The following is a 69,766-nucleotide window of genomic DNA, read 5'->3' as shown; positions in this document are numbered from 1 at the left end:
CCTTTTTTTAAAAGCAGTCATGAAAATGCTTGGGTTTTATACTCCCAAGGCAAATAAATCTTTTAAAGTCTCGCCTACGGTTTTTACACCACAACATTTTAAGCGTTTAATTCACATACTTTTTTTTTCTAGACACCAGAGTTTCTGGGTGTGACTCATGAACAATTCCCTGATGTGTGCATGGGACTGGGAGTACGATTTCCCCCCCCCCCCCCCCCCCCCATCGGAACCACCTGTGCTGGAATCTGTGGGGTCGTTGCACTCTATCCCGTCTCTCCAAAAGGTGTCTCCCCCCCCCCCTTGTTGGAGGGGGAGATGTCACTAACTATTTCCATGCTTTTGCTTCCCTGACCGACCAATCATAATTGATGTCAACTCTCTGAATTGAATACTGTCTACACTCCTTTTCTGTGTGTCCACTGTCAATACTGTCCTGAATACACTGAATATTTGGTTATCAACCGAATATTTGAATAGCTTTTTGCTAGTTACGAAGAACCATCCATCTATTTCACAAAGACTGCCGGCAGTAGGCAGCAGAAACATGCTAACCAACTCCAGTAACAAACTTTGCTTGAATCTGAATCTCCATGGATGCCAAATTACTGTCAACAAAAGTGGCATCTGACACTAAAGCACAGCAACTTTTACGATTAATATAACATCATAGTCGTACATGCGAAGTTTTGTATCTTTCAAATATTCGAACCAGCATTAAAGGGAAAATACAACATTTGCAAACATCAAAAAATAAAACTACCAAATCATTTTGAAATACCTTGCTGGACTGTTAGTGAATGACAGTGTAAAGCATCCTGTAAAATCATGGCACCTGGTATACTGTCATTTTCAAGAAAAGTGATATTTTTGTATCAATTTCCAACGCTGATCGGCCGATCAGCGTTGGAAACAACTGGCTTTTTTTTCAAATACTGGCCCCAATTGACCATCGCACTTGTTTGCAATCAATTACAAACCTATGAATGGGTACGAGCCAGCTAGACTGGTTCCCTGACCTTACAATTCCCCAATATATGTAAACTGCTCTGTTTCTTCTTAAATGGAATCAGGGAACCAGACTACAGGAAAATGATTGTTATTCTTGGTTTTTATAGTATTTTCGAACCAAAATCTCTAAAAAGTCAGTGTAACTATATTTGCTATATACATGTATTTCCAACCCCCAATTCCATCCATTTCTGAAAATTACAGCAAAAGCAAATGATGTATATTCCCTTTAAGTGTCCAAGTTAGCACAGTTCTTTTCTGCCGTATACATTTTCCACATTACTTTCTTGTTTGTAGAACCATTAATTTAGCCCCAGCTTTTCTGAATTTGATAACTTGTGCAAATGATGCACTATAGTTTATGTGTACAAAATACATTGCACCATAACAGTGCGCAACTCCATAACCGCATGTTCTGCAAATGAATTTTAATCTGTTGAGCACACTGATTGTGCAAGAGGATAATTATCCACGCCCTAATTAATTGATAATCAGAAGAAATGTCTCAGCCTAGTTGGCATAATAAGAATGAAAAATAGTGACCGAACAGTAATTGCCAATAAGCAGATAATCATAAACAAACATGTATGCACATGGTTAAACAGAAAATATGTTGGTGTGTTAGTAATGAATATGTGCAGCTACATGTAAGCCATAATAGGAGTGCATTGCACATGTACACTGTACATATTTTTATCATGTATAGTTGTGTACACACATGTTTACATACATATGTACATGTTCCAAGATACATGTATTGAAAAGCTCAAATGTTCTGCGATTTTCTTCGCAAACTATTCTTTGTTATTTTGCAAGCTTGTTGCACAAATCTTCAACCACACCGACAGTCAATTTGTTGAAACTTGTACACACAGATGCTATTTAAATCCATGCATTTAACTTTTTTAAAATGTGAAAGTTTTGGTCTGCTAGTCACAGAAAAACATCATTTGTGAACTTGAAACTAGACATAGTCCTAGGCATACAACATATAACTAAAGCTGTCGTTTCCGATATCCTCCATCACATGTGTGTTTCTCGATTTTTTATAAATAGCCGGTCTTTTCAATGTTTTTTTTTTTTTTGTGGCAAAGTCTTTCCATGTTGATTTATTTCCTGAGACTGGGAGACTAATCGTTTCCACAAGATAAGATGGAAGATGGCTGCACGAAACGAACAGGGTCTAAACTGTATTGAATTTTTTTTTTTTTTTTTACGGTTGAAGGTCACTGACAGGAAAATTCAATTTAAAACTGGATAGCAGTGTTTCCCATTATAGCCCTCCCCCTTTTTTTGTCAAAAATACATTTTTGGGGGTTTGGAATTTCCCAACTCCTTTTGTGTACAGTCAACGAGTTAAAATAAAACAGTTTTGTTTTTGTTTTAAGACAAAGCAACTTCGTACAAATTGTCCCGGTGAAGATGGTAGTTGATGGTTTTTAGGCTGAAACATCATATTTTGAACCAGTTTGGGATATTTTTTTTCTACTGTACGTTGCATAAGTGATGGATGCACTTTTTGCAGCCGTCCTTGGATGTAAAAAGGCTGAGTGATGTAGACAGAAAATGAAAAAAAAAAAATCCTGAATAATGTCTATTTTTGGTGTGTGTTGACATTGTGGGGCAGGTGGTCGGTTTTAGTCGGTTTAATGTCACAGGTTTAAGAAATTGACTCGAGGATGAATCAGACAGATGGGAGCAGTTAAAGAAGTGAATAAAAAAACTCTTAATATGGCCACAAAAAAAAGTCTCCGGTTTCTGGTATGGAGCTTGCCCAAAAAGTGGTGCGGTGACGCGGCTTTTTTACCTGTTTTTTTTTGCTTCAAATGTCGGCTGATGACTGCAAATGGTGCCCGACTAAACTTAGTGCAAATATTATCGAAGACTAGAGAGGCCACATAAAGCTTATTCTCGATCATAACCCCATCTAAAAACACGTTAAAATTGTGCAGCAGCAGGATTCCAGTCAAACCAGTGAGTTTGGCGGTTTTGAGACATCAACTTTCATTGAAAAAAAAAAGTTTTCATTTTGCCGACGTGCATGGCTACGGCGACGCGCGCGCATACCAGAAACCGGAGACTTTTTTGGGGGGGCCTATACATAGCTGATCTATAGTATATAATTGAATACAGTGCATAGAGTTTACAAGCTGATTTCAGTGATGGGTGCCATCTATGGGGGGGGGGGGCATGTATGTACAAAACTGTCAAATCATGAAGCTCTGTGGTCAGAATCTGGATCTGTTTCTGCATCACTCAAAACAGCTTTTGTAGCTCTACTTTCTGTTCCGATAATGGTTAGTCACTGCTCAAACAGAAAGTGTGCTGAACTGTAGGGTCTTAATAATGGCAGCCATCTTGGGGGCCATAATTGAAAACTGAAGCGGCTTCGCAGCAAAAAGATCATATCGAATTTATGTACTACAGGACATCATGGTAGATATTTTAATTTAAGTCAAACATTATGAGTTCTTTGATTCTGTTTTGAGGAAACTTTGGAATTGAAATCTGCCGATTTTGCAGAGCGCAAGTGTCCCTTTTATTCAGACAGTGTCATGTTAAAGTTTGAGCAATCTTCAACTGTTTGATTATTTCATAAAAGCTGTGTCTTTTTACTGTTCCTCCCAAAAATATAGCAAGAAGACTAACTGAAAGCCACAACACAATGACAAAAAAATGGGCCTAAAACCCTGTGAGCATAATAATTTCTAAAATTGTTTTGAAAATTCCCATGTATTAGTTCCGTTCATATGTGATGGGATCAAACTACATGAGTCTTTTGTTGACCCTGGTCAAAAAATTTTTTTATTACAGATTTGAAAAGAGCATAACCTCAGCATTACTGCTGTGAAACCACACGCTGATACCATCTTTAGTTCAAAAATTATGGAAGTTTGAACACCAAGAGATGTGATGAAGTGATGTGATGAAGTGGCCCTATTTTGGCCTGTATCTCCAAATAAAAATTCCTGACAAACAACTCAGTTAGTTTGATCGCGTCACATATTACAGGTCTGTAATTGAACCTGCCATTGTTTGAATATCAGATATTTCATCCCCCCCTCCAAAAAAACCCAACAAGTTTCAGACTTGTTGATCTCGAACTCGAAGTGAAAGTAAGTTTCCAAGTTACTTTTGAATTGCCCCGCTGTACATGTACAGTGTATGCAGTGGCAACAAATGATGGAGGATAAACATCCCTTCTCAAAAGGAAACCAGAGAACGCAACGGGGGTTCAGTGGGTGAGTCACGACCCCAGCCCAGCATTCCTGATGACACATAGTACTGGCGGGATATCCCCCTGGCTAATAAAGGGAGGGAGGGGAAGGAGGAGGGGGGGGGGGGTTTACTAGGGAGGGTAGGGCTCCATGGAACTCACAAATTATCACATGGGCCCGGACCGGGGCTTCGGGAGACCCAATACACAAGAGAGGATGACATCGTGTGCCTTAGGAATGTTAGTAATTCCAGCAGTTCCCGCAGTGCCCTACTTTATCTTGAATCATAAAGAGGGCGTTTATAGACACCATGTTCCTTTTGAACACTTGTTGAACTAGATTGTGTGGGACCTTGACTAACCCCCTGGGAGCTTTTGGCTAGGAACCATCCTCAAAACCTGCGACATCCTCCAATTGCCACCATGTAAAAATTTGATTCAGCCTCAATCCTCCAAAATCATTGGGTTTTTTTGGGGTGAATTTGTTCAGTGGAGGGGTGACCATTGCCTCAATCCTTCAAAGTCCTCCAACAATCACTGTTAATGGGTTGAGGCAGTGCCGATGACATTCAAATGAACATTTACAATGCTGGGTACAGCCTGCGAACTCAACACCTCCAAAGCGAATTACTGACACTTTTTTGTCATTTGGCCTCCATCTTCCAAAATCCTCCAAAACTTTCTTGAGGATTTTGGAGGATTGAGGAGGGCTAGGATTAAACAGTGTTCTTATTCACTGAATCAAGTTTAACTTGCGGTTAAAATGGTAAGCTGAATGCCCTAGAGGGAGGGTTTAGCGCTAGATACCAGAATGTTATTTATCTTCTAAAATGATGTCTGAGTGATGGTTTAAGCGAGTATCTCCAAAGAAAACTCTTTAGCGATGTTTGACATTCATTGTTGTTCTCACTTCATATTTTGATTTTATGCAAACTAACATGTGTACTTATGTAGGGTTTTGGCAAACTATTAAAGTGACATCACAGAAGGAAAAATTATGGTAGGACATAGTGCTGTTATCGATGCATCACTATAATTAGTCCAAATGAATCTGTGTATTGTATGAGCATTTTAAGTGCTTGGGACAACAAAGTTGATTTTTGTTAGATTGTATTATGAGCAGATTTTGTGTGCAATTCACCATTTGCATCATTTCTCACTCTGTTGTTCAAACATGGAATTTCCACTGTACTCAATACTATACAGTGGAGGGTCACACGGTCCGTATAATACACACAGATAATAATATTGAAAATAAGTTATAAATAGAAACAGAAATCCATTTGAGTAAAACATTCCAGAAATGACAAGAGTTTCCGAGGGAGTGTTCCCATGCGTATTTATATCAGCCACATCACATGTTGATATTTTGTTACTGAAACCGTGAGGCCTAACCCTAGGCCTTTTCGAAACCCTGAAACAGTATATAGCTGAAACAATCTCCCAAGGATAGGGCTAGGCCTAGATGGTCTTGGTTTCACTGCTTCAATGTAATAGTCTAGGGATGTATTCAGTTAGCCTCCAGGGTTTGAGGCTTGTCATGCCTGGAAAGTACATTGACCCAACAGGTGCGAAGTTGACTTCTCAGGCTAGACAGATTTTAAAGGGACTGTTCGATCTCCCAATTAAAGGGGCTCCTGCACTGCTCTTCCAAGTTTCATGCTTTGTGCACAGTGCCATTGGGTTTGATGGCGTGTGGTCAGTTCAGAGGAATAAAACATAATTCTTGTTTCGAAACCATGGACAGTTGAGAGAAATTGGGATCAGCCACAGTGAACATCCGTGTGAATATCAATTTTTGTTTTTCATTTTATATTTAGACTGGCTTTGTCTATGTGATTGATTGCAGATCTACAAAATTAATAGGTGCTTTAGCATTCCACTTTTTATCCTGTACATGTGTTTTGCCGCAGTATGTAAAGAGACAGCGGTACATGCAAGCAGTGACAAGAACATGTACATGAACATAGTTTTTTAATTCAAATTTTTTGTCATGGTGTCAACTGCATGTACCAAATTGAAATAGAACTGAAGAATAACATTAAAATAGCATGCAGTTGAAAGAATTACAGGTTTTTTTAACATTTTATGTGGCATTCTTTCAAGATTGAATTTGAAGCCTGCATGAAATTGTTTACTTCTTTTTTTTTTTTTTAAAGAAATGTGTATTCAATAAGTGAGAGGTTTGCGGTAACACCATGTGGAACTATCTCTTTTGTGAGTATGTGTGGTTCTGAAAATTGATGATTGAGTGCACTCTCTTATTCACACTGTACAATAAAGTGCACTGTAAAGTGTTTATGAGAATCAAACCGATTCAGTAAGGATCAGGCTGCTTGTTGTTGAGTTGCATAGCTTCACTGACCCTCGCCATACAACTCCGACTCCAATCCCATGCCCTAAACCCAGTAAGTCTCGACCCCATTCACCTTCCGAATAATGCTACGGCCACGTATGTTTGTATAACCCACGGTCCCAGATTATTAGTATTGTGCATGTACACTCGACACATAATGATTCTGTGTATAGTTTTTCATGGAGCACCTGCATCGAAGCCAGTGTACAGTTTTTCCACTGGCTTAAATTTCTCTTTGATATGAGCATCGGCGCGTCTTTTCTCCTTCGGTCAGTGATCACTATACTGGTACAACTGACCATGCTAGTATTGTGCGGTCAGTGGTCAGTGGTGCCAGCCAGTGTGGGCAGGCCATATGCTTTGTGAGACCCCCACAAAATGACTGGACAGAGGAGGTGACCTGTTTAGGTTGATAGACCAGGCTGGCTTTTGTGTCAGGCTTTTTGTGTTGGTTTAATGAGCGGGACCGGTCGAGCGCGAAACTGTCATGGTGGTCTGCATTTTCAGTCACCTGAGAGGACCGGGCAGACCAGTAAATAGACTGCCAAAAAAAAGTGCCATAGACCACAGTGGTAATTACGTGCACTTCCCAAAATTATTAAAAATACTCACAACTCTCTGAGGTGTTCAGGACATGCATCAAATTAAAGCTTATTTCATCATCTTTCATTTTCTGTTCAATTTTTTTGGGGTTAGCTTGTGATTTTTGGGAGAAAATTCCATCCAAAGATGATCACCCCTAAAAGCAGTCCTGAAGCCCATCGCCATTTTGAAAATGGACGCCTACGCTCCATGGCAAAATAGAGCCATTTTAGGGCCTAATTTCATCCACATTACACAGAAATACGAGCTCACAGTCCTCTGCACGGCTACCAACCTTCTTTTTTTTACAAATCATCAAGTTCACGGCCTTCAAAATGCTCTAATAGTACCCGGAGAATTTGAGGGTATGCAAATCGTGATCTGGCCGGCATCGGCAATTTCGGACTGATTTACTGGCCTGCACCCCTGAGTCTGCGAGGCGGTGTCTGAATTATTACTGGCTACGGCTAGCAATAAACACACATCTATCAGAAGTGGCTTTTGTGGCTTCCATAGACGCATGTGTAGTTACAAAGCCGCAGCCAAGTAATTCTGATGCAGGCTGTGTTGGTGATCTATACAGTACATATGTACAGACTGGAGTTGGTTGTATACATTTCTGGCAATACACTGAAACAAATGCATCAGTGACAAATTTGAAGCTCATCCCTATTTTATAAGAGTCATTAACGTGCTGACAAAATTGTGCAAGTGTAATTGTGAAGCAGCGGTTTAAATATATTTTTCATTTTCGGAGTTGTTTCAAAATTAATTTTCACATTCAAATTATATGTCAAATTTCTATACGAGTGCCAAATTTAACACTTGTGAACATGTTATGTTTATGAACTGCGTCTCTTCGTTTATGCCCTTGCAGTGTTTCATGTATTCAGTACATGTCATGCATGTACATGTACATGTAAATATGCAGTTTGCTCATTTCTTTCTCAAGAGTCAAAAGATTCGGCCGCGGGAAAAAAAAGTGGTTGCGTCCAGATTTCAGAGATTGCCCTCTCAGGATAGCATCAAGATATCCAACAACATCCAAAAAGAAAGAGAAAAAAGTGAACATTCTTTGAGGACTGGAATTCATCAAGTTGAACCAAAAAAAAAAAAAATTCTGGTGGGCCATAGATGCCACACCACACTCAGATGACCTACATCTAAGCCATGAGCACCACTTAAGTCAGCCTGATCTGGATTCCGGTATTTTTCTGGAGCAGGTTGCCGTGGCAACCGGATGCGGGCGGAGGAGGCGAGGGGGGTATGAGCTGTGGGGAGAAGGGTGAGTGTTCTCCCGAGATTCCGACCGGCAACCAAGGGGAAAAAAACTGACGGGGAAAAAAAAGTCGGGATGGATCTGGTACTTTATTTTGCCAGTTGCTGTTTGTGTAGTTTTGGTTGGGTTAGATGACTAAATGCAGCGCGGATATAGACCAGCCCGGACCCGCGTGGACACTGTGTGATTGATCTCTGGGGAGTTTCTCGCAACATCTCATGTTTTGCAGAAAGCTGAACAACGAGACAGACTTGTGAAAAAATGAGGGAAAAAAAATCTCTGAGTTTTGGTGTGGCTCCCGTATGTGTAGCTCTGGTACATAGTGTGGACAATGCAGAATGCAATAAAAGAGCAGAATCGAAGGTAGAGGATCAGGACCCGTGATCACAAAGAGCTAAAATATTGTCAACTTTGTCTTCTTGTCATTGTAGCTGGTTCCCTTTTGGTATTACATTGCAAAGACATTCATACTTCCGCCCACAGTGTCTGATCTGACGCCGGTGCAGTGTTGTATACAAACGTGCATGCACACAATGCAGGCCAAATTCATAAACGCGTTTATTCACGACCCCTTTACCGTCTCATTGTTGTTTCCCAAATTGGAGGGAAAAAACACCAAGATGGCTTCTCTATATTGAACCGCATGCATGAAGAGACCGACAGAATCCTGCGTCGAGATCAACAAATCCTACATGTAACTGAACTCAGTCACGTCGCCTCGTTCTGACAAAGTGATTCTAAAGGGTTGTGGATATTTGATAAATTTGACCTGGAGAGAATCTGATGGAAAACACAAAAACCTTGGTGCATTTGAGACGCTAGCCTTAGGAATCTGTACTATAGGCCACTCGCTCACACTGATGCAGCTTAATACGTACACGCGTGTACAGCAGTCGGGATCACTTTATTTATTCCGTTTTCAATTGCAACGAGAGGGGCTGCAGAAAAGTTTCGCTTGAATATAAAGAAGGGGTAGAATTTGATCTGTTGTCGATGTGTTTGCACTCTGACTGGAGAACAAAATACTCCGTGCACGAATCAATGACACGGGATTTGCAAGTCCATCCCGGTCGTTTTTTTTTTTTTTTTTTACGGTACGGTATTGATGGCCCAATCAATGGGCATCGGGAAAACCAGATGGCGGGCTCTCATTAATAATAATCTTGGACCGTATGCAGATTTGAAAATAAAAAAGGAAAACACAGTTACTTTATCTTATGAGACCTGAGGCTGGATGTGGGTTATCTAGTACATGTACTCTTGCCCACAGATGGATCGCAATTCTCTGTGATAGAGAGAGACCTGTCAATCTTTTTTGTGTGTCCTTTTGATGAAAATTCCCATTTGTTATTGCATATTATGTGCTCTTAATGTTTTGCATTTCGAAAACGCAGTGGATTTATGTTGGAAAGTTGGAAACAACTTTGTAATTTTCTGTGATGAAAGAAACGGGTTGATCTTTTGTTTGCGCCGCCTTCGTGAAATTTGCATTTGTTTCTTTGGTAATGTGCTTTTCATGCTATGTTTTGGAAATGTTATACATTGTAACAAAATTACGTTGGCCAGTGACATATATGGTTGTGTTGATGAAAAAAAATGGCAGGGAATTATATTACATTGATCAGAAATCTTATAATGGTAGTTTACGGAGAAAAGACATTCTTTCCTGTTTGTGCATTATTTGTAATTACATTCAGGATTTCCCAACATCCTTGAATTGTTGTCGAAATCCATCATTTTTGTCATTAATCCAACTTCCCAAAACCGAACACAGTCTCCAACATGTATAATGTAATGCAATGTCTTTGCTGTCAATTTTTTTTTTCCCCTAGCTAAATTTTCCCCTCATTTACACAAGGATGCATTTGAAGACTTTGACAGCAGGGTCGTGATGACCAAAAAAACTGAATAGGGTAAAAAAAAAAAAAGTCCAGGGCTTGCGTGCCAGAAGCAGCTTTTGTCAATTTTGTTTTTCCCTGGTAATTTATCAGCAGCGGTAGAACCCATTCAGCGGTGGTTGGTTTCGGGCTTTCGGCTGGCCTTGCCATTGGCAGTCACACACACATACATCCACCGACTCCGGTCTCCCTCAACTCAATGAGCTTAGCGTGCTCAGCGAGCGGGAAAATCTCGCCAGGCGGGGCTGGCCAGGCATGCATACCGGCCTGCCAGCGAAAGCCCCGGTGCGTGCATGAGAGATGTACACACGGGCCCCCGCTTGTTGTATATGCATACTCTGGCGATCGTACATGTAGATTAGACCACAATATGATATGACCCAAGGTTACCACATGCAGGCTTATGCATTGGATTGGCAAAATAAAAAAACAAGGAATAAAGAAAAAAAGAGCCAAGTCGTGATGCGAAGTTGAGTGGGGTAAAAGCAAAAGCTCTTTTCCGTCACAGCAGGGGAGGGTTTGAAATATTGAGTTGACCCTTTGGAAACCGCTGAGGATGAACAATACGATGTCAAGATGGTGGATCATTGCATGCATGATGCATATATGATGATGAGTACCCAGGATTCAATTCAATAGCAAAATTTATTTCCATATTGCCATCGATGAAACGTGAGGGGGACGTTGTAATAATGATGTTTGAATAATAGATTTCCAGAAGATGAATGAGATACTTGTAAATGTAATCCGAATAATAAAGCATCAACGGCAATTACTGTGACATGCTGAACACGTACAAGGTACTGGTGTATGAATGTTGAGGGCCAGCGTTTAATGGTAACGGACAAAAAATATGTTTTTGGTGATTCAAAGAACAACAATACAATCAATTTGAAGCAGGTTCATAAAAAAATATGGACAAAATGTTGCAACCTGACGCCACTTCAGCGGTTGTGTACAAAGTCTATGGAGAGTCAAGAAAATATGGTTTTGGCGATTCAATGAACAACAATGCAATAAATTTGAAGTAGGTTCATAAAAAAATGGAAAAAATGTTGCAACCTGACGCCGCTTGAGCGGTTGTGTACAAAGTCTATGGAGAGTTAAGAAAAGTATTTCCTAACAAAATTGGAAATTTTCTTAGTCCCAGATTCATGTGCTATCATCATTTTTGCAATGATTGACCTTCATTGAGATGATATATGAAGAAAACAGTGGCGTCAGGTTACAATTTTTTTTCCCAAAAAAATAACCTGTCAAAATTTCAGCTTAGTAGATATACTTTTTGAAAAAACTATGAATTTAAGCATAGATTTTTCTCGACACATAGTGAAGGTTTCTGTTGAAAGTGCGATACCTTAGTCCTAAAAACACCATTTTAAAGTCCTGTCCACGGATCACAAAAAAGGTAGGTGTTCTTTCAGCAAAACGAACACAATTCACATAGGGATGTTTGTGAATTGTTTTTGTTTTGCTGAAACAACACTCACTTTTTTTGGTGATCCGTCGACATAAGTTTAAAACGGTGTTTGTGTTTAAAATTCAGTAACTTGAAAAGTACTTGAGTGATTCGTGCACTAAAAAAAAGCTTATTAATTGGGCTTTCATATCTTAGATTTTGAAAGTGCTACATGCAGAACTTCACTAAAACAATGGTCTCGACATTTGGGTTTCCTTTTTTATTGACTCACCCTGTATGGTAGGCTGATTGCACTGGATTTCATGGGATATTCCACAGAATGAGTGATCCGCTTATTTACTTACAACCAAGTAGGGTATTTTCGTGATATTTTGACAGTTTCAATTTTGCATGTTTGCAGACGGTACGTGTCCAGTAGCTTTAAAGTATACTGAAACTATAAAGATGAACAGTCAGACAACACGTGACCTTCTAAACTCACAGAACAGATAGTTGTCCTCATTGTCCACTTTCTGCCTTCTCTTTCAAGTTTGTCTATAAAGTACTATAAAAATTTCATTTTTTGCCCTTATTTATAAATAGTAACCCTTTCTTTAACAAGTACACGAGTATCAAAATCAAATACTGCTCGTTTTCACTTTCTGGAAAAGGGCACCGGGGGAAAAAAACCCCAAAAATTAGCAAATGGCATTTCCATGGCAACTGAACCAACCCATAATGTCTCATTACGGCAGTGTAATTCACTTATCGCAATGATTGGTAATTCTATTTCTTCCCCTGCTCAGTACCTTGAGCGACAGCGTCTGCGCCAGGGCTCCAGTATAATGCGATTTGCAGTTAGCGCTAATCACCAATCCAGAGAAAAAAAATGAACCAACGCTTTGGGTTTTTTCAAGCATTCTCATTGGCCGGACACAGAGAGATACATTTGAGTTAATCTGTTTCCTCCCTGCCCGGGAATTGGTCGTCAATGTTGCTTATAATGCTGTACCCCCTACCATGGCAAGATTGCTGTTTCACGTAGATGTAGATGTAAATGCAGCTTTTCCCCCTCTACTTCATCCTGTCTCTGGCTGTACAGCGACGCATGCATAACATTCACTGACCGTAAGGGCTTCTCAACCGTTGCCAATTTGGCCTCAGCGGGGACTTTTCCAGATGATAAGATTCCCAGCATCCTTTGCAACAAGCCGATGTGGTGCATGATGTATCACATTCTGCGCCAGCAAGTGCCAGTCGGCAAGCCCTGTTATGTTCTCCGAGCCTCGGCCGCCGCGTGATGTTGTTCCCAGGGGGTCTGTTGGATTATACATGTGTTCTCTTGTTTGTTAGACCCCCCACTCCACCACGGGGGAATTTCGCATTTTGGCGGCGTTCCGTTGGAAACATTCCTGTACGAACTCTTCAAATTCGGTTGGCCACCCACGCTTGCCCGTCCTTGTCTCCGCTCCCCCCCCCCCTCCCCAGTCCTCCTTGTATTTTTCCCCACAGCTCGTATTCCCCATCCCGATCCCGATTGTGTTTCCATTGCGTTTGCATTGCGCTTGGTTGGCGACCACTCCGATACGATGTAGACAGTTCCTTGATATATTGTAACTGGTGTTCATGCCCATGGCTCTAAGCATAGAGCTAGGACCTGTCAGGTTTCCCCCCCCCCCCCCCCCAATTCGGGCATATGTCTCTGCAAGGTGGCAAGGCCGCTGCGTAGATTAGATGTCTATAATGGACAGAAAATTCTCTCCTGAAACGCAGGGCGGATGGCTTGGAAAGTCATTTTTTCTCATTTGTGGGAGATAAGGTGGTGTCCTTGAGAGTGTAAACCCAGTCTTGCATACATACACGTACGCGTACCCCACTGTGGGAAAACACAGGCAGGGCTCAAGATTGTAGAATATTACAGTAGAAGCGCTGTGCTTGACTGCTTGTTTTCTCTCTGTTTTTCCCCTCGTATGCCGCTAGGGAATTCCAGTGACTAGAAATGTCGTCATCGTGTATACCCAGAAGGGCGAACAGTAGGGTTATACACACACACACACTGCTCTCACTCACTGCCTACTACACACTGATCAATAGTACCCTTCCAGTGGATGGTCTCGCATCGCTGCTCGGTCACAATACGCCCAATCGGCCGTGAAAATGGCTTTGTTGGGCAGACCTCTGCCCTCACCAAATCCATCCTCATCGCTCCGCCTACATCTTTTTGTATTCCCCACCTGACACTTCACAATAGAGCGTAGGTGTGCAACACAAAAGAAGAGTTTTCTTTCTGTGATTGCGGGAACTACGCTCAACTTTTTTTGGGACAAAAGCAGCGACGCCACAAAAGAAAAAATAACTTGTATCACAATCAGGGTGCTTTGTTTAGTTGGCGGTTAACTTACAGGCGACAAAAGTTCATACACGGGACAGTTTATTGTGATCTTGTCGTAAACTGGGTCACAGTTTTGTAGGATGTTACCCCGATGGAGGTAATGAAAAAAAAGAAGGGACCTGTTCGCTTGTTGTTGTTGGGTTCGGGGTGAGTGACCTAGTGGGCATCACTGGTTGTCTACAGTCTACTGTGGAATGACTGTAGGGTTCATCTGAGGGGCACCGGCTGAATCATACTTGAATACACTGCAGTATACTGTTTTGCCGTCAACCAGCCTGGCGGGCCGAGCATGGATTCGATTACTTTTCATTTTTGTGTGTGTGCGTGTGTGTTTACTGGTAGGGAGAATCAATTTGAATAGGCTAAGTGGGAAACTAAAATCAGTTACGGATTCTTGGAAAACTCTACATGTAGTTTTGTGGCCCAATGGGGATGTCAGACTGTTTTGTCTTGGCAGATGTGTATTAAAAATACAGGGTTCTAGTTTGCGTAACTTTGAAAAGGCATTTTTACCGTCCTTTCACTTTCAGAATTGAATGTATTTTCCTGGTATTTTCTGTTCCCTGAATCAGGAAAAGTGTCTGCAACAAAATGAAGCACATGCTCCACATGTACTATACATATTATAACACACACACAGGCATCATACATTTTTCACTATATGACTCAGTACTATCTAGATACACAACGGTCACTAATAGCACGCAACCAATCAGCTAATAACCTGATAACAAAAATGCTAAAATAACAAGGGACAATGAGCTCTATAGTATTGTCCATGTTCTTTGTATGCTTACAACATGTGTGAAAAATCCTTGCACATGTACACGTATACGTGTTCATCTTTTCAAACCGTGGATGAAAAATTCCAGAGAACAAAAGAGAACAATATCATCCACGATTCCCAGCATACGTCCGCGATTGGGGTCGTGTACAAAACCAATAGGAGGAGTCCTAAAAAGTTAGAGTACAAACAAAAGAGGGACAATAGGACGTCCACGATCGACGGTGAACACACGTTTGTGTGTATACATTAATGTACAAGGAACAAACATGTCTGCCAACTCCTTTGTACAGTGTTATTAATCAAGTCCCCACATGCATGTACACTGTACAAGTACACAAAAATGTCTACCAGTAGAAATTCTCTCGGCAAAGCTTTGAAAGGGCAGATTCCTGCAGTTTCGTGCATATGGCATAATTATTAATTAATGTACCTGTACATGTACTTGCAATCAACCTGAAGTACAGGGTGTACCCAAAAAAGTTGTGCAAGCAGATATCCTTTAATTTCTCAAAATCTACTTAACAGGAGTATTTCATCTTGATGGAGCATATTAATAGAGCTCGCTCAACGACGGCCATATCTGTAGGAGAACTGCAACTGCATATTTTACGCAATCAAACACGCATTGTGCAGTGTTGAAAATGTTCCAAACACGCGCGCATGTTGCTTGAAATGTGTTCGAAATACGACGCAGCCGATGCGTGTTGTGGAAGCTGACGCTCGACATGCCGATGCACGTCTGTAGGAAATGACGTCATTTGAATGAGACCTATTATACTCTTGTGTATAATCAGTGAAAATGTCACGGAAATCCGTTCATGCAAACTAGAGATCTACACAGATTGTAAAAGGCTATGGGTTTTTCACTCAGTGGGATTTACACAGTTTAAGTGCATCAGATTGTCATGGGCTTTTTTTCACTGTGATGTAAATTAAGTTAACTGTGTAAATCCCATCCTATTGGAACAGGTGAAAAACCCATAGCCTTTTACAATCTGTTAGATCTCTGGTTTGCATGAACGGATTTCCATGGCATTTTTACTGAACATACACAAGAGTATAATTAATGTGCTCCATCAAGATGAAATCCTCATGTTAAGTAGTTTTTGAGAAATCAAAGGATATCTGCTTGCACAGCTTTTTTGGGGACACCATAGTAATTAGAAAATTCTTGCGCCTGTTGCCAAACAAGAATGCTCCAGTTAAAATTTAATGGATGTACACGAACAGTAGATTGCGCTTGGTGACACTTGCAAAAGTTCCAGTGAGAGGGATGCACCGCGCGCATTGACTTGTTTGCGCATGTATCGCGCGAAGTGTGCACAGCTGATTTTAATCCACGTTTCGCACAAACCCGTGGGGTTTTTTTGCGCGACTGTCGTACGTGCACCGTCTACAGTGGTCTTCCCCAACTCTCCCTTTGTAACCGTTCAATTCGCATCTCGACACGCCTGACCAGCGCATCTCGACGGGCCGACGGCCGACCATCATTGGAAATTGATACAAAAAATCCACTTTTCTATAAAAAAAATGACAGCACACCAGGTGCATAGATATTTCACAGAATGCTTGAGACATTCACTTACAATCAAGTAAGGTATTTGCATAATAATTTGGTGGTTTTGTTTTTGTGATGTATTAATTTTGTAAGTGTGGTGAGCTGTGGCATTGTGGTTAAGGGCATTGGATTCTTGGTCTGCCGGTACAGCTGCAGGTTGTCGGTTCGAGTCCAACCTGGGGTCATGGTGCGTGTGCCCTTGGGCAAGGCACTTTGCCACGCATTGCTTCTCTCCACCCAGGAATAAATGGGTACCTGCGAAGGTATGGGCCATATGCGCTGATCTTGAGCTGCTGCAGAAGTGGTCTCGTGGCCTGATGAACAGGGGTAATAATTGTGAAGCGCTTTGACACCTTTATATAAGGCGCTATAAGCACCACATTATTGTTATACGTGCAAATGTTGTACCTTAAAGATGGAAAGAAAATTACTAAATTGAGCCTTTTTTTGCTGTTGGCACCTAGAAAATTGTGTCTTTACAGTCCATGATAATATGGCCTATGATACATACATGAATAGTGTACAGTTTTCAATGCTCCCTATAGGTCTGGCTACCAGCTTTGAAATAATTGACGTAGTGATTAGTCAGGCATTCCACAATACCATGGCACAGCTGCAGCATGGGAAACGCACTGAAATATTAATGGCCCGAAAACTCTGAATATGGCCTTTGTTTATCTCCAGGGTTTTCTAAACATGGCGGTTGCTGCAGACAACCCATGTGAATATCATGCATCATTGTACATCCAGCTGAACATTTTGCGTTGGTCACAGAATTGCCATCAGGTGCTTTTTTGCATTGATTAGAACATAAATTAATGATGAATTTCGGGATGTGAAAGAGAATTGCATTGTGACTATAATATGTACATGTATACATGTACGTGTACCTGAATGTTCTCTGATATGTGTGTGCATGTATCGACTGTGATTGCTCATGTATTGTTGCTTCAATTCCAAATGTGTTATTAGTTCCATTGTCTTCATGGCACCCATAATGTACACAGTAGCAGATGTAGTAGTGCCTTCCACCACTGTGACTTGGGTTCAATTCCTGCTTAAGCCATGATGTGGATTGGGTTTTCAGTCCCTACTTGATTCCGTCGGTTTTCCTTAGAATTCTTCTTGGGTTTTCCTCCCACCTCTAAAACTGTAATGTCTTCACATTGTCTTCTCTTTACTGGGCCCCATGGGAGACCAGCGGATTCCGCTGAATGGGCTACCCAGTTACAATAAGAATGAAATAATATAAGAATTAATTATGTATGTCTACTTGTATAATTCTCGAGTTATCAATGACATTGACAGTGTATGACTTGCATTTCTTACAAAAACAATGTATGACAAATATAGTATTTACACACACCCTGCTTGTTGTTCTTGGTAAAATGCAGCCCCAGTTCAATCTTTATATGTATAATTTCAGCTGCCATACTGCTACCTGTACTTTTGACGGAGATAGATTTTCCTACCAGGTCTGTTTCGAAAAAGCAATAAAATTATACGCCGAAACTAACAAAAATTAATCACCTGAAGAGTTACAGAAGGCTGGATTGGAAAATTGGTTTGGAAAATTTCAAAACGAGGGAGTTTGATTACAACGTGATGAAACAAACGGACTTGTAGCGTCCGTAGTGACCCCTCTCCCCCTTTTTTAAACACTGAACACCGGTAACCCAGTGGCTTGTTCATTGTTGGGGGTTGTGGGAACCGGGTCGGGCAGACTGGAGTCTAAAGTAACGTTGGAGAGCTCTACCAGTAGAGCCTTCGAGCTTTCGTTGATCACCCTGGAGGGAATTTGGCCCCCCCCGGCCCCTACGGTATTTCATAAACGTTGACGGATATGCCGTCTTTCATTTACCTTTTGCCTTCTAGGCCAACTGACTGACATGGGAGGTTACTAGAGGACAAACGTCCCTCAGCTTGGATCGGCTGTGTGGGGAAAATGAGGCACATTTATAACGTTTTTATGAAAAGCGGGTCTGTGGGTTATTGAAGACATTGTGTTTGTTTTGTTTCCCACCGAACTCTGTTGAGGATGTGTCTTTGTTATATCCAGCTAAATTATTGGCCAAGTTTCATTGCGCTGCATAACATCCAGATTTTTCCTGAAATTTTTTTTTCTTCCATACATGTATTTAAAGCTATAATCCATCATTTGTAATTAGTGCATTTTGTTCGTTTGAAGCAACAAAAGTGTTCAAAATCTAATGAAGGATACTGAACAACTTACTTGATGAAGTTTCAGCTCAGCTTCAGCTTCATATTCCGAGAAAAACAGCATTCTAGGATCTCAATTTAAAATCAAAAGTTGCTAAATCATGTTTCGAATTGTTTTGAATTGCAGCTTTACGCGATGTCGCGCACTGATCCGACGAATTATAGCAACCGCGCGCGCCTGTGCGTCGTTCCAATGCTTGTGCGCGCTGCGCCGAATAACAAAACGAACAACTAATTAAAATTTTCCTACGGTGCTTCTTAAGAAGCACCATTGGAAATGCCTTCTTTCGTTGATTTCTTCAAAATGAGAGCTTAAGAAGCACCATTGGAAATGCCTTCTTTCGTTGATTTCTTCAAAATGAGAGCTTGCCAGAAAGGATAATTTCACAGGGAGTTTAGTCCACTTACTATCTTTCAACCAAGTATGTTTTTCAACAATAATTACGCCAGTTACTTTTTTGGATAGCTGCAAATGATGGACTCCGGCTTTAAGCAAAAACAGGAGTACCATCCGCAGCGGTATTGCAGTACATGTACATGTATGTACAATGTATGTTTACGTAATATGGTGCATACGGTGCTTTGTTTCGTCCAATCTGCATACATCTTTTTAGCAAATCATATTAAAATATAACTCAGTAGAAGAGGACAAATATACATGTACCATACATGTGGCACTAAAAAAAAAATCTACTAATAATACTTAATATTCCTTTTCATCATAGTCATCACATTTTACTGGCTGATTTTGCATAATTGCACGGCATATTCATACAGTGCCGATATTGTCAATATATGTTCCTGACTGTAGTCTGTACAGTATATGTATTATTTCTCAAGGCCCAGCACTTAATATCCATCTGCTGCCTGACGGGTATATATACCGGTACATAAGGCCTCTGCCTGCAAAATACAAACCAACTAAATTTTATGACAAAATAACAATCAGTTTTATCACAATATATGCAAACCAACATATTGCAATACTTGGGGGGAAAAATGTACAAACATACGGTATTGTCCTTCAGAAAATAACTCATGCGTATATTTGTACATGTACCTATGTGCATGTGCACACGCACTGTACAATACTGAAGAATGTTATATGTACAACTATAAATATGTAATCCAATGGTTACTGTGTTTGACTCGTGTGCCGTGGTACGTGGGTTCGAACCTAAGTTACGGGCTACATTTATTTATTTATATATTCATTTTGGCAAATATAAACAAACATACAGTGAAATACGTAAAAAATTAACTTATAAAAGCCAAGGATAGCCCAAAAATCTGTTTATAAGGCCAAAAAAAAAAAAATTCGGTCTCTGGTCAGACCAAAGTTCCGGAATTGACGCGGCGACGCGGCTTTTTTTTTTTTTTTTTTTTTTTTTTTTCTTCAAGCTTGGATTGTACAGACAAGGTGAGATACTATTTTGCTTTTTTGGTGTCCTCATGTACATTGGTGTCCTCCATAATTTGCCTTGGTGCTGTCGATCATTTGCCTTGGTGCAATTTCCCATTCCTTGGTGCTCTTTGGTAAAAAAAATTGAGGAGGTGCGGCAATAGAGGGCGCTGTTGGAGCCACCGCGGAACATTTTGGAGAAAAAAAAAGATTGACGCGCATGATTAAAATCGACGCGCGCGCTGACCAGAGACCGACTTATTTTTTTTTTTGGCCTAAGACGGCTTATTTCCATCGGGGTCCTTAAAAACACAGAAACAAACAAACATGTAATTCCCCCCCCCCAAAAAAAAAATTAATATGATTATGCAGGAAATATCGAAGAATGGTCATTAAAACCTCGGCTGTTTAAAAATTAGATTGAGAAGAGAGATGTTCCTTCACTGCCCTTTTAAATTGAGGATGATTGTTGGAACATTTGATGTTATTAGGAAGTATTGCATTTACGAATTCCGGTATAGAAATGTATAGCACTCTGACCTTTTTTTTTCTTGGAACAACAAATTGGTGGAACTACCCCTGGTGGAATAATTATGCATACATTATATCTGAGACCTTCCTAAATTTAGGACAGAGGTAGTCTGGTGCTTGCTTTCTTGGGCAAGACGCTTTACTACAATTTCCTCTCTCCACCCAGGAGTAAAAATGGGTACCTGTGAAGGTAGAGACCGGGATGCGCTGATCTGGAGTTGCTGCAAAAACTGGTCCCGTGTCCTGATGAACAGGTTTAATAATAATTGTGAAGCGCTTTGAGACCTTTGGCTTAAAGCGCTATACAAATATGCACCAAAGTAGTATTATCATTCTCATGGGTCATCATATTTCCCAGGTAAACATGGGTGCACTTTTTGGATAAAAAAAAGAAGAAAACTCAGCTTTAAGAACCATAATCTTAACAGCCTCGGCCAGCAGTAATTACCTGGCAAACTAGTAACAGTCACAGGTTGAGTTCGTGCAGTACATACATTTTTTCGTGTTCATTTAACGGGGAAAAAAACACCCAAGCTCCCAGGCAGAAATCTAATGAACTGCAAAAGGTGGTGACAGTCACAGTGACAAACTCCCCAGCGAACCCACTGACAAACACTGTTGATTGCCACATGACTTAAACCCCCCCCCCCCCCCCCCCCCCCCCCCCCCCCGCCCCAGGGTCAGACCGGCTTGGGTTTTTAACAATATTCGGGGTCGAGAAGCCAGTTGGGCCGGAGGGCAAAGGAAGTTCCTGCTAAGAACTTGAAGGGTGCTCGGGCAGTCTCGCGGACCTTGAGAAAGTCTTAATTACGGAGGCTTGGGGAAAACCTACAGGGGTTGCGTGGCACTGCAGATTTTGGAATTTCTTCTTCAAAGACTTGATAATGCCTGGAAAGACTGTTGATACCAAAAAAAGCGTGGGGGGGGGGTGGGGAGAACATAACAGCTGAAACATGTTTTGTGATATTTTATTTTATTTATTTATTTATTTCTTATTTCAACTGGGTGGTCCATTCAATGAAATCCACTGGTCTCTCATGAGTCCCAGCGTATGTAAAAGAATTTTTTTTGATAAATACATCAAATCGTACCACTTCTGAATTTTACCTGAAACTGAAGGCATACAATGTATGGCACGTCCATTTTTCATCAATTGTCTTTCTAGTTTCCACCATTTATATTATTTTTTTTAATTTAACCTTGCCCCAGGTGCTCAATCCAGCATGATCCAACTATCTTACATTTCATTACATCTTACGTCCTGTTGAGTTGAGCAGTAAACCCCTTGTACATTGTATCTTTTCCTGTTAAAATCTGTTGGATTCAGCGGGCAACTGAAAACATTCAGAGGCGGATTCTGTTGGGAACTGGTAAATAATGCCATGTTGGACTCTGTTGGATTCAGCAGACAACAGAAAAATAAGGCACAGTTGGATTCTGTTCGATTGAGCATGCCAGTCATTTTACAATGTATATGTTCAGGTACCGAACAACTTGGCAAGTTGGGTTGTGTAGGACTGTTGGCTTGAGCAGGAAACTCATATGAGTAACTGTCGGACTCTGTTGAATTTAGCAGGGTAGTCCTGGGAAACTACTAGGGGGTTTTTGATATAAATTTAAACAGTTTTAATACAGTTTTGTAATATTGAGTTTAAACCCAAATGTCTTTGCACTGGAGTAAAGTTGGGGTGTATATGTGCAAACAGTGACATTAAAACAACTCCTCCAAAAAGTTGGAAAAGTTGTTGAAGGGGGATCAACTACTCAGTGAGGCATGTGTAAAAAGTTGCACTAATTTGAATTGGACTGTTTTGTTTTAAAAGAGACGTTAGGCTAAAAAGGAAGGAGGCAAGGACGAGAAACGTTTATTTTTCTTACCTAACCCATCCTGGTGTGGTTTTCCTGTCATCCCGAACCATTGTGCATTTCCTCTAAGTAGAGTTCAGATGAATTCACACACGTACCAGCTTAAACTTTGCGCATTGTCAACTTACAGCCGGAACACAACGTAACAAACTGGCTTTAAAAACTTAATTAATGTTTTGTTCCTGTTACTTTGCCCAGGATTCCACCTCAGCGGCACCGTCACGGAGCCGGGCAACCAGCTCTACAACGAGCCCGAGCAGGTCCACCGCGTCTCCATCAGCTTCGACCGCTGCAAGATCACGGCCGTCACCTGCACCTGCGGCAACCGGGACATCTTCTGGTGCCAGCACGTGGTGGCGCTCTCCCTCTACCGCATCCGCCAGGCCGGGAGCGTGCAATTGCGGCTGCCCATCTCGGAGACGTTGCTCCAGATGGACCGGGAGCAGCTGCAGAAGTTTGCCCAGTATCTGATCACCGCCCACCACACCAATGTCTTGCCAACCGCTCAGCAGCTCGCTGATGAGATCCTTCAGTCCAAATCTAGAATCAACCAATTACCGGGTAAATACCAAATTTCAAATTGCTGCTTCTATTATTTACATGTACAGGGTGAGTACAAAAAAAGAAACCAAAATGTCAAGACTATTGTTTTTAGTGAAGTTCTGCATGTAGCACTTTCAAAATCTGGGATATGAAAGCCCAATTCATAAGCTTTCTTTTAGTACAAGAATCATTCAAATCACTCATGTACTTTTCAAGCTACGGAATTATAAACACAACCACCGTTTTAAAGTTCTGTCTACGGATCACAATAAAGGTGTGCGTTCAGCAAAACGAAACAATTCACACACATTCGTGTGTGATTTGTTTTCGTTTTGCTGAAAGAACACCTACCTTTTTGTGATCCGTGGACAGAACTTTAAAATGGTGGTTGTGTTTAAAATTCCGTAACTTGAAATTTACATGAGTGATTTGAATGATTCTTGTACTAAAAGAAAGCTTATGAATTGGGCTTTCATTTAATCCTAGATTTTCAAAGTGCTACATGCAGAACTTCACTAAAACATTAGTCCCCAGATTTGGGTTTCATTTTTTTTAACTCGCCCTGTGTTTATTAATCCTGACTATCTAGCATTCTTGTGTTGCATTTTAGTCCATCACAAGTCCTTACAAGTCCATCACGAAGATTTTTGCAGTATTGGGAGTTTCAGCCAATCAACTGTCAGTTCATACGTAGGCCTAAACCAGGTTGGACTCCTCAGTTTTGTACATGCGATGGAGTCCAGGGTATGAACGTCTGCTGCCATAGCAAAAAAGAATATAACACCTGTTTTTTTCATATTTTTACCATGATGTAGGAAGCTGAAATTTTGTTAAAATATTACTTGTGTCTAGAATTATGGATACGCTGGGTTTAGAAAAGGTAAATATGTTTGTGGGCGACGTGTTTACCAAAAATAAACCGCAGATCCACGCTTTCGTCAAAAACATCCTCAGTACAAAGTTGTCATGAAAACTTAAGAGTTTGTACTGAGAATGTTTTTGACGAAAGCGTAAATCTGAGGTTTATTTTCGGTAAACACGTCGCCCACGGACATGTTTACCTCTTCCAAACCCAGCGTTTGCATTATTCTGGACACAAGGAATATGTAAACAAAATTTCAGCTTCCTCCATCAGGTAAAAATATGAAAAAAAATGTGTTACATTTTTTTTTGCTATGGTAGTAGAATTAATACCCTGGATGTCAGTCAAAATGCAGGGAAGATGTCGCCCAACCTGGGCTAACGTAGGACTTGATTTCCCCTTGAAAGTTTTAGAATCCTGTCCACGAATGGATTTTAGATTTAATCAAAAGTGTCACACTCAAGTTCTCTCTCGCAACATAATTGAGAAGAGTCCCAATTCTTTTCATGAATAGTTATACTCTCCCCCTATAGGCCTGTTTTTCTTGTACATGCCGAAACCGAAAATTTAGATTCAAAGGTTTCTTTGAACGAAGTTTTAATAAATATGACAAATTTGTCCAGTATGTAAGAAAGATGTACATGTATACAATAGCAAAAAGTACATACACAGCCAATTCTTATGAAAGTCTCTTTGTTTGGCTGTTTTTAGTTTCACACTCGACCAATGAAAAAGTTTTCAACCCGTAATATGGTCGCAGTCAACATGCAATTTTGAAAGCTGAAACTCTAATGTACATGTGAACGTTGGGCAAGTTCTTTGCATGACTCCACTGGTTAGTAAAGAAAAGATCCTGACAATGACCGTTCAACCCAATGGCACACTGGCCGAAAGCTCCAGACAAAAATACCTGTGGTTTCCGTACTTAGACTTAAGTTTCAATTTGACTGGGGAATGCAGTTTCTATACCCATTATGGCTGTTCTTGGAATCCGTAAAAAGAGAATGTTATCAAAAAACAGGACTGAGTGATTTATCCTTTAAGATCTGCTCGGTACCCCATGCAGGGAACCAGTTATAAAAAGAAAATTACCCTCAAAATGAAATGGCTGAGCGGACTAAGCAATAACACATTTTATCACTGGGGCTAAAGTAGGCTTTAGATTGTGGCTAGGCAGTGTGTTCTTGCAATTATGGGATGTCGTGGAGGTCTGTGGAGTAAAACAGTGCAGGGTTGTTCTCTCAAAAATTCCGAGTAATTTCGCACTGTTGGAGACTGTTAGACACTTGTAAAGAATTTGGTTGAATCCCCCCCCCCATGTTTACAACATGTACACACTTTATACAATGTAAACCCTAGACAAAGGCATGTTACTCATTCTATAAATTTAGCATCCAAAGTGTCACATGTTTTCTGTCTGTGTTACCTTGGTACTTTGTTATTTACCATTCATAAACACCTAAGACAGTTTACCCCTTCCTATTGGTCGAGAGCCTGTCATGTGGCTGGTTTTAAACGGTTGATAAAGACATGGCTGGCTGGTCTTAAACACGTAAAGCTGCGTTCGGCGCCACATCACGCAATACGCGCGATGGGCGCGCCAATCTCCATGGAGTTGTTAACCATTTCTCACGAGAGGGCCATACCATAGCATATCTAGAGGAATGTTTCCACAAAAAAATGAAGTAAAAATGTTCAACAAAATTGTTGGAAATTTATAATTTTTGACTTGTTTTAACTTACCGAATGTTTTGATTTCGTCTCTGGTAATTATCAGCATCCGGACTCCAACTGGTCTGAAACATAGTGTTTAAAACCAGCCGGTACATAAAGTTTGCTATTCATATAATCAACCTCGGAGGACGACTGTATTAGGAGTACTCATCAGAATTACAAAATCATTGATGTTGGATGTAACGGACAGAAAAAAAATGGACCCCAAATTAAAATGAACCGTATGCATATATACATGTAGTCTAGACAGTACATGTATGCTAGAGTGTACAACCTTTGAAAAAGACTGATTTCAATGCTCGAAGTGAAAAAGAGCGGAGAACCGGTCAAGGCAATATGCCTGACATGATATTTTGGCTGGTATCCCCTCTTTCTTTCTTTTCCTGAAAGTTTTTGTCTGCGCAGAAAATGTCTACAGTACCTAAGTGTACAAAAAAAAGTAGGCCTACACTGCACAAATACTAGTACCTCAGGCTACACAGGTCTACGTACATAGCTTTGGAAATTGGTCCTAGGTTTCAATTTACAAGTTGTATGTGTACGTGGTTTGCACCTTTGTTGGTTTTCTAGGAATACACGTACAAAAGGGAAACTTGCAGAGGATTTGTTCCTGTACAGGGTTATTCAGAAGGATAATGACACGGTATTACATGCACCTGTGGTATGGGAATATACGGCTGTGGTACAGGAATAAAGACATGTATACAATGTACTTGTATGTCATGATCGACCCCTATTGTAAGTTGCAGGACAACAGATCTTTCCGCTCCGTGAATCAAACATCAGTGACACATCGTGTGTATTGGTGAAAACCTTTCCCCGAACAAATTCGTGCCCGGAGAGCCTTTTCTCAAACAAATTGAATTCTGTGAACACTATTTTTTGTGTGGATGGGAGGAATTTTTCTCTTTGGTTGCTGCGTGGCCCAGTATATACTCCACAATATGCCGGCCATCTGTTATGTCACACGCCCCCCTCTCTCTCCGTTTCGCCCTCCTGTCGAAAACCGGGATCGGCTGAACTTTTCACTTGCCCGGAGGCTTATAGCCACACGCGGCTGAGGCCGGGGTGCTTGAATGCTCCCCCTCTGCTTCACAAGATTGAGGGGCAGAGACTGGCACTGTGCTGTGCCGGAGTTCTGTTTTTCTCGGTGTTCCGAACCCACGAAAACATGCCAGGCAATATCGTTCTGAGTGCCAGCACATTGGACAATATGCAGCCTGCCACAATAAGGGATGATGATTGTACATGATTGTTTGCATAATCTGCAATAAAAAAAAAGAGGGCTTTTGTTTTCTTTGTTCTTCCTGGATCCTTTACAGCCTTTCCAATGTTGTATGTAAATTGCTACTCACACAGTGCCAGCAACAAAAACAATTCATGCAACATGATGTACTGAAGCATTAAATTTAGCATGCAGAGAAAATGTTGTAATTTCACAGGCGAGGAGCTTTACTGACAACAAAGACGCTATTGTCTTCTCTCTTTTAATAGAAAGAATGAATGTGTCTCTCCATTTATTGAGCTGTTTATAAAGATTCATGAAAAAAAGAAAGAAAATTAAGTCATTTCTAAAGTCGAGCCATTAATACCTGTAGGGACTCGAGTCGAGTCGAGTCACCAAAAATTGCGACTCGGGTCGAGTCACTGGCTCGAGTCATCACAACTCTGATGTGTCTGACTTGTTTACAAGACAGTGTGTTGGTTTCAATCCTGACAGGGAATCACGGTGCTTGTGTTCTTGAGCAGGAGACTTTACAACAATTGCCTCTTATCGGCCCGGAGTATAATTGGGTAGTTCCTGGTTAGTAATTGAGAAGCACATTGTATTTAAATCACTGCATTTACTATAATGTGTACCACAATGTTATTATTTCAAAATGTTAGAATGTTTGCCTTTGTTGGCAAAGAGAAACTTCTATGCTTTAGATAATGTTGAAGTTTATAGGAAGTATCGACTCGACAGAAAAAAGGGAAGGAAATGATAGTTTGAGTCATGAAAGAAAAGAAAATCTGGGTGGGAAACCCCAAACAGTCACACATGCATGATGCCAGGAAAAACCCACAATTTAAAGGGAATAAAACATTTACTTTTGCTGTAATATTAAGATTTGGTAAGTATCTCATAGGAAATTTTTGTTTAATACTCTGACTTGTTTCAAGTTTTGTGTTGGTAGATGCTGGAAATACCAAGAAAAAATAAATCATGTTCCTGTAGTGTGGTTCCCTGACCCCATGTAAGATGAAACGGAGCAATTTATAGACGTTGGGGAATTGTAAAGTCAGGGAACGAGTCTAGCTGGCTTGTACCCGTTCATAGGTGTGTAATCGATTGCAAACAAAATGTGGAGTAACTAAATGTGGTAAAATTGGGGGCAGTATTTGAAAAAAAAAAAACCAGGGTTTTTTTCCATCGCTGGTCGGCTGACCAGCATTTTGCCGAAAAATGGACCCACCCTGCGAGAGCGAATTATTGTCGAGATGCAAATAATTTGAACTTTGTAAAGAAAGAATTGAATAAATTTAATAACTTCCTGTCTATAAATGTCTCATTCAAAAGTGAATAACTTTTATATTGCCACGGGAAAAAAAAAACAATTGAAAACAAAATTCTGGATTTTTTTTTGGGGGGGGGGGGTTGAAACTCAAAATAGATGGGGACTTATCTTTAAGATAGCCAGAAAAGAGTTAGGGAGTAAGAAAAAAACTGCACAAATTCCTCGAGTCTGTTTTAAACTGAACAGGAACATGAGGGGAAATTCTCAACATCTGAACACACATTCGCCATTATTACCCCGGAGCTGAATCATTGACTTGTGAATTGAGCGTCTATCCCGCACAGCTAGACGCGCGGGGAAATTTGCATTACCCCTGCCCAGTCGCCCTCGGAGTGATTCAGTCAAAAATTTCAGGCATAATGCCAGTCATCTGACAAATTACTGTCGCTGAAATATTGACTTGTCACGCTATAATGGAGACATTAAAAAACTACCCGAGCTTGCTTTATCAGCAGCCAGAGAAATAAATCGCAAAAAAAAAAAAACACACACACGAAAGTCTGAAAAGCTTTTGGGTGACCTTGTGGTTTTTGAATTCAGGTGGAAAATTTGCGCATTCGTGAACAGGAATCTCACATATGTATGCAAATGAGTTTCTTTGAGTGTCTTCGGCCTTATCCGCCGATATTTCCCCAAGCTACATGTACATGCCAAATTCGGGAAGGGATGAATACAAAAATGTCCAAATTAAATCAAGTTCCCAAGAAGGGCTGAATTTTATTGTAAATTTACTCCGTCAAGTTGAGAGCTGTGCTGTTGCTGCTTTTTTTTTTTAGGGGGGGGGGGTTGGCTTTTTTATTCACGGCATTAAGTTGGGGACAAGTGTGAAGCGCAAAGCAGCTGGGAAGCCTCTCCAGCCTCCATGCATAATGGAGGAACGTGTCAGACGGTGAATCGGCAGGAAGTTTGGTGACTTATTCACGCTGTCCGAAATCCAATATCTGTCTCTCTCTCTAGCTTTCCCCTTCTCTCTCTCTCCCCCGATGACAAATGTACGCCGAAGAGCAGCCCCTCACCTGCGCTCGACCGCGTGCCGCCAAGAAGAATCCTTCACCGTTGTATGCATGCCGAGCGGCATTACCCATTCCCCCCGCAGTGCCGAGACCCGCGAATGGACACACAGGAAACTCGCCTGTCCCATTCATAATGGCCGCCACTAGCGATTTCAACTCGAGTCGGCCTGTGTGGAATGACAAATTTCTCCTTTTTTACCCAGCGTTCCCCCCGACCTCAACCTGTTTAAAGTTGCATCAGTCTTTTGCTCGGCGTCTCGAGCCCCTAATTGTTTCAACGTGCATAGCATGCAAGTATTTTTTTTTAGGAGGAGGGGGGGGGGGGGGGGGGGGTTGGAGGAGATATGACTAACCGCCATTGAAATGTTGTGGTTAATTACGCCTTTAATGCCGTAATGGTAATTATTTCCTGCGGCCTTAATTCTATTACGGCCATCCTCTGAGCTTTTTTGACACCCTGGTTCCGTCTGCCTTCGGTGTGTGATAGGGTACCGGTACCTGGACCCTCTACCGGTGTGGAAATGAACTTCGTGTTGTCATCTTCCTAAAAGCACAAATAAAAGCACATGTGCTCGTTCCTCAATGCCTCTTTTTTCCCTTTTCTTCAGAAATGATCTTTTGAATATTAGTATGGCAGTGAGCAAATACATGTGATACGTTTATAGTGACTAGAAGTTGTTCGTAAAATCTGGTGAAGTTTTTTTACATGCATTTTCTTGTGGATCTCAGTACACACTCTGTATGTCTTGACCAATCACTGGTTGGCAAAAAGTTGTTGTAAACATGACAGTAACTTGGCTGAAAAAAGGGGAAAATAGGAACAGGGTAGGCCTATATTGTACATGTGCTTATATTTCCCCAAAAATTATCAAAGATGCCCAAAGTTACACACACGTGTACACAATAAAAAAATCCAAACAGTGCAGTTACAGTAAAGTATTGGACATTTTGGACCACTTGAAATGGACACACACACTTCAAATTTTATACTGTCGTATTGAAATGCTGAAAAATGCCGAGACTGAAATCTGAAAATTGAGCGTAGTTTTTCTTTTTGGTGTCGTATTTGAGTACATTTCCACGAGTACGAGTAAGTTGTGGTATGAGTAGGAGTACGGATATGAGTACAGCATACATTGCCATGTATACCGTACAAGGTATTTTTTCAATGACTAAATAAATTTCCATGTGTACGAGCACAATAAAAGTACAAAGAAATACTCGAGTACAAGAGTATGAGTACAAATTACTAGTACGATGCATTTCTTTCCATGAGTACCTTTCCAAATAAAGTTTGAGCACAGTTTATGAACGAGTACATGTATGCATCGAGTATATATGTACGAGTACGAGTACGAAGAAATTTACTCGAGTTTGTGACTATGAGTACGAGTATGAGTATTACAACACTGTTTCGTGTTGTCCGAGTGCATTTTTTGAGGCTCCGTTGTTTGTATCCCTTTTTTTCCTCCCTTCTGATTTCTAGGTGTGCTGGACCCTACAGCTGGCGCCAGTATTGACTGTGGTATTTCATTTTGTCGGAGTGCTTTTTGTGTCACTTCGCATTGTTCTTTAACTTGCCCTTTGTTTCTTTCTCATTGTCTAGGTGCGCCAGACCCTACAGCGGGTGCCAGCATCGACGACGACAGCTGCTGGCATCTAGACACGGAGCAAGTCCAGGAACAAGTCAAGCTGTACCTCCAGCAAGGGGGTTACTACGACTCAGAGAAGCAACTCAACTCACTATTTGCCAAGGTCTGTTTTTTTCCCCCCAATTTAGTATAAAAATTTGTCAATTTTATATGAATGTTTCTGATGGTATTCCTCCATTGCTGATAATCTTTTTTTGGGGAGGGGGGGGGGGTGGGGTGGGGAGGGGGAGAGACAACCATTCTCTGTGACCAGAATTATTGAAGATTATAAAATTTCAGCATGTTGCACAGAAATTACAGTGGCGGATCCAGGGGTGCGGAGGGGGCACCCTACCCCCCGGGCAGTGACTGAAATTTTCTCAAATAAGGATATTTTTCACTTAAAAGAGCCCCCCCCCCCAAAGCAGTAACTTCTCTGGATCTGCCCTTAAATAAACTTGGCCGAAACTTGGATGCGCGTGTCTGTTTCTCCAGTTATATAAGATGAAATTCGTGCAGGGGAGAAGTTTATATGGATTTTGCCCTTCGCCAACGTATTTTGTAACAGGAGGTCTTGGATTCGAGTCCCACCCGAGGAAGCTTGTGAAGATTGTCATTGCAAGCCCTCGGACAACACTGAGTATACAAGTGTTTATAAAATATGTCAGTGAAGGGCCAAACCCAATATAATAGTATTCTTTTCCAATTATATTTGGTCTGCGGACCCCAAACTTGGAGATTGTAGCCACACTATCCAGCTCCCTAGCGATGTAAAATATCCAGGAATTCCTCATGACAAATGGCCTAAAATTCAAGATATAGCCAGCCGTGTCATCGCGGCCGGGCCAAGGCCCGCTGACAGGCTGTCAAAGGAAAAATGCTGCACAGAAACACATTGTAAACTCAGCCGAAACATAGAGCTGTATGTACATGTGTATGTCCAATCTTCTCCAGTTAGATTTGGTCTGCAGACTCGAATCTTGTTGGAGATTGTAGCCATTTTATCCAGCTCTCATCCATGTCAAAAATATCCGTGAATTTCTCATGGCAAGAGGCCTAAAATTTGATATAATAGCAAGTCAATTTAGCGCAGGCTGAGGCCCGCTGAAAGGCAGTCATAGAGAAATACCTGTTTAAGAGGAGTTAGTTTAAAAAAAAAGTTTTTAGTAATTGCATTCTGCATGTTCAAGTACATGCATATGTACATACACGATATTGCTCATTGCCTATGCAGGTCCCCCCCCCTTCCCATGTGCAGGACCCAGGAGGGAACTGAACCCTGAACCCTGCACTTACCGGTGCAGTTGTGTGTTTATCACGGGACCACTTAGACAGTTTGTCTGGGATGAGTAGTTGGATGTTGTTTTCATTTCGCCTCTTGTGAGTTAATCAACAATATATACGTGCATGCAGTGTTCATCCAGTGATCGGTTACGGGGGAGTATGGTTTTTAGATTCCTGTTGTTTGAAATAATATGTACATTAACTCATTGAAAAGTTGGAAAATTTGTCCAAATTGTTTTTTGAGAGGACTTTTGATATTTCTGTCTGCATCCAGAAGTTGAAATGAAGCATGTTACAGATATGTAGTCAGCGAAACTGTAATACACATACATGTATTTTTTCTTTTCCTTTCAGTTTATGTAGTTGTTTTCTGTGACACCTTAATGCATTTTGTTAGTTTGAAAGCTGTGGTTTATGATTTATAACTTCCCGTGCAATTTCTTTCTGAACTTTTTGAAAGGACTAATACTAGTGCTCAGTTAAACCTCTGAATGATTTCCACTAATAAACTGTGGTAATAGCGATGACGTAGACTTACAACCCGATACAGAGCAGTAGTAGTCCTTATGAACAACGTGTACGTGTTAGCGGTTTTGTTCAAGCTCAGACCATGTCCCAAATCGGCATTTAGTGGCTATGACTGAAGAAATTGCAATTGGCACACCACTCTGAAAAGCCGTAGGCAGAGACAAATAAAAACCCGAATGGGATATGACTTCTCAGAAGAAGAAATATAGCAAACAAGTGCGAGTGCACAATTAACTCTCGCCATGTTTTACAAAGTCTTGCATGAAAGTCCTGTATGAAATCGATCAAAATGATCCCTGCCTGAGCTGAAAAATGCGACGACGATAGCACATATGGAACACCATACATTTGGTCAATGTAAGATCAATTCAGTTTTTTTAAACAGTAATTAATTAACCCTAACCCTGCTGATTCCAACAGGATCCAACTATATAATAAACCTTGTTGGAGCCTGTTGGATTGAGCAGTAAACCCCTTGTACAAACGTACACGTACATATTCAGAGTCGGATTCTGTTGGGTACTGATAAGTTTGGGGACCGACAGACCGACCACCAAGTGACATGTAGAACCTCCTGCCAGAGCTTAAAAAGGGGACCAAGTTTTCTAAAATGCATAGAGTCAAGGGAGATGTGACATTTTGAGAAACTCTCTCCTCCATGCAGGTAAGGGAGATGTTACGAGTACGGGACTCCAATGGTGCTAGAATGTTAACGTTAATCACAGAGCAGTTTATGGTCGACCCACGGTTACAACTCTGGAAGCAGCAGGGAACGCCGATGACGGACAAACACCGACAACTCTGGGATCAACTCGGTAAGATCAATTCAGTTTTTGTAAACAGTCATTAATTAACCCTAACCCTGCTGATTCCAACAGGATCCAACTATATCATCAACCTCGTTGGAGCCTGTTGGATTGAGCAGTAAACCCCTTGTACAAACGTACACGTACATATTCAGAGTCGGATTCTGTTGGGTACTGATAAGTAACGCCAAGTTGGACTCTGTTGGATCCAGCAGACAACTAAAAAGTAGGCACAGTTGGATTCTGTAGGATTGAGCAGGAAGTAACCGTTAGACTCTGTTGGATTTAGCAGGGTAGTCCTGAGGAACCCTTGGGGATAAGGGTTTTACACGTCTATTCTATGGTAAAGGAACAATCAGGCATGAGATTGTTAATCTGAAATCAGACTTTTTGAATACTACGAGAGGCCAATGTAAAAAAGTTCAGAAAAAACTTTCAGAATTAGAAACTAAACAAGAAAACAGCGTTCACTAGAAAAAATAACTCATCAAGAAATAGTTGCTTTGTAATTTGTATAAAAACAAAATATTGACTTACAGATATAGTGGCCGAGGTTTACTTTCCCTTTCCATAAATTCATCTCGATATGCATGAGGTTTTAATTCAGTATTATTTCCTGTGGTGGCAACAACAACAAAATGTGTTTTTTTTCCCCCTTTTCTTTTGATGTCAAAATATTACACACGTGTATGTGCTCAATGCAGTTGTAGACTTTTCTCGGAAGTATCGTTACAAAAATATTTTCCCAAAACTGCAAAAATAAGTTTTATGTTTAATTTTTTTTCTTTCTCATGTCCTTATTGCCTTTGATGGACACTCATTATACATGTAAATTAAAGCGCAACATGCCCCCAGTTGGATCAACATAGGATTAATTTATATTTTTCAATCTGGTCTTCCAAAAAAAAAATGTCAGCAGACGAAGTTACAAACAGGAAGTCATGTGTTTATAAAATGCCCAGAAGACTGGACGGATTTACATTTGAAGTGACAAGCATGCATGCATGGGGGGGGGGGGGGGGGATAGTCGGACGGCATCGCAGTACTGAAGCGGTCTTTTCCCTGGGTCTCAGTAGGCCCATAAAAATAAATATTACACTCGTTTGGATCCGCTGACATGAGCAAGGGGACCGGTTTGCATGTCTTGTCTGTTTGGACCGGCGCTCATGAACTATACATGAAGACGGATACGATTACTTCGTAATGACAGTTGTAGCGGCCATCAGTTTAAAGGGAATATACATCATTTGCTTTTGCTGTAATTTTCAGAAATGGATGGCATTGGGGGGTTGGAAATATATAGCAAATATAGTTACACCGATTTTTTTGAGGTTTTGGGTTCGAAAATGCTATAAAAAACCAAGAAAAACAATCATTTTCCTGTAGTCTGGTTCCCTGACTCCATATAAGAAGAAACAGAGCAGTTTACATACATTGGGGAATTGTAAGGTCAGGGAACCAGTCTAGCTGGCTTGTTCCCGTTCATAGGTGTTTAATTGATTGCAAACAAGTGCGATGGTCAATTGGGGCCAGTATTTGAAAAAAGCCAGTTTTTTCCAACGCTGGTCGGCCGACCAGCGTTGGAAATTGATACAAAAATACCGCTTTTCTTGAAAATGACAGTATACCAGGTGCCATGATTTTACAGGATGCTTTACACTGTCATTCACTAACAGTCCAGCAAGGTATTTCAAAATGATTTGGTAGTTTTTTTTTTTGATGTTTGCAAATGTTGTATTTTCCCTTTAAAGAAGAAGAAAAAGGTCGAACATGAGAGGAAAAAAAATAGACAAAAGGGTGATTATAATGAGACAGGGCAAAATGATTTGCCAATTCAATTTAAAACATGGATCGGGTTAGGCGTGTATTTTGATTTTTTTGGGGGGGGGGGAGCTAAATATGCAATTGTTTTATCACAAGATAATGATGAATGCTGGTAATATTATCATAGATTGCTTGAATTCCTTGCATAGTTTTATTTCTCTTTCCATAACGACTTTGATATTAGATTTGATGAGACCGTCCCTTGCAGTCCATTCCATCATGAAGTGGTTTATTATCGTCAATTCAAAAAAAAAAAAAAACGGAGCGAAAGTTGTCAGGGTAGAAGAGAAATGAAAAAAAAAAGAAGTAGTTAATCAGTAGACAATTGGGCAAACCCCGTGGCCCCAATATTTGCTAAAGAGAGTATATTTTAATATCGCAAACAGCGCATTCCAGCTTGCAGTGCATTTTTTTCCCAGCCCGTACGTACTTCACGCATTAAAGTGGCTGCAGCCCACCAATTCAAACCGACACTATTTCTCTTGTCTGGTTTTGCGTGCGTGGTTGCTCTGCCCGGCAAACGAGCAATGTTCACGCCGGCCATGTGTTGCCCAACTCAATGGGTTTGTTTGCTAATGATAATGAGGTCATTAATTGGAAACCCGGACCACGATTATATTGGGACCTTTGTTCTCATACAGCCGTGCTAATACCATGGTCATCATTATTGGATAAATGTGTATTCTCTTTTCTGCATATTCGAAACAGAGATAAGATTTTGTTTATGCTCCTATCTTTTGTTGTTTGTGCATGGCCCATACTTGTACAGTTTATGTTCTTGTTTACCTAATATTCAACTCTACTCAGTTTTGTTGCCCGAGTCCATATTTGTGCATTTTTTTAACCCTAACTCCCTAGGCGTTTTTGCTAGGATGCAACATCACTCCTGCGAAATCCTCCAACTGCCTCCATGTAAAAATTGCATACAGCCTCCATCCTGCAGAATCCTCCGTTATGTCCTGCATGTGGTCCTTGGAGGGGTGACCACTGCCTCAATCCTGCAAAACTCTCCAGTAATCACTGTCAATATGTTGAGGCAGAGCCAGTGACATCTAGGAGCAGTGCAGATCAGGATTTCAAGTATAATCTAGGCCTAAATGTATGCATGGCTCAGCATAAACAACACAAGGTCCGGCCCAAGACCTTGACACAGTGCATCCTCAAAAATCAGCCACATAGTTTTAGCCTGAATCATGCAAAATGCTCCATTTTGCAAAGAGGATTTTGGAGGATTTGAGAAGGCTAGGGTTAATCTTTCATTGATGGATTTATTGCTCTGGTTTTGTAAAAAAAAAAGAGCAGCTATCTGACAAAGTCTTTGTGTAACTTCAGATTGTACATGTATAGTACAGACCAATCGGGGCATTCTATCGCAAAAGGCCCCCTTCAATGGCAAAAGCATTGTGCTAGCTATTGTTCAGATAATACGTCATGGGGTTGTTGCTTTGTACAATAGCATGCGCAATGGTTTCTCCATTGAAGGGGGGCCTCAAGAGTGTACAGTATGAGCACATGCCCATATTATTGTCTATATGCAGCTGTTCAATATTACAACACTCCCAGTACTACTAATGCATTCCTGATTCAACTGTCTCCTTGTGTATTTTTCTTTTAAAAAATTATTGCGCATTGCATTGAGATAGGCTAGAAAATGTCACACCAGTTCCCCATTTTAAGTTGTGTCAAATCTTGTAATTTTATCCCCTGTAAAGTGTTGAACGTTCACGTCAGATCCTTTAAAAGTTTATAACACAATTTACTGATACAAGCCGAAAAAACACCATTCCTTGTAAAACGTGTGTAAATTTCGTTTTGAATTACAACGTGTCATGTCAATTCCTATGAAAGTTTACAACGCCGTGCATGGGGACTGAACCCGAGAAATGATACCAATTTCCACGTTCGACGTTGTAGTTTGATGAAGACACAAAGGCCTCCTGCAAGCATGCGAATCCATACTGCGACGTCTCCGCGTCGACTTGGGCTCCAGATGCCTTTGTTTGTTTCCCCAATTAGCCACAATAATAAACGGGGGATATTGACAACCATTATTTCCCAATCGAATGTTGCCGTGACAACGCGGCGAAAGATGCGGACCTTGCCGGTGACCCTAACCTTGGAGCCGAGGAATCGAGAAATCAATCCTTGTATAAAACTTGTTCGTCCATCCGTACAGCGATGGAGAGTTTTGAGATATAGTCTGAATACAGCCTTGGTATCTCTCACTAAGATGCGACCTGATTCGTGTCGGCCAAACTCCCTTGGAATTGGTGCGGGGTCAGTTCATTTAAATGTCCACACACGCACAAATAAGCACTGTGTTCCTTCTGTTCCATATTAATGCTTAAATTTCAGACTTACCAATGCAGGCGTATAGCCAGCCTGGTTTAAGCAGTGGGTCTTTTATCCTTAAAAAAGCGGACCTTTAAAAAAAAAAACCGAACAAAAAGCGTACAATCAAAGCTGCAACTACCAGAAATCTGAACATGTGTTCAAGGCATGATTTGAAGTGCAGTCCAGTTGAAATTGTTGTTTTATGTTGACCTTTATGGGCAATTTCAGCGTTATGTATTGTCCGTGACAGAGCTCAGTGAATAAACCTGAAAATGCATTTTTCAAATCCGAAATACATCCATCATCTAGTAATGGTCAAGGAGATTACAGACTAGGAGTTTTGCATCATTTCTCTGAATCATCAGTTAGATATCAAGGTTAATACAGCCTGAAAGTACGCCATTTTGTCTTTGAGCTTCCAGACCCCTCCGCAACCTTTCTATGGGTATTTTACACGCGAAGATTTACCTACTTACAACCAATGGATTATAGATTTAGTCGAGCTTGTTTGAATACAGTTCTTATCAATGGTCATTTTAGATTTGTTTGTAAATGAGAATTAGTCTTTCAAGTTTATTTTAAAAAATTGTGTGTCCCAAAAGACATTTTAGTCTCCTATTTTAGACATTGTAGTCTCCTATTTAAGTTTCAGTTTTTACCCAATGACCCCCACAAAATCATTTCATAAATGTTCTTCTTTGTACGAGTGCTCCGAGTTCCACGAGTCCACATGTATTTTAGATTTTCGGAATTGAGAGGTCAATTTTTGGCACGATATTTCTCTTTCACGTCATGCAATGTTTCAGCTTCCATAAATTGAGATGCTAGTAACAATATTACAAAGGCCTTTTCCGAGGGTGATTTACTTAAAAAATTGTTGTACCAAAAATAATTTCCAAAACTCTGACTTTTACACGCTAATTTTCCTATTCGAGGGGTCCAGAAGCGCCCCATCAGGGGTAAATTTTCAGGCTCTGTTTGCTCTGTCACAGACATCACACTTTCCTTTAATAAATGCTGGAATTGCAACTAAACATGGACCCATGTTGAATTTGGGACGGTCTTTCAAACCCCGTGGCTACGTGTATAATGTTTGCGTACTGTAGTCCAATCAGACGACAGGACAGCATTGTGAATGCGCATAGCAACCGTTTCGATCTTAGAAGCCTTTTTGAGTGTTTTGCTTGTTCTCCTTGTACACGCGTGTACCAGCATCAGGTCAGCTTGGTCTCCAGTCTAAACTTGCTGTCAGATCCGTGACGTCCAATGTCCACTGCCGTGTACGGACTAATGAACGGTTCTCATCGTTAGATCGCAAGCCTGTCAAGGGTGTCATCAACCGTCGACGTATAGACACGTAGTTACCAAGTTGTCAGCTGGTCAACTTTCTCTCAACCTTTGTTCCCCGGGACTGGCCTGCGGTCTGTTGATTTAGGGATCGGCTTCATTTTCTCTCGTTTCTCGGAGATATCGCTTTGCCTCCTGACAGCTAATTTTGTTTTCTGAAGTAGAACGTGCTTCTCATTCCTGGTCGTACACTAACAATCCAACCAGACGATCTCCAAGTCTCTGAATCTCATCAAGAACAGAATGCTTAATCTGGCTCTCTGAATCTCTTCCGTTTCTTTGTGTTTTGTTCAAGGATGATACTTAGACATTGTACAAAGTGTTTGTCAAGCTTAGGCCAGGCCGCTGAAACGTTTCTAGGCATGTAATGTTCTGGCCAAAAGAAAAGGCTGCAAACTTGAACTTATACTGTTCCTGTGACAGAAAAAAACAACACACACATATTAAAGCTATATTCCATCATTTGCAGCCATCCGAAAAGTAACTGGCGTAATTTTTGTTGAAAAACATACTTGGTTGAAAGATAGTAACGGGACTAAACTCCCTGTGAAATTATTCTCACTGGCAAGCTGTCATTTTGAAGTAATCAACGAAAGAAGGCCTTTCCAACGGTGCGTCTTAAGACGCACCGTAGGAAATTTAAATTACATGTAGTAGTTCGTTTTGTTATTCCGCGAAGCGTGCGCAAGCATTGGCACGACGCCCATGCTCGCGCGCGGTTGCTATACTTCGTCGGATCAGAGCACGACATCGCATAGCTGCAATTCAAAACAATTCAAAACATGATTCAGCAACTTTTGATTTGAAATTGAGATCCTAGAATGCTGTTTTTTTTCTCGGAATATACAGCTGAAGCTTAGCTGAAACTTCATCAGGTATTAAGTTGTTCAGTATCCTTCATTAGATTTTGAACACTTTTGTTGCTTCAAACGAACAAAATGCACAAATTACAAATGATGGACTATATATTTAAGCCAGAATCTCCAACGTCAGGAACTTTGAAAAGAAATCACGAAGATGGTGCTTGAACCAAAAACTGCAGACGAAGCCGATGTTTGAAAAATGGCTACAGCCTTTTCATAGCCGGTGTGCTATCTCCTTTCAACCCACATGGCCGAATCGGAATAACCTGCAATACCAGTGGCTGTGGCTTGCAGTAATACATGTGGCTATGGGAAGCCACTGCAGCCGCTTCCATAGAGGCATGTGCGATCGCAAGCCGTGTCCGAGTATTTCAGACGTGACACAATGTTCATTAAAGCACCGGCTCGTGAAATGAAACCAAAAAAAAAAGTCCTTACTTTCCCCAGAGGAAACATGATTCATAGACGACACGCTGTGTGCGTGGACACCCCACTGGCACTTCGCCAGTCATCACTGGAGTAATTGATCACAAACGCACCTCCACCTGGGTGATTCCATTCTTGCAAAAAAAGGGGTGAAGTTCCACCGCTCGAGGGAAAAGTGGGATTGGTCAAAAGTTTTTCTTTTCTATTTGCGGGCGATCGATCACTGTTAGCAAGCGAAGGAAAGGTTGAGTGCAAGTCGTTAATTGGAAGCACAACCAATTTTTTCCTGTGAATCTGGTTTGGGTTGGGCAAGCGGAGGTGTGCCGTATCTCGGAGGAAATCTTCCACAGTTGACCTTCAATGACTTCACAATCTCGGGACTTGGTAAATCATTTTCAGGCAGTACTGCACACGCCTAACGCCTAACTGAACGTTTTCTACACTCTACAGCATCCAGTTTGAACAGTTCTAGACTATTGTCGTCAGTTTTTTAAAATTTGAAAGAACCATTTTGTTTTGCGATTAGGTTCCAACAAAAAGATATTCATTCAAATTGTTTATTGTTTAGAATTTGTCATATAAAATTATCTATTTAGAGGCATCAAATATCTTTACATCCTACATGTAGATGGGTACACATACTTAGACATCACATGGCCTGCAAATCAACTACAAGTGCCCTTCAATTTTTTTAATTTCTTTTTTGGTCGTACACATTTTTTCAAATAAAATTAAAACAGTCGGACTTGGAAACCATGAATGATGGCACAATAAGTATTAGTTGATCATTGTTCTTTTGGCTGTGCACTGGCTCTGCAAACTTACATACATTTACATGTATCATATTGCAATTTAAAGAAAACCAGTCATTTTCAAATTGTGTTTCCCTGTGCTGAATGGGAATGGACATGTAGTTCATGTTCAGGTTAGCCTTTCATGAATATGATAAGTGCCACTATACATGAACTATATGAATATTTCGACAAGTATGTTTTAATGTTGGAGTGGTGATGGATGGCCTTGCTAGCACTCTACATAATTTACACCATGTTCATACATACCAAACATGATTCATGGAATAGATTGAATGCATGTAGTTCATGTTAACATTTGAATCGGGAAAATGTGGCTGGATTGTCTAAACCGTTTAGTTCGTTTCATGATGCGTTGAGATTCAAATTCACATGTATGCATGTTATTCATTTCGAGGTGTTGTACGCTACAAGCGATGTTTGGCCAAAACATTCCGCGAAGGTTGCCTCCGGATGTATGCTCGCAAGCTGTGCAAGCAATCAGAACTCATATCCAGCGAAATTCAAATTTATGTGCTGTGCGTTATTGCAAGCTGCGAGGGACGGTTGAATATTCCACACCAAAAAAAAAAATCCATTTGGGTGTTCATTAGAAGAGAGTGAGAGACAATGGTCTTATTTTCGTCCTTGAGGTCCATGTTTAAATTATACGGCCTACCGGGGTAGCTCATAGTCATAAAGCCTTAACGCCATCGCAGCCAGAAGCGTTCGGTTCCAAACCAACATCCTTATCAAGGAGGACAAAGGGTTTCATTATACCTAAGTGTTCTATTCATGCCCAAATAATTGTATTTGCTGTGATCCGATCAGACCCGGAGCTACTACCGATGAGCCCATGCATATGGATGATCTTGAATTCAACCCACCCCCCCCCCCTTAATCAAGTTTCCTACTGTTCACCGGGCCGTATGCGGGAATTAAATACCCACCCAAGCCTCTCAAGGCAATTATGCTGATTTTTTTCGGGGATTTCTTTATTGAAAAGCAGAGAGAGAACAAAAAATTTGGAATTCATGGATCTATCATACGATAGGGTCTGCTGAAACGTAAGCCCACACTTTCAAGGAAATTATTTTCCATTCGTAATTATTTTGTTGAGCATTGATTGTGAATTTTATTGGCAGTACAATTTGCTAGTTGCATAATAAAAAAATTGAGGAGTGACAAGATTAAAATACATAGTTTTGCTACAACCCTATTCCTGTTGGTATGAAAACGGAACTGACTCTCATAAATTTGAAATTGGTCAAAAATTGCATCTTTTGGTCATTTTACAGTGTGAAATTTTGTTTCCCAGAGACATTTTGTAATTGCTTGAATAATGAAATAATAGAAAATTTTCCATCTTTTTGAGAAAAGAAATTACAAATTTAAAAACATTCTTTTGTGATATAAGCATATTCATTTTTCACTTGTCATTTTTCACGCAATATTTTTTACTGCTCAAATAATCCAAAATTGAAAAAATCTTTTTCTTCTTTTTTTTTACAAGGAAATTTTTTTCCAATTTGAAAACATGCTTTGTGATGAGCATTCTGGGTTGGTTTTTTTTTCACTCGCACCGAAATGTACACAAGTGAGAAATAGGCTTCAATGTACATGTACCGGTACATGAAGGCTGAAAGCACCAGACAGCTTTAGGGAAAGAAAAATGAAAATAATGAGGATATGTTATTATATCCTCATTATTATTATAGTACTGGCAACAACAGCTTCACAATGGAATGCTTGTACATTGTGGTCGCATATATACATGTACATATCTAAAGCATTGTACACACCAGCTAGAGGTCCAGCGTAGGATTGTGTGCTCGTTCCACAACCCTGTAATGTTGACACTGTGGTCGGAAAGACAACAGCGGCGCGCTGCCGTACGGTGTGGGTGTGCGTGTGTGTGTGCGTGCAACCGGCAGAAAAGAAATCCCATCTCAATGTCGCAGGCCGCATGCATAAACACACGGCGTCAGACACTGGGAAGTATGAAGGGCAACGGACAGGGACATACAATATAGCTTTGTGGTGTATGGTCTCCCCCTAACCCCCCCCCCCCTTCAGTTCACCATCTGTGTATCACGGGCTAGCCCCTGTCACGTATACATCGTGCCATTAAGTTAAAGAACACCACCGCTTACCGACAAGTATATAGACAAATCCTCGTATAGATTTATTGCAGAGCTTCGTCGGCGTTCGGTTGACATAGCTGCTTTCCAAGGGAACTCTAAATGAGAAATTACATTTACGTCGCTTTCTTTTCTTTTTTTTTCTCTCTGGATTTTTTTGTCCAGGAGCTAAAGATGTTGACAATAGTTGTCCTTGTCTTTGGGTTCCGGCCCCAGCTGTACAGTGTCCGATCATTAGAAAAGAGTTGATGGTAACCGACAATAGTCGATGTAGTGTTGGGGTCTTAATGGTAGGGTCGGGGCCCGTAATTTGATATGCATGTTTTAGGGAGAAATATCGCCGACGCTAAATTTTGGTGTCGTCATTGTCTTGTCCCGAAGTATAAAAGATGAATTGAGTTTTGCGAATTACATTGTTATCTTTTCCTGAAGGACGATTGAGTGTACGTGGTTCCTTTTTTCATTATTATATTTATTTTTTTAAGAAGGGTAGAAGTTCCATTCGACTGGCACTTTGCTTTTGTCTATTAAAAAAAAAAATTGTCTTGACTGCTTCAAAAATTGGATTTATATTGATTTTCTCTCCAAGACAAAATATTGGATTTTGGTAAACAATAGTTTTAAAAAGAGTAAATCATGTAAATATAATTATATGTAAGTTAATTCCCGAATTAATTTTAAATGGCTATACCTGTAAAACAAAAACAAAAAAATCAACTAGCAAATGTTTGAGATGTGTTTGGTATCCGAAAAAAATTGTTTACTTAAGACCGCGAATTCATAGAAAAAGAGAAAAAAAGATAGTAAAGTAAAAGGATAAAAATGAAAGCATCTAGTTACATTGTACATGTATTGCTCAGTGGTTTTTACTAAACGGTAAGTAGTGATTTTGAGTTTGATTTTGTCATTGGTTACCTTAAAAAGGTTTTTGTACATGTATGTATGTAAACGCAAATAGCAAACATTGCCATACCTAAAGCATACATGCATCGGGCCTTGTGTGCACACACTGCTTTGTGTTTCGCGCTATTACGCACCGTGTCGTATTTCAAAGGTGTTCACCCAACCCGTTGATTAAAAAGAAAGGAAGAATTGTCTCCCCTATTTTTAATTTTCCAACAACAGAACACCAATTTTTCCCCAGCTTGTCATTGTTGAATAGAAAATCACCCAACAGAAAAGAGTCCGTGGGCCTCCCCGGTATGTACATCTACATGGACAGACCATGAGATATGCGGCAAGCATTTGTGCGTGTCGGCTGTGGTTGTTTTTTTTGCCAGTAGGTTTTGAGTGAAAATTCTGATAAGAACTGGATGGATACGCATGTGTAGCACGATGTGTGACACCCCCCCCCCCGCCACTCTTTTGTGTTGGTCATTGTGTTACCAGAATCTCAGGAATTCTTTTGAGATATCTAGGGGGATGTGTTAGCAGTGGCGTAGCCAAGAATTTTTCAGTGGGGGGGGGGGGGGGGGGGGGCTGGGGGGCTGGAACATTTCATGGGGGGGGGGCGTCATGTAGATCAATGATAATTTTTTTTGAAACTCAAAATCTCAGTGGGGGGGGGGGGAGGGGGGGGGCGACTGGGGGGACGACAAGGTTTCATGGGGGGGCTGTCCCCCCCCCCCTACGCCACTGTGTGTTAGGTAACAAGAGTGTAGGGTGTGTATAGGGTATAGTATGATGGGTGGGGGGAGGGGATACCCCTCCGTCACATTTCGTGCTGGGTATATGGATACATGCGGGCACTTTGACCATTAGGTTAGCATTCCTGTATCGATGGCGTCAGATGTTTCAACAATTCATAAAAATGATTCAATCATCGATTGAGAATGCTCCAGATGGCTTTCTGTTGTTTGTTTTGTATCTGACATTTTTATCATTATTATTATTTTTTTCTGTGCAAATTTCCACCGCGTCGTTTCTCATGTTACATCATTTCAACATGATATTAAGACAAGATAAGTTTGCGGTAGCACCATGTGAATAAATCTCTTTTGTGAGTATGTGTGATTCTGAAAAGATGATATTAAGTACCGTGCTATACGCCATTATGTGCTTAAGCACATGATTGCCGTGCTTGTTACATGTATGTATAGCGCAAGAGAGTGTTCCCACGTACATGTATAGTGCTTGAAATGTTTTGGTTCAAATTTGTCCTCTCTTGATTTTGTTTGTTTTCTAAAGTTGAATACCGTATCTCAATGAAATTTATTACAGAACATCATTGCATACAGTGTACTTGCTACAATGTACTTAAACATACTGATAAATTAAGCAATGTCATATGTACATACATGTATAGTGGTACATGATTAAAATGTGTATATATTATGCATGAGAGCATAATCCTCATCCGTATGACATGGGTGAGAGGATTTTGCCTGATGAAAATATGGAATCCCTGAGGTTTTTCCGTGAAAGTGTTTTTGCTTCTAGAAATGAAAGTTCCTATGCAATGAAAGAAATGGGTATTGTAAGAACTGCCTTAATAACCCTGCTGAATCCAACAGGATCCAACTATGTCACATACCCGATGGAGCCTGTTGGATTGAGCAGTTAATCCCTTGTGTACATTCCTGATGCAAAATGTTGGATTCAGCAGGCAACTGAACCGCATTATAATGCCATGTTGGACTCTGTTGGATTCAGCAGACAACTGAAAACAAGGCACAGTGGATTGAGCAGGACACTCCGGTTGGACTCTGTTGGATTTATCAGGGTAGTCCTGAGGAACTACTTGGGGGTTAGGGTCAAGACAAGTACGAGCAGGTACCATAGACCCTACATTGCTCTGGGGCCCTAGTTGACCCTCAAACCCTCTTCCGATTATTTCATGGATTTTTCTTTTCCCCTCAATTTCACCCCTGCTTGACCAAAGTTTGAAGTCTCCTTTGTCCTCCCACGGACAATGTTCTGGATCAAATTTTGGCGAGGCGGCTGAAATTTAAGTTTACTTTGGCAGTTAACCAATGTCTAGGAACCTAATTAAGCCCACCCCTACACAACAATGTATAGCAGTGTGATTATGGGTCCTCCTTAGCCTATGGAACCAATTTGAGCCACGCCAGGCCCCACCCGACCCCCATTTCCCCCAACCCTTAAAACAAAAACCAAATTTCCTGCTTCTTAATAAGTCCTGTTCCCCTCACACACACACAAACAATGTTAAAATGCTTTCCTTGTCTGTACTCCCTCCCTCTGATCGCAGGTTTGCTCTGGATGGTTGTGGTTATGAATCCCGGCTACTGCCAGAGGGAGAAGATGACATGGAAGGAACAGCTGCTCCATTGGGGGTCCAACGACCTTTGCCCCCTGGAAGATGCGGACGCGAGGAACAACTTGACGAACCCGTCGCTTGTGGGTGTTTTAAATCGTCCCCCAGGTAAGGATAAAAACTCAGAACTTTTTAGCAGAATTTCCTCAGAAAAAGAATACAAATCTTAATGAACATAAGGCCAAAAAAACAAAATATTCGGTCTCTGGTCAGACCAAAGTTCCGGAATCAATGTGGCCACGCGGCTTTTTTTTTTTTTTTTTCAAGCTTGGATTGTACAGACAAGGTGGGTACTATTTTGCTTTTTTGGTGTCCTCATGTACATTGGTGTCCTCCATAATATGCCTTGGTGCTTTCGATCATTTGCCTTGGTGCAATTTCCCATTCCTTGGTGCTCTTTGGTAAAAAAAAATTGAGGAGGTGCGGAAATAGAGGGCGCTGTTGGAGCTACCGCGGAACATTTTGGGGAAAAAAAAGATCGACGCGGATGATTAAAATCGACGTGCGCGCTGACCAGAGACCGACTTATTTTTTTTTTGGCCTAATACCTTTATTTTTTAATTTTTAATTGAACAAAGAAATTGACTGGAGCGGGGTTTAAACCTGCGACCTCCAGATTCCGTTCCGGGGCTCTACCAACTGAGCTATCCAGCCCTATGTTGGCGGTTCCCCGTTTTATCAATGTCTTTGTTCAAGGGGCGCTGGTCAGAAGCCGTAAGCCCGTATATATGCCATGTAGCCAGGGATCACACCCTAAATCACAGTGTCAGCAATTTTGACAATTTTTTTATATAGCCGTCGCCGATGCAGACAGACCTCGTACCATCTTCACCCGAGCCATTGAAGCCTGCGACCTCCAGTGGATCGACAGTCATCTGCAGGGAATCCTCAACAATAAACTCTACCACAGTATACACCACGCCGACACGGAGTTTGGCGGCTTTGACAGGGAGGGTCATCCTCTCTGGTCTGGTGAGTTGATCTTACTCCGTCCTTCAATTTTTTGTTTTGTTCAACAAGACAAATTTGAAATTTTTTGTGTGTGGACCATTATGGTATTTTGTGAAGCAGTTCACATCGGATGACGTGAATAGACGCAAAGATTTTGTGGTATGTGGAATGGATGACGGATAAACACGGAACGAGCGAGGCCAGAAATACCTGTCTGCAACCCGCTCGCAGGGAGCGAGGCTGGAAATATCAGGGTGTGCTACCCGCAGATGACGGCCTGAACCCGTCTGGCATCTAGGTTCGTGAAAAAACAATCCCGCGCCTGGGTCCGGTCTTTGTCAAAATAATGTTGGCCCTGAACTGGTTAAGTTAACCTCTTGTGTGTATTTACCAAAATCAAATACTGCTCAACTATTGTGGCAACCATACCTTTCAAACATGTCTTTGCAAATAATCGGCACTTGTTTGAATTGGCCGTAACTCAATACATATTTACCCGATTGGAAAGATTTTTTGTTGTAGTTGAAAAGCTATAAACGAACTATGTTCTCCAAATATCGATATTTGCAATGTATTTTTATAAAAGCTGTGGGAAAAGAAGCTGCTTTTAGGGTTCGTGGTTTTTTTTTGGGGGGGGGGGCACCAATTATGTGCCATGAATGACTACCAAACTATCAGCTTTCTTCTTATTTTACTTTGACAAGTAATATGATATTATTAAGAATATCGAGAACGTTTTCCTTTCTTTCTTCAGCTCCAGTTCCTATCAAGTTTATCACGAAGGCCCCCTTCAATGGCCACAGCATTGTGCTAGCTATTGTTCAGATAATCTGTCACGGGGCAGTTGCTTCATGTACAATAGCCTGCACCATGGTTACTCCATTGAAGGGGGCCTCGTGAATTAAACACAGTTTTTTACATGTACATGCTCGGAGATGTCTATGACCAACAATCCTAATTGTCTTAAAACAAAATGGACCCCAAAAATGCTAACCTACACTGTGCATTTACATTTAGTCTGGAATCCAGATTCTAATGAATCTGAAACACGACACTTTTTGTCACAGTTGATAGTCCCACCATCCGTTTGTCAGCAGATAGGTTATTATTGTAGGGGCTCCGATTCTCGGAGTAATTTATAGCGCAGGACGTAACCTGACCCCGGACCACAATGTGATTAATAAACTGCCACACGTTGGGACATCTCACAGACCCTATTTTTTTTTTCCCCCCTTTTTATTTTGGGGGATAAAAACCATCCACGCACGGTGCTCATTAGTTAATTGCAGTGGTCAGAGTCGGACCGGTCTGGCCACGGACCCATCACCGCACACTCCGACAGATGCTGCCGTCCGATTTTTCTGGTTGGTCTGCTGTTACAGCTGCGTCTTAATTGGTACAGTTTTAAAAAAAAACGGGGCATTTAACTTTGATGATACATCCGTGCGGAAGTTTCGCATCAGTTCATTCACTCTTGTAATTGGTGGTTTGTACTCACGAAAGGCAAGAAAAGCCGTACGGCCCCTGGTTGTGTTTTTAGGCATGCTCGTCCGTGCACTGGTGGGCATTAACATTTTATTGTTGTGTCGTGGTTGCATATTGTGCTTTGCGATTGATATATTGATTGAAACAAAACACAGCTAATTAGTTTTGACTCTAAAACATTATTGTCAACCAGTCCAGAAAACATGTTGCTTACATTCGTTTTTCCTCTGAATTTAAAGGGTTTCATTTTCTATTTTACAAAATATATATCGCTATTCCATAACAATGCCAGATGCCACACTGATCTAAAGCATGTTCATTTCCAAAATCTTGGGTTTTTATTTTCTCTTTCTTTTGCTGAACAGTGATTTCAAAATGTTTATTGGAATCTAGCTGTTAAGTGTTATGTTCATGTATTAAAATGTACAAGTTCGTCGTTTTCTCCACTTGCGTGTACAAACATTATATTTGTTTTGGATCGTGGGCAATCCCGTTACGGACAAAACATTCCGAGCTAAAAACCACTTTGAAACAACAAAATAAAACACTTGCAGTAAAAGCAAATTTGTATATATTTGGCTCAACTCTAGCTTGCAAGGCCTTGATGTACTACAACATGACATTGTTAATGTAGTGTTGGCTAAATTCATTGATGAGATACAAGCTGTGCTAACTAATGTTACGGAAGTCGACGTTACACTTTAAGACATAGATTTGTTGTTTTCAGAAGGCAAGAATTTACTTGCAGGAATTTAATGAGATAACTATGTTGTAGTAGATATAGCTTCTTTATATAAAAACATCAGTGACATTTTACAAAAAGGAACTTATAGATACATCATGGCTTTTGTTGTTACGAACGTGACATTAAAAAGTTACAGACGTTACGTGTCTGAAATCAAATCCACCTACGTGATAAAAACATACTAAGGCCTAATCATGATGTTCTGTGTGTCATTTGTTGTAAAATACTTACTCTCTGCCTTAAAAACCAAAACTCAAAGTAACACTCGCATTTTGCATGTGAAAACAAGATTCCAAAAAGACTACCCAAAATCTATAATTTTAGCCCCAAAACAGTTGTTTTAACCAAAAGAAAAATACATTTAACCACTTTCTATCTCACTGGCGCCCCACTCAAATGAAAGGTCTCATTGCCCCCTTTCATTCGATACCACATGTGAGGTTGTGAGGCTTGTTGTTCTGAAGATTTCATAGATTTTCCATTTTTCAGCCATGTCCGCTTTCCGTGGATTGCCCTTATATATCTAAAATCAACATGTGCTGGCTGTTTTCTCTGCATAAAATCTGCTCATTTGCAAACCTAAATAGTCCCACATGCTTCAGGTCAGTATGGCATCTGGCATTGTAACGGAATATGGATATTAATTTAGTTTTTGACAAAGAAGAATGTTACTCATTAACTCATACCTTGAATTTAAAAAAAAAATTAACTTATGGGATAACAAAGTTTCTGAGAAATATTTTCAATCGCTGGTCATAACACCATGCCAACCCTGTTTTTTTTTTAACTACAAGAATAAGTCCAAGATGGAATTCTAGACACAGCGATTTAGCAAAGCTATCGCATTTTGCATCCGTTGTTTTCCTTGGAGTTAACTTGTCAGCGCTGATTTTTTTTTTCTGTGTGGGAAGACTGTACAGTCGAGTCCAGACCCGGCCTTGTTTGGGTGCGTTGCGCTGTCAGCAAGGTGCACATGAACCTAAGCGAGGCGGTTCAGTGCACTATTCTACCGAATCCACAGTGGGGCCTCCATAAAAAAAAAAAAAACCTGGCAGGCCCATAGGGCCCAGCCTACACACCGCATGACGCAGTGCCTGCCTGCCCTACACACACACCGTTGGATGAATTAACTGGCGCCCGCTGATAAGCCAGTTTACCCAATATGCATTGCATTTGGTAGCTGTTTCCTCGGCTTTTCGTTTCTCTTTTTCCATTTTTCCCTGCCTGGAGGCTTGTTGCTCCGACTCGCCTCCGCGGTCATGGAATATATACACAGATATTCCACATAGCGTGTTAGTACAGTGCACCGTGGCCAGCGTTTATCACTCGCAGGCACAAATATGAAAAGTGGTTTCCCCCTACCGTCCGCCGGTTTCTTTTATGGGTGTAATTGACTCAAAGCTGCCTTGGCGGTAGCGCTTTCAGCTTCTCTTGTTTTTGCCACAGCGAGACTTTCAAGTTTCCCCGCATTAGTTTTGTCTTAATAGAAGAGAATTTGATTCAATAGCTGTTTTTTTCCCCTCAGAAAAACACATGGCAAAACAAGCGCATGTATGTGCTGTATTCCTGAAGTTGCGAGAGCTACATTTACACATTGAGTCGAAGGCCTGTTTACAAATCAACCACAATGGAAATGTACAGAAACTATCAAAATTTTCACCCACATACAGGGGCCGGTCTCTTTGAGCTGGGCCCAATTTCATAGAGCTGCTTAAGCAGAAAATGTGCTTAAGCACGAAAAAACATTGCTTAGTAAAATTAGGTTACCGGCCAAAACTCCATGTGATGTACATTGCTTGTGACTGGTATTTAGCTATTGTTTACTTAGCATAACAATCGCATGGAGTTTTAGCCGGTAACCTGATTTTATTAAGCAAGACGTTTTCGTGCTTAAGCAAATTTTGTGCTTAAGCAGCTCTATGAAATTGGCCCCTGCTTATAAGCACAAAATTTGCTTAAGCACGAAAAAACCTTGCTTAATATAATCAGGGTACTGGCCAAAACGCATTGCAATGTACATTGCTTGTGACTGGTATTTAGCTGTTGTTTACTTAGCATAACAATCACATGGAGTTTTGGTGGGTGACCTGATTATATTAAGCACAGTTTTTTTTTGCTGAAGCACATTTTGTGCTGAAGCAGCTCTATGAAATTGGCCCAGGGCCAGGTCATTCTAAAAATTTGGGGTCCATTTTTTTCTTCTGTCCCTGTTACATCTGACATGTACGATTTTATAAATTCTGGATGTATACCTTAATGCCTTTTCCACCTAAGAGTGATTATGAAAAACAAACTTCCTATCCAATAAATTTTAAAAAAATTGTTTGGAGTCATTTTTAAAGTCACTTAAGTGGCCAATATACAAAATTCAAAGGTGACAAGGACAGGAAAAATGTCACACTTTGGACCCCTAAATTTATAGAGTTACCCATGCATGTTACATCTGTGTAATAGCAAAGTGAGTGTTACATCAAAATTGAATGCAGAGGTTTTTTTTCATTCGAATGCATGAGAAAACTAAGTGGGGAAAAATGGTCAAAGTAAACAAAAAATTCTTACAAGACTCATATCCTTTCATGGGTTCCAACCACATATGGAATTGTTTTTGTTTGCGATAAGAGATACACGTACAATCACAATGAGATTAATGAAAACGCATTACTTATACAATTTCATTAGTCACAAAAATTCCCAGATTAGGATCAGGTTTTTAAGGGTAGGTCATCCGCGCGCAGTTTCTCAAGCCCGTCCGACCGACCGTCCGTATTCGATAGCCAACTGTCCCTTTTCCCCCATTAATCCATGTGTGCGTAATGCCATGCAAATCCTAACCCACACTGGGAAGGGTCGTATCTCCTAAGGGGCTAAAGCATTATTTTCCCCCCTGTGCACGCTGTGTGAGTGTGCCCCACGAATGGTTCAGCTCCCCAGCAAAAAAAAAAAACCCGGAGTTTCACAGGGGGCCCGGGTTTATCTGAAATTCAGCCCGATGCCCTACTGCTGCTTACTGGACCAGTAAACGGGATCAGACTATAGACCCCGGCCGGCTCCACTTCTTTCTTTTTTCTCCCTTTTTGTGCGATATCACTCAAGTGAATTACGGGTTTTTTCATACAGCCTGCTGCAGGCAGCGGTTGTTGATGTAAAACTTGGAAGTATAAATAAATGACTCACTACTGTACCCAACGGTGTTCGGCTCGGAATATCTCAAGTCAAGAAAAGATTGCCGTCCCCTTCTTCCTTTTAACTCCTGGGATAAATTAATACATCCCGACGTGTCCATGTAAACTGACCCTTTTTTTAGACACAGAGTTCAGCTTTAATAATATTTTGTTGATCAGTGCTGAAGTCTGAAACCAAGCGCACCACGTGCATGTATCCAAATTGAAAACTATACAGACGGACAGGCAAACATTAAAAGCTTCCGTTTTCAACTTCATATTTGTAAATTGAAACAAAATGTTCAGTTTACTTGTTCTTTCTTAAAACAAATTCCTTTGTCTGAAATTTACCATAAATCACTAACCCCCACCCACAACCCCCCCCCAACAACAAACAAATTCACATGATTTATATGGATTCACTTTTTACTCCTTTCATTTCTAAATTGAGATTGAATTCAAAATATGTATAGCATCAGACTCACTCTTGTTGAGGTTTTAACTACAGATGGAAGGTGGAATTTTGTGCAAAATGATGAAGAAAAAACTGCTGGATTCTCAGAAAACATTGAATTGAAACAAACAAACGGAGCAACATTTTGTGTTATGTAATATCCTGTTAGGATACAGCAGGCCTACAATATTTTTGGAATATACCAGTACCAGTATTATAATGGAATGCACATCCAGTGCATTAGAAATGCACGCTTGAAATAGCCGTACATTCTCAGCACATTAATGTGTATGAAATGCATGGATGAATGATGCAAGGCCCCCCCCCTTCCCTTTACCCAATGTCATGCATCATTAAGCCAAAATATCATGCACGCCACATTCACACTTTCAAGCTCGGCGCTTTTTGTTCTTTTCTTTTTTTTGTCATCCAAGCCCCCGGAGTTTGCATTATGCACAAATTGTGTCACAAATGTGCAAGGTTTTATAGTCTGGTTTCCAGACCAAAAAAAGATTGTGACTACTCTGATAAAACTTTGGTCAAGAAGCCGCGGCGGCTTAAAATAAATGTGTCGGAAACTGACCCAGATCCTGCCCGTTTCCAGAAAATGTCTTGAAGTTTACCGAATACATTCCGTAGGTACTCGAATATAATTTGCCAATTATATTTTTTTCAAGCGTAAAATAGTTCTTTTAAAAAAAAACTAAAAAATACCCCGTCATGCTTGTTATCAGTTTTGAAAATTCTGAGTTCATAAATTCATTGCGTGCATCACAAAATGTCCACGCCAGGCGCATTATCCAGTATCTCAACTATACATCTACAAATGAGACCTTGCGCCTCAAATGTCAGTCATACGAAGGGGGCGGCTTTGCAGTGTCATGTTCGATTTTTGAAAATGACGGCTACCTGACTAAAGATTTGCCGGAATAGTCAGAATATTTTGGTCTGGGAACAAGACTGAATACTTTACGCATTCATGTGACCCTGGGTCAAAGGTCAAAAGTTATATATACATTTACATCTTCCCTTTTCATGTTTCCGGTACCCAGATTTCAAATCTCCCACAAGGAGTTTTCTGTCATGAATTGGTTGGGTTTTTTTTTCCTCCTTATTTCCAGTAACTGCGTGCATGCCCAGGATTTCCGACCGTCTAGAATGTATTCTCTAGGGTTTGTTTTGACTGCTTCTTCCTCAAACTGACATTTCCTTCTTTCGTTTAAGTGTCCCTTGAGGAGGAACACTGTTCTCCTTCGTGCGTCCAGCAAGCCTTGCAAGAAGCTTGTTTTATTTTGGAAAAAAAAAATAATGAAAAAAAAAAAAAAAACCAAAATTTATTAATAATTAATTGTGACAAGTTATAAACAATGGTTGAGATAACTTGATTATTTTTGAATCCTTTATTCTTTTGAGGAGTCATGACGATGGTCAGAGTTGACATACGCGCGAAGTACGCACGAATAAGTTTATTCTGAATGTGCACAAAGCCATAGGGTCTTCTACGCACATCGGGCATCGTCCGCAGTTTGTTCGAATGTCTCTCCCAGTGGTCTCCCCCAACGCTCCATTTCTTTCCGTTGAGGGGGTACTTGTGCACGAAGTTCAACTAGAAGAGATCTTCAGGAGACGTACTGCTTAAAGGAGACGTTCTCCTTCTGATAATGTGCCTTTTAAAAATTCAGTCCGAGGTAGCAGTTTTCAACAAAGCAATAGATTTGTTTTCTGTGTGAGGGTCCAGGTACTCTTCTCTTCCAGAATAACCCTTGTCTGGACTGAATTTTCAAGTTGGAGCTGGCCTGTCTTCTGAATGGGACCCTTTCTGTCTGTCGATCAAAAAAGTGTGCATTGACCAATAAGTCACTGCGTTTGGTCAGGTGACCATGATAGCGCGGTCAAACTCTGTGAGAAATGTTCACAAGCAATGTTGGTGGTGCCTTTTGCGAAACAGGAACAGTCTATTTTTTGGGTGCTGCCTGGAATCAATGTTTTTGAAAGTAAAATTGATGACAGTCGAGAGTTAATTTTTGAAATATTGAGTCATGATAATTTTTTTTGCAGTTTTGAAAATAAGTCTGTTTGATACTGGTGCAGAGATGCCAGGCCAAGATACAGAAATATGTTGCTCATCCAAAGTTGATTTGATTTCGGTCTCATTTGTTGTTTTTGTTTTTGTTTTGTTTTGTCAGAGCATCCACCCACAGCGTGTGCCAGAGTAGACGCCTTACGATCGCACGGCTACCCCAAAGATGCCTTGAGGTTAGCCGTAAGCATCGTCAGGAACTTGAAGAAGCAGCAAAGAGACAGCCTTAAACAACTCAGACCATGTAAGTACCATCCTGCAACATACCTCGTGAATATTCATGACCAAGGGCTGCATTCTAACTGGTCAATTCACCGTCATGTGGCAGCCAACGGCCTACATATTCATGACCAAGAGCTGCATTCTAACTGGTCAATTCATCATTATGTGGCAGCCAACTGCATACATATTCACGAGCAGGACCTGAATTCTAACTGGTCGATTCACTGTCATGTGGTCGTTGACCTAATTGATATTCATGACCGAGAGGCTAGAGCCAAATTCTAACTGGTCAATTCACCATCATGTGGCAGCCAACTGCATACATATTGATGACCAAGAGCTGAATTCTAACTGGTCAATTCACCATCATGTGGTTTATAGTGACTCACAAGAAAATACCTACCACTTACTGGTGTTATAAAACAGGCTCTCCTGTGTGGTTATTGGATTGTCAGTTTTTCAGACTCAATTTGGCCGAGTTCCTTCCCTAGTTGTCATTAGTCGTTGCCTTCCAGGCCCAGTTAGACAGACTGCAGGCAGCACTCCCCCCCCTTCTCTAGTTTTGTCATCCCAATAGACTGGTTCCTGGCAGGGAGTCTGGTTCCTTCCCTTGCCCTGTCATCGCCTCTAATTAGTGTTAATTATCCCTGATGCGTAAATTAGACCCCTGTGCATGAGACTGCATTTTTCAGGCATCGCCTCTAATTAGCCAACTTGGCGGGTCGGATAGATCTACATACATAACTCACATGAAAAATGAAAAAAAACACAAAAGCCGCTATGACAAACAATGACATGTCACTATAACGTCAGTTTGGATTTGGACTTTCCTTTCTGTTTTTTTGTCTGGGAAGAAATAATGATTTCCGTTGGGTTGGAACTTCTGGTGTGCTCATCAGGCACCTGCCGAGACAACACATATCAGACTTGAACACAAGGAAATGATTGAACTAAGCCTCTCAAGTTCTCCCCAAAAAGGGGTGTGGGGAGGTGTAGGGATTACGAGAAGGATGTATCAAGCTGCGAACCAGGGGAGGGGGTGTGTTATACCCCGGGATTTATCTCGGCAGCCGAGCCCACCGAGTCTGGGATTTGCCAGGTGGCTACGTTCGAGCTCATTGGGCACTGGTTTAGCCTTAAGGGTGCTGGCTGCTAATCTGCGTCTACTGGCATGATGCACGGTGCATCCTTACGGGTTTTTTTAGGGCGTGTGGTGAAAGTGGAAGGAAGCTGCGAGAATGAAGTCTTTACTTGGGAGTTAACCTCAGACGTCTGTGGTTTGTGAAACCCTTCGCTAAAAAAAAAAAAAATTGTGAAGAGACCTTGGAGGCTTGTGGAAGTAAGCCCCACTGATCTGAATCATTTTTTTTCTGTTGCCGCAGCTGAGGGTTATGTCAATTCTCTGGCATCCTGAGTTCTGCTGTTACTTTTCTCAGTTTCAGTGGCCCGTGTTTCACAACTTGAATTTTCTTTGGGAGAGGGAATGTGCTCGTTTTTTACAGATTGTTTGGAATTGGAAGAAAGCTAAGGCCTGCCATGATGAAAATACTTGACTGGTTCTTAGGCGCTTACAAAATATGATATAAACTTATATCATCTTCTGATTTTAGATTTGCTGTTTTACAATAATTTGAGCTAGCAAAGCTAATTGCCTGAATGTCTACTCTACTCTACAGGTTATATTTGTGCAAATTCAGGGTCCAGACTGTGACATTTTGTCCTGTCCCAGTTACCTTGGTACTTTGGAATTTGCCATTCAAGTATCATTAAGAATGACTTCAAAATTGTGTTATTTGTTGAGAAGGTAGTTTACTAGTCATAGCCTATCATGGATGACGACTGCATTAAGGTGGAATCAGAATTATAAAGTCATACCGGTAGATGTCAGATGTAACAGGGACAGGAAAAAAAGTGGACCACAAATTTATAGAATGACCCACATATGGCAGGCTGGCAAAATACAGGGATTCATGGAACCCCTGTATGTCGGTGAAACTTTGCGTGCCTTTGTTGTGTATTAAGGAAACACAGGTGTCTAACAATCGTGGCTATGTTAGGCTGTTTGGGGTGGGTTAATGTTTCTGCTCATGCCTTGTGACTCGAGGGGGGCAACTCCTGTCAGCATCCTGGAAACGGAGAGAGGAAACGGACTGTTTATAGTCTTTAGATGTTGGAAGTTGGGAGGTGACACAGACTTGGGTTGGGGGGGGGGGGGCAGACGGAGGTGAATGTAACCAGAAAAGGAAACTACATTTTTGCTCCGTCATTGGGCCTTGACGAGATAATACACAAAGGCAATCAGAGAAAAAACACAACCCGACCCGTTGTGAGTATACTCAGTATGCAAAGCAAAAAAATGCCAAGGTCTGGAGAAGCTTTTCTCAAGGCCTTGCTCAAAAAAATCCCGGCGATCTTGGGGGTAGGGGGGAGGTAATAACCCAAGGAGCGGCCTTGCTGTTATTAGCCAGTCATCAAATTAAACCTGACTAGTTTTACATTGGCTGTTTCCTGGACACAAATTGGAGCCGACTGGAGTGACAAGTCGAATGTGTTACACGCAGAATGTTATGAACGAGTCCGACGACATTTTAAAAATCGTGGCAAGAGTCCTGAAAGGGAAACAGAAGCACGAACCACCGTCCCTTCTTCTTTTCTTCACACTCTTTCCAAGAATGAAAATCAGCCCGCAGGGGTGATCTCCTGAATGATGCAGTCCTCTTCAATGGTTGTTTCACACATATCGTGGAAAAACTCGGTAGGAGAAGGGTGTTTTTATTTTTTCTGCCAGAAAATTCCCCGGACACGGGTGGGACGCAGACACCAGAAATAAAATATAGGAGCCTTAACGAAACCCCAGAGGCTTCAAGCCCGACATTATTATCAACAGACCCTTGCTTTGCATGGGCGGACTCCGTTCACCTTCGGCGTTTTACTTCAACACCTACAGAGACAGGCCTAAGGCCCAAAAAAAAATTGGGTGAAAAGGTTTTGAATATACATGTAAACCATTGGGGAGAAGCAATGAGACAGACTTTCTCTCTGCACAGTCTCACTCAAATTCCCTCGGCGAGTTTTCCTTCACCGAAACCTCTGATTACTGGAAAGGATACTCCACCCGCGAAGCCATTGACAATGTCAATGCAGATATGTAATCAATCAATTGATTGATCCATCCATCAGTATAAGGCTTTGAAGTCTGCAGTCGGTTGGTTTGTGGCATTGTACCAAACCGGCTCGGTTTGAGCTTTAGCCGTGCCAAGAAGAAAAGGGAAAGACAAATCAAATTGTTGTAACAGTCACCAGATTTGGGACTCTGTGAGTTTGTTTGGGGTGAGGTTTCAAAGGCTAACCGCAAAGTCCGGTGCTAATATTGCACATATTTAGTGGTTTATCGCAAAAAGCTAATGGCAAAAATTAAAGGAGAATAGTAACAGTTTAGTCTATTGTTGGGCGCCGTGGTCCAGTGGTTATTGTTGGGCGCCGTGGTCAAGTGGTTGTGGTGTTCGACCCATATGCCATGGTACATGGGTTCAAAACCCTAACGGGGAACATGGTGCTTTTGTCCTTGGGCAGGACACTTTACTACAATTGCATCTCTCCACCCAGGATTGTAAATGAGTACATGTGAGGATGGGGACCAGATTGCGCTGATCTCGGCCGCAGAAAAGTGATCTCATGGCCTGATGAACAGGGTAATAACTGTGAAGCTGTTCGAGACATAGCTTGGTGGAGAGCGCTCTGTGTATTAAGCGACACACGTTATTATGATTAGTCTCCACTTCAATATTGGCTTGAAGAGAAAGGCAAATGAAATGGATATTTCTATGGGGTTGGGCAGCCACATACTCCCAAGGAATGCAAGCTGCTCACCGAATAAGCAAATTAGCGTCCTCCAAATCACTCCATTCACAATTTATAGGATGAAGTGGACATAAAAAAAGAGGGCGCTTTTTGGGCTGGGGAATCTCTCTTGTGTTTACCCAATATTGTGTCCGCCACAGATGTGGTCCGATGGTTACGTCGTTTGACTCGTGTGGCACGGTATGTGGGTTCGTATGTGGGTTCGAACCTGGACAAACAAACATAGTGCTTGTGTTCTTGGGCAAGACACTTTACTACAATTGCCTCTGTCTACCCAGGAGTATAAACGGGTAGAAACCAGACTGCACTGATCTCAAGCTCCTGTCAAAAAAAAAATGTCTCGTAGCCTGTGAAGTGCTTTGAGAACTTTAGTATAAAATGCTTTAATTTTCTCGGTATTTTCTTTCAGCGGGGAGAAAGGGCAAGCATCGGAAGGCATCCCAGAGTGCCGCAGCCTCCAACGAGTCATCGCACAACGCCCGGAGCAGTCCTGCGGAGGCCTGGGTCGGACATCCCCTGGATCCGATTGGCTGCTTGATGGATACGCTCCTGGACGCGTCCTTGACCGTGGACAGCAGTACCTCCAGCGCAGGTAATTAGAAACACTCGCGACCTTAACCCCGCCCCCTTCCTCCCACCCTCCTCCACCTCTCCCCCCCCCCTCCCCAGTACCTAGCTCCCCCCACCTGACCAATAAGCCTTCCTGTCATGGTTGCTGTTTCTTGACTGTGATCAGTCTTTTGGGAGTTTTGGAAAACCTGGCTTTGTCTGCAGGCGTGGCTTCATGTCTGGCTGCAAAATCGTTAAGAACCCTTTATATCCAAACTGACTAAAAGCCGGTTCATACCTCATGCGATTGTGATGCGAATTTGACGCCAGGAAGCATTCGCTGTGAAACTCGCCCGAGTTGAAATGTGTTCATTTCATTTGATGTCACAAATTCGCAGTCGCGTTCGCTTTCGTGCCGAGTATGAACCGTCCTTATAACTGTTCCCAATTTTGGCATCGTATAAGTATTTGAACATGCACTCATATTGAGCCACATCCCTCTGCGTCAGGGGACTAAAATCGCCTGAAGTCAAACCTGGAGACAAGGCCATGGTTTAGGGAAAACTCTTGGGACTCGGGAGTCTTATTCATAGACCATTATCGTGTTGCAGCCACCTTGATTTTTTTCCCGTTCAAATCAACGTAACCAAAGCTAGGCTGGAAGGAAAAATAGTCTGGTTCCTTTTTGCACAAAATATATTATCATTCAGTACTGTTACTGGATACAGGAAATATGACTGAAATGGTGGCAGCATGATAAAGGGCTATTACCCTGGAGACCAGGGCCTGATTTCATGAAGCTGCCTAACCAAAAATGTTAGTGCTAAGCAGAAATGAACGGAGACCAGTCTCAACGCATGTATACCACGTCATTTCTGGCTGGTAACCTATTCTTGCTTTGGAAAATGCTTCCGTGCTAAGCGAATATGCGTGCTCACATGCAGCTACTCCTTGACATTGACTAACTGCTAAGCCTCGTACGCAGAAAATTCCAGTCTTTACACTGTGCTTGAAATACTTGTTACTGGGTACTTGGTTAGTTTTCTCCTGAAACATCCTCCAGTGATCTTGACTAGGAGGTCACGGGGAGGTGTCGGTATCTAGGTCTCGGTCACGATGTGGTTTATAATAGTTGTCCCTAAAGGTCTTGTGCGTCAAAGAGTCAGTGATGCGTTGGGGCAGGTCATTCCATAATTTAATCTTTCAGAAGCTGAAATCTTTCAGAAGCTGTCCCATTCTTGAGCATTCTATAAATAGTGAAGCGTTTTTGCTGTTCTTGGCAATACCAGGACTGGATATTAAAAGAAAAGAAAAGGAAGTCAAAGATTTTGCAGTCTGATCTGGGATTCATTACAACGTCAACCTTGCAACCCCAGAAATTCTCTTATTAAGAATCTTGGGTTACCCTCTGGTTTAGTGACTCACAGTGAAAGAGAAAGAAAGATCTTAAAAGAGGAAAAGGAAGGGGGTGAGAGAGAGCAGGGATGTAGCGGTGAGGTCCGAGCGATCTCGGGACTGGGTTTTAATAATCACGACCCAGGATGTTAGTGATCAGTGATCCATGGTGAATCGCTGATGAATCAACCTGATAGATAATCTGGCTTGATCCGAGCTGCATGGCGTGTCCATCTGTGATTTCTGTGGTGTTTTTTTTTTTTACTGGGGTTGGGGGGGGGGGGGGGAGGGGGGAAGGGGAAGGTGGTTTTAGCGTGAGGATAGATTAGTATGAGCCACTTTGCTGTTTCCAGCAATTGCGAGACCGTTCATGATGTGCCTGACTTGCTGAGGGAGGTGCTATTAATAAGATTATCCATGCGTATGACGTCATCAGTGCTATAGAGAAATGCTCAACTTAACCTCACTGAGGTCAAATCTCGCATTTAAATTTACTGTGGGAAAACGGTCGTGCATACCCTTAAACTCATCTGAAGCTTCAGGGATTTTTTTGAAAGGGAGAGGGGTCCCAAACTTTGTCATGAACTAAAAGTTGAGTATCTTCACAAATAATGTTCTTCCTCTTAATATTGTGGACATTTTGACCAACCAAACTTAACAAGTTCTGGCGTGTAGTTGACGTGAAACATGACGTTATCAGCTGTCATCTGATGTCAACTTAGAGACACACGTACATTCTTCAAAGTGCAATATCTGAAAGAGAACTTTACAAATAAGTTGCGGCTGGATTTTGCTCAATGATAAATTTGAAGTTTCGACGGTGATTTCGGTTATTTTTTGTCTGACGCTTAAATGGCTCTAAGATTCTAGAATGGTCTACCACTGCAAGTTCATGCCTAAACAAAAGTGGAATCACGGTTTGCAATATAGACTCGTCAAGCGAAACAAAATTGAAGGCCATTGATGAATTGGAACCAATCTCAAGCGTTTCTTGAAGTCGAAGTGCGCAAAAGTTTTGGGTGTGAATACTGTCACCCGATTGTTCAAAGAAACATTGAATGCATGCATACGACCTGCTGGATTCCAGTGCAGGATTGCCCAAGCCAAGTTCTCATTATGGACATGTATTGGTTTTTGTTTACTGGGTTGTTTGTTTGTTTTGTGTCTTAGAATCAAGCAATGCCGACATCCCAGGCAGCAGCTCCTCGCTGCGCCAGTACCGCCACGTGGCCATCCCCGTTTCCCGCAACCAGCAAGAGACCTACCTGACGTTAGCCTACGAGGTGGTCCTGATCGGCCTCGGCCAGCAACGGGTCATGCCCATGGGGCTGTACGCCCAGGACAAGGCCTGCCACGCCGAGGAGGAACTGATTGCGAGACACCGAGAGATTGCCATGGATCCCATGCTGGTGGCTGTGCTGCAGAGGCAGGCCACGACGCTCATGGAAGGTAGACTCCGTCAAATAGATTTGTAGTCTTAGTTGGGTAAAGAGACCTAGAACCGGGGTATAGGGCGGAGGGCTCCACTCGCTTCAGAGATGATGTTGTGTCTTCACAAGTCCTTTATGAGTCAATCACATGTCAATCACAAATCATTCACAAGTCAATAAACGTCAGTCATAACTTGGTCACATGTCAGTCACAAGTCAGTCCTAAGTCAGTCAGAAGTCGGTCATAAGTTGGTCACAAGACAGTCATAAGTTGGTCATAAGTCAGTCAGAGATCAGTCACAAGTCAGTTACAAGTCAGTCACAAGTCAGTCATAGTTCAAACACAAGTCAGTTTCAAGTCGTCATTCGTGAGTCACATGTCAATCATACGTCAGTCACATGTCAATCATATGTCAGTCACATGTCAATCATACGTCACTCACATGTCAGTCATAAGTCCATCATAAGTCAGTCACAAATTGGTCAGAAGTTAGTCAGATGTCAGTCACAAGTCAGTCAGATGTCAGTCACAAGTCAGTCATGTTAGTCACAAGGCATTCAGTCTCAAGTCAGGTTACAAGCTACTCAAGTAACCTGTGACAACCATGCCCCTGTTGTTGTTTTATTCCCTGTTATTCACAATTGATGTGTGGTTTGACTAGTGATGAACTTGTGATAGGCTTGTGATGAACTTGTGATGGGCTTGTGATTAACTTGTGATGGGCTTGTGATGAACCTGTGATTGACTTGTGATTTGACTAATGACAAACTTGACCACCACTCTGACTACTGACTCCTTCCAATTGTCAAACAAAACTAGGTTGAACATACAATTGACTGGTCCAGGATTCGAAACTGTAGCCTCCAGAATGCAATTCCAGTGCTCAACTAACTGAACTATCCATCCTTATAATGTTGACAGTCCCCCAATGAGGCAAAGCTTATGAAGCAAAGACTAGGGAGCCCTAGTCGGAAACAATAAACCTTCTTGCAAAGAAAACCTTTCAAAACAATAATTTCGTGTCAACACTCAACATTCTTTTTACTTTTTTTTCCCAGGAGGCCTGTCCAGCGGTCTTGGCTACCACGTCCCGCCTGAGAGTGTTCCCATGCACACCTTCGGCCGCTACTTGTTCCAGACCCTGCTGCCTTATGATGAGGATCTGGCGTACAAAGTAGGGCTAAGAGCTATGAGGTAAGACTAGCAGATGTCTGCTCAACTTTGACCTCAACCTAACCATTTTGTCAGTCACAAAAATAACTGGTAGGAACGAAGAACAAGTCACATGTAACAAGCAACCTTACCCCACTATAAAACAGAGAAGACATCTATATGTAAGCTAGGTCCTGGCAATTTTGGAAGTGTCTGATTATTGATTTGGAAGTTGCTGGTAATGTGTTGTGTCCTCAAGCAAGGGAGTTTACCATGATTTGCAACTCATTCCCAAGGACTAGACATATTCTTAGTCACTTCCAAACCAGAAGTTGACTTCAACATATTGAGCCATATAACAGCTCATGATGATAATCAAAGCTGGGGCGAGATCCCTGTCCCACGAAAACACTTAGTATTTTGCACCTTGCTTCTTGGTACTAGACAAAGATGGTTCTATGCTAAATGTTCACGGAAGCTTTTGCCACTGTTAACTCATTGTGTGCATAATTAATTACCTTAATTAGACGAAATTTAAACAATGTATGATGTTGCATTATCATTCCTTGGTGGTGCAATTCTAAGCCAATAAATCGGCTTCATTGTAACGAGATAAAGTTTCATTTGTGGAATTTGACTGATTTTTTTTTTCTCACAGACTGCCGATTTTAGAGGAGGTATCAAGCAACCCGAGCAGTGCTGCAAACAGTGTGTTGATGGGCCGCTACCCGCGGTGGTTTGTGCTGGGCCACATTGAGTCGCAACAGTGTGAGCTCGCCAGCTGCATGATGACTGCTGCAAAAGGTAAAGCACGCCCTCAACGGTGACACAGAGCGGTCTGACAGACACTAGAACAATGCCATTGCCGTATGCATGGTGCTGACGTGAAGACACCAGTATTTTTGGCATATTCAGATAAAAATTGGTTGTGCTTTTGTGCCATATACGTATGCAAACTTATATACTGAAATTTGTATCCTTGTGGACACATTTCTTTGTTCTCGTGTACTAAAGTTTTGGAGTTTGAAAATACAGTTTCAAAATGCTCTTATTTCAACCACAATAAATTTCCTTGGCTGAAATTCGGACCTAATATCCCTTTTCTAAAACTCTACCATTTGCGACGATCAACATACCTTGGAAATTCCTAGTTTTTGAGTAAAATCCATATATCTATTTCGTGAAAACCTTGTGGAGACATGTTCATCTGTAGAAATTGCCCTGTCTTTTGTTTCCTATTGTGTGCATGTCTCCAGAGGGCACGGTGTATCAGATCTGGTGTGTGCACATATTGTGTGTGAAAGAAGGGTGTTTTTAAGTTCATGCATTTGGTCAAGTAGATTCCCGTGTTTTGTTGAAACATGTTCTTTTTCCTTAGAATTTCTACATTTTGAAGTTTTGTGGTGAGTCTAATTGCTTTTGTATGGCTTTAGGATCGAGGATAGACACACAAAGGGAGAACAAAGGATCCTTTCAGTTCTCGAGCATTGGGTCTTTTGTTGAGAAGGGTCCTTGATCGTAGGGTTATGTGCTTAGTCTATGGAAGAGTGTTATATTACAGGGACAAAGGGAAATACAAACCATTGTCCTCGAGCGTATAGAAATACAGGAATGTGTGTACCAGATTGAGTCATTTTTGTCTCTTTCTTTCTAATGTCAGATGATGTATGTCGCTTACGGACAGTCTTGGAGGCCGCCCAGCATCACATCCACAGTGCCTCCCAGCTCTTCAAGCTCGCCCAGGAAGCCTTCAAAGTGGCCACGCCCGTGGACGGCCCCACCCACTACACCCTCCTCAAGGCGACCTTTGACCTGGGCCTGCACATCATGCGCATGACGCTCTCCAACATGAACTGGCGGCGCCGGGAGATGGTGCGCTGGATGGTGACCTGCGCGACGGAGATCGGCGTCAGCGCGCTGGTCACCATCATGCAGTCGTGGTATTCGCTCTTCTCCCCCACGGAAGCCACCACGATGGTGGCCACGACGGTCATGTCGCCCAACACCGCGGTGCGGTTGAACCTGAATCTGACCCAGCAGGAGGAACTGGCCCACTACGCTCGCAGCGTGGCCTTACAGTGTGCTTCAAAGGACCCACCGTCGTGCGCGCTCTGCGCGCTGACGCTCTGCGAGAAGGACCACATTGCCTTCAAGGCGGCCTATCAGATCGTGGTCGACGCGGCCTCCGGGCCCATGAACTCATCCCAGCTCTTCACAATCGCGCGGTACATGGAGCACCGCGGCTACGCCAGCCACGCCTACAACCTGGCCGTGCTGGCCATGCGGAACTTAACGTTGGGCTACAACCAGGACACGCACCCTGCCATTAACGACGTGTACTGGGCCTGTGCGCTGAGTCACTCACTGGGCCGAGACCAACTCAGCAATATGATCCCCCTGGTGGTAAAGAGCGTGCAATGTGCGTCCGTCCTAGCAGATGTCTTACACAGGTAAAACCTCGTCTCACTTTAACCGCAGCCAGCTGAGATCACCTGCGTGCTATAAATATCTTGATCAACACCTGAGAAGTGTTGAAGTTACGGAAAAACTTAAAAATAGCTCCGTGACTCGTCGTGACCTTTCCACCCTTTTTTTCTGTCCACTCACAGGTGTACCTTAACAGCACCCGGCATGGGCTGCCTTCCCGACGGCAAGCGGCGATGCATCAAGCTCTTGCCGTACGACAAGGACCCGATGCGGCAACTCCTGGACGCGGCCATCGCGGCCTACGTCAACACCGCCCACTCCAGACTCACGCACATCAGCCCCCGCCACTACGGCGACTTCATCGAGTTCCTCAGCAAAGCCCGAGAGACATTTCTACTGGCCCCCGACGGCCACATACGCTTTGCGAAACTCATAGAGGATCTCAAAGTCATGTATCGGGGCAAGAAGAAACTCATGCACCTGGTGCGGGAGCGGTTCGGATGACAAGGGGCAGATGATAAAGTATCTGCAATCTCCGTTAATAACCCTGACCCTCCTAGATCCTTCGAAATTCCTCCAAGAAAGATTTTGGAGGATTTTGTAGGATGGAGGGAGGTACATGTTGAGCCCAGCCACTATCACTTTCCATGATGCTTTGTAACGCTTGAAAGGTTAAAGAATAGTGGAGGATTTGGGAGAATCTGTCACTAGGAAAAATATCCTGGCGAGTTGGGGTTGATTATTAAGCCTGTCTCGATATAGATATTTGTAGTTATCACTGATAACTATTGTTTTTTAAATTTTGTAAGATAGGAGAAAATTTGGGTCACAGTGCAACATGTTTTTTTTTTCCCAAGGGTATTTGAATATTTGTGTCAACTCACTACCACAACTGTACCCGGTCCATTCTGGTTCATACCAGTCTGATCCAGTTAGTTCTGGTTCAACCACGTCCGGTTTGAACCGGTTTACACTCGCTGACTTGATGCATGCGTGGAAACACTGTGCAATGCTATTCGTGTATTTTCTCGTCTTTTTGGGGGGCTAGGATCTGAATTTCTTCACAAGGAATACACATTTCCATGTTGTCCACACACCGCAGACAAAAACTACCGTAACAGTATTATTTAAAAAAAAAAAAAGCAGAAAAGTTGTCCTAGTTTAGAGCTACTTCCAACTTAAACAGTTTGATTTTAATGCCAAAACTCGTACATCTAAGATCCTGTAGTGTGAGTGTTCATGTATGGCTTTACGACAAAGGACAGACACACAAAGGGAGAACAAAAGATCCTTTCAGTTCTTGAGCATCGGGTCTTTTGTTGGAAAAGGTCCTCGATCGTACGGTTATGTGCTTATGTCTATAGGAGAGTGTTATATTACAGGGACAATGGGAAACACAAAGCATTGTCCTCGGGCTAGAAAAACATGAAAAGCATTGACTGTGACATTTGAAAAACTTTTTGCTTCTTGTCGAAAACAATCAAGCTCTGTGTTCAGACAACTTCATGATCAGTATAAAGAGAGACACTACATGCAATGTTATCTGATTCACAAAGGTGACTTTTTTGGGGTTACATTTTTTATTTGGCAAACAGCTTCGGGGGTAGTCTATGATTCATAACATATGTCGTCTCTTGAGTTATTTACTCAAACTCCCCTGGGTCGTTCGGCGACTCCACAACGCCAGGCAGAACAACAATTGCCTCACAGTTCACGGCCCGCTTTCATGTGATAGCTTTTTCCTGCGCTCCCACTAAGATAAAATTATCCGATATCCCTTGCAGCTTCCGCCGCCAATGTTGTACGGGTTTCCGGCTCGACTTACCCCTGATTACCCGCAGTGGGAACCGTTTACGCCGGTGCCCTGTCACGTTGCTTTGATAACCGGTGCGCTTGGACAGGTGCCTTGCTCATGATACGGTGGGAAGTAGATGGCACCGAGTTAGGGTACCAGCCCCTCGATCTCGGCTCACTCTACAGGCAAAACAGCAGGTTGGAAATGGCTTACTTTCGGCAGGAGTCAAAAACAAATGAGCAAGAAGTTATCACCATGTTGCATACATTCATGTCGCTTTAACCCGATGGAAACAATTTTAGTGGTTTCTCTTTTCTTTTTTTTTGCAGTTGTTAACTGTATGTATGCAGGATTGCAAGTCTGTGGCACGGTGTTCATGAACAGCAAAAAAAAAAAAAGGGGAAAAAAAGTGCCAGCTCTATGGTTTCGCTTGACCACGTTTAGCTTTCTAAAAACGAAGGATATTCATTGCTTCTTTTGCTTTTAAGATTTGTGTGGCCAATAACTGCCCCATTCAATTCCCGATTACTTGAAAAACATGTGGTTAAAACACTGAACATAAAATATTATTTATTAGATGTGTGCATTTAAAAAACAGTTGAGAAGAAGTCAGACAAAACTTTGTTTAGCAACAATTACAGGTTACCAGCCAGAAAGTCAATTGAGTATAGTGCTTGGGACTGGTTACCAGCTAACCTATATTTTCTCCATGAAATTGGCCACGTTTTTTTTTTTTTGTTGGTACCTTGAACATAAGGCACTCTATTTCACGTCACGTATTTCGTGCGTTATTCATCATCAACTGAGTCGTCATTAAAGGCTTGTAGGAACATTTGCAATTACCCGGAAACAGACCTACCGAATTATAAAGAGAAAATCCTTGCTCAAATTGATGATAGGACTAGCACCAAATACCCCCTGAAATTATTCGGAAGAAAGCAATCATGTGAAGGTGGTTTAAGAAAGTGTACCTGCGGGCTCATTTATTATTTTTTACACATGCGTTAGCGTCGGATTCCAGTTTACGAGACCCCAAAAATTGTGCATTCATTTTCTCAAAATGCATACATGTTCTGGTTCTGGTTCTGGTTGTATACTGTGCAAACACCTCTTAAGTGGTTATCTCGCACGGGTCGGAATGGTTGGCGCAGTGAACTAAATTTTAAAGTGGGCCTTGTTAACTAAGCTGAGGAGATCTAGGTGCTCAATTCCCTCTTTGAAAGCTTTGACATTGGGAGCAGAGCGAATGTTGGGTGGTAGCAGGTTCCATTCCCTTGTAGTTCTTGGGTAGAGTGAATATTGATATTGATGTTCTAGCCAGTGAGCTGAAACTTAATCAAGTTAAATGTTATGCACCCTTCTCAGAATTTTTGAGCAATGTTGTTGCTTCAAACAACCAAAAAATGTACGAAAAGCAAATTCTACCTTTAATACGTCAGGAAATCAGTCTGGTTTCCACATCTTTTTTGCCTGACCCACTCGGGCACCGGACCTCACTCAACGAGGTCCGCACTGACACACCAGACTCCGCACAGGAGGCACGAATTAAGCAACAAAGCTTGCCGTTATGTCGCACCGCAGGTGCTCCTAGGCATACTGCC

At 41.6% G+C, this 69,766-nt stretch overlaps 1 protein-coding gene across 1 annotated transcript; it reads left to right on the top strand.

Moving 5' to 3' along the window:
* Window positions 1-20,803: 20,803 nt before the first annotated feature.
* On the top strand, window positions 20,804-67,512 carry LOC119723257 (zinc finger SWIM domain-containing protein 6-like). The gene is made up of 13 exons (XM_038193822.1): window positions 20,804-20,819; window positions 22,694-23,056; window positions 30,812-30,960; window positions 33,313-33,463; window positions 46,392-46,565; window positions 47,253-47,429; window positions 55,440-55,577; window positions 59,826-60,008; window positions 62,531-62,809; window positions 63,850-63,985; window positions 64,602-64,747; window positions 65,604-66,393; window positions 66,553-67,512. The coding sequence occupies exons 1-13, from the start codon at window positions 20,804-20,806 to the stop codon at window positions 66,872-66,874; spliced, it is 3,024 nt and encodes a 1,007-aa protein (XP_038049750.1). The 3' UTR covers window positions 66,875-67,512.
* Window positions 67,513-69,766: the final 2,254 nt, after the last annotated feature.

The sequence above is a fragment of the Patiria miniata genome, unplaced genomic scaffold (assembly GCF_015706575.1).
Source record: "Patiria miniata isolate m_02_andy unplaced genomic scaffold, ASM1570657v1 HiC_scaffold_16, whole genome shotgun sequence".
Taxonomy (NCBI): Eukaryota; Metazoa; Echinodermata; class Asteroidea; order Valvatida; family Asterinidae; genus Patiria; species Patiria miniata.
This window is presented reverse-complemented; position numbering and strand designations above follow the sequence as displayed.

What these genes read in the sequence shown, in the direction of transcription:
- LOC119723257 (XM_038193822.1), top strand. An exon ending in TAGAATCAACCAATTACCGG is followed by an intron (nt 23,057 to 30,811) that starts GTAAATACCAAA and finishes CTCATTGTCTAG; the next exon opens with GTGCGCCAGACCCTACAGCG. An exon ending in GTAGGGCTAAGAGCTATGAG is followed by an intron (nt 63,986 to 64,601) that starts GTAAGACTAGCA and finishes TTTTTCTCACAG; the next exon opens with ACTGCCGATTTTAGAGGAGG.